Source organism: Syzygium oleosum, unplaced genomic scaffold (genome assembly GCF_021117445.2).
Source record: "Syzygium oleosum isolate NSW1041296 unplaced genomic scaffold, Sole_v2.1 Sole_v2.05, whole genome shotgun sequence".
Taxonomy (NCBI): Eukaryota; Viridiplantae; Streptophyta; class Magnoliopsida; order Myrtales; family Myrtaceae; genus Syzygium; species Syzygium oleosum.
Genome location: NW_026607489.1, coordinates 5,949,905 through 6,007,470, shown reverse-complemented (window position 1 = coordinate 6,007,470; position 57,566 = coordinate 5,949,905). Strand labels below are relative to the sequence as shown.

The window sequence follows — 57,566 nt, the reverse complement described above, 5'->3', positions numbered from 1 at the left end:
AGGATCGCTCCACCTCGCCATTAGGCACCTCTCTCGGTTGCAAATCCTTCCCCACCACTGTCAACCCTCTCTTATTCGTCTTTCCCTGGAGGGGTTGACATGGTGACGCATAGCTAGCGCCACACCGGCCATACATGTCGATCTTCGCCTAATGATAGGGAAGTTAAAAGGAGAAACTCGATCGCACAAAGCTAAAATGGGGGGAAACTGTCGGTAACCAGCAAAGGAAAAGGGGAAACTGTAAAAACGACACCCCTGCGCTCGTCCGTTATAGAGAGAGAGAGAGAGAGAGAGAGAAAGATAGAACTACAATTCGTACCCAAAGCCCCCTCACTTTCCTTTCCCCCATCATCTCAAATCGTTCTCAAGGGGGAGGGAGATGGGGTCTGACACGGGACTCGTGGTTCGCTATGATCACGAAACAGGTGGAAAAGAAAACGGAGGAACGACAGTCCCACATCTTTATCTCCCCCGCTCTCTCTCTCTCTCTCTCTATCTCTCTCTCACCCTGTTCTCGAGAAGATCTTGTTCGCAATGGAAATCCATTCGTTCGCCATTAAATTAAGTTAAAGAAACAAAAAGAGAGAGAATCATGGATTAGGGCACGCTCATCCACATGTGCCGATGGGCTTTCCTGTCCTAAAAAATAATTCCAACCCTCCTGTCCATAACGTGGTCCCCCCCCCCTCCCCTCCCCTCCCGCAGCGCCATCATCTCCACGAAGAAAAAGACCAGGAAGGAAAAACATTATCTTTTTCTTTCGTGCAGGGAGGAGGGGAGAGCACTTCACGAGCGAGCAAGGGGAGGGGGGGGGGGGCTGGAACCACAATCCCCGAACACGTCGCTTTCTCAATGGCCACAAACGCGTGCATGCAACGTAAGTACATGGGAATGCAGACAACAAGAACACCAACCGAATTCAATTGAATCTGCTAAAGAAAAGGGAGCGAAAGAAACACCAAACCCACGAACAAATCACAGAGCACGCTTTTTGACATTTCACACCAGCAGAGAGAGCTTTCACGAGAGCAAAAGAGGTTCAAAAGTTTACACCAAAGCGCAACGCAACATAATAGCCAAGACATGCCTGCTCTACCCACCAAAGCCTTTTTTATAATTACAACCCACTTTCACCAAATCGCAGCGCAGCAACCACTAGCAGTAAAAAGCAAAAGCACCGGAAAGAGCTCGGAGTCTTCCTCTTCTCTTGGGTGGGGTTTATGACTTGTGCATGGAAATAACCATCTCCCAAGGGGGGGATTTTAGCACATATGATAAAAGGGGTTTCAAGTGGGGGAGGAAGAAATCTCTCTCTCGCTCTCTTTTACACAAAAAGGGGGTGACCCACAAAGGATAAAACAGCACTAAGTTCAGGAAAAGGGTGGGAGAAAGCGAGGGTTGGGACCCAGGACAATAAGAGGCGTGCAAATCCCCTCTTCACTTGGTCTGCTCATTCACACATCCAACTTCTTTGCTCAGTCCAAACTTTGAGTCCTACTTTCACTAAACCCTAAAATATAGACTAATGATGATTCAACCCTATTGCTGGGACAGCAAGTGGTGCTCTGCTCACACAAAATGCTCCAGTCTAGATAGCGAGAACAGCTTTTGTGTTCCACACAGCTTGCAAACCTCCACACCAATCACTATAGAGAGACCCTTTCCGTTTTGCCATATGCACAAGGCCCTGTGCTCGAACACCACGTCTTCGAACTTATTTTGCACACACTAAACATTACATTCGCTACTAATTAAACAGAAGCAGGTACGTAGGACAACTTGTAAAAGTGCCAGACCACTGGTAGAAACATACGGGTTTACGGGGTGAGCCCAAGAGCTTCGGCTTTGCGCTTCAAGGATTTCAAGTAGTTGATGGCTTCATCAAGAACCACGATAGCGTTCTTCCCCTTCCCACCGGGAACTATGGTTTGCAGAATGTTGACAGTCTCACGGATTCTCTCCCTTTTAATCTTCTTGTCGCCAGATATTGAAGCCAAGTCGTAGGCGTAATTTTTTCCATCACCACTACTGGATTTAGCATCATCCTCAGACCCAATAGACAGGTTCAGATAAGATGTTGCGGTGTCCACAAGAGATGGCAGCTGATTACCATCTCCACAGGAAGTCTTTCGCCTCTTGACAGGCCAAATTGAACTAGCTACCTCCTCATTACTTTCTTCAGACAAACCACGTCTCTCGTGATCTGTCATCGTGCTGGGTGAATGGCCAGTACTGGTAACTTCATCGTCGTCGTCGCCGTCGGAGTAGTCAGTATCATCATCCGAGTAGAGCAAGGCATTGAGTTCTTCCGTATCTTCCCGCATCTCACTTTGCACATCAGTTTCTGGGTTTTCATGTATTCTCTCCATCGATAAAGGCCCAAAATGATTATCATGATCCTTGTTGCTCCCTGCAACATCGTTGATAGCACTTCTAGGACAGAGTTGTTTTGTAGTCCAGGGAGGTAAGCCCTCGGTAGGAACTCCATTCCCAGAACTATAAATCAGAGTAGTCTGATCACCCGACCGATCAAAAACAACAAATTTCTTCTGCACACCGACAGAGCCCGCGTTAGGAATGCTGAAATCCCTCCATTTCTCGAAAGTGGTAGCGGGGAGCTTGTCTTCTAGAACCAAATTGTCCGAAGTAGGGCCCAAAGCCTGCCGGAAGTGCGGCAAGCAATAAAACCAACCTTGAGGTTCGTAAGATTGGCTTATCCGAGGATGAGGTAGTCCAGAAAACACATCCAGTGGCAATACTTGATCGGAAGGAACCATTTTCTGGCCACCACTTTTCTGGGCCGAGATGAGACCTGGATACCCCAAGTTGAATTGGAAATTTGGCAGATCTGAATTAGGCAATTGCCAAGGAAAGTGTTGCTGCGGGAATCCGCCGCCTTCTCCCATCCAACCAAAACAATCACCTGGAAAAGATTAAGCGAGAACACTGACCTTTACTAAATCCACAATGTTACACATTCTAGATTTAAGATAGGTAAGTTTCCAGCATAAACAATTGAAAAGGTACCTGATGGACCTTGTAATAATAGAAGTGGCTGATTGCTTGCTACTTGATTGAGAAACAAGAGGAAAAAACTAAGAACACCAGCTTAAGAGGAACACGAAGGAGCGAAATCTATCTACGTTACAGGCTTAAGCAAATGACGAAAGTATTCAGCCTGAAAAAAGAAACCAAGAGAAAAAAAAAAAATCGTATCAGTAAGCAGCATAGCCAAAACCTAATCTTAAGCAAAGAAAGAAGAATAGTTCAAACGAGGGGGCACGGTTGAGTGCATACGAAAAATCACCAACAGAAAAGTTTCGAACATATCTTGCTAGTGGGGAAAACAGAGCACACCGTGATCTCTTACTAACCTGGCAATCTTGAAGAGGTTGAAAGCACGCTATCACTCTAACAATAATGGTAGCATTCCCAGCAATCCCATTTTCGTGTTTCAATGCCCGGAATCTCGTTTGGCTTGCTGCTTGGCACACCATAACTACACTTCCCAACCCCCTCACTCAAGAAGTTTCGACCCTTTTGATCTCCCAGAAGAGCAGCAGAATCAGCACCCAAGAAACAGGAAACAAAATCAAAGATCTCGAGGAACAACGAGGACGCCGACAGATGATCAGAAAAGCTCGGATACCCACAGAGCACTTCCGCGTCCAAACAGAGAGGCACAGACGGGAGATCAAGAAACTAAGGAACTAACAACAAGAAACGGAGACTCGTCCAATTACTGGGCAGCGAAGGAAAGACGCTAGTAAATTCCACAGATGGGGACTACGAGTAAATTTTCAGCTAATCTGGCGGACGTAGCAAGGGACGACGACGAAGAAAGTGGATCCCATGGGGAAAGAGATGGTTCTGACCAACAGGGGGGGGGGGGGGGAGGAGAAAGGTAAGGCGAGGATATCAAAATCTGGGGAGTATGGAGGACAAAGCGAAAGTTACAGAATAACCCTGCAGAACAGGTTCAGAGAGATGGCTTTTCGGAATACGTCAATCGAGAGACTCCACCACCGCATGCTGTTCCGCTTCTTCCACTGCTCCCTGCACAGATCGCCACGATAGCTCCCCCGCAGATAAAAGCCTGCAACAAAGTAAAAAATTGCCGCGGTTTCAGAGCCGACCCACCAACACAAACCACACACACACAAACAAAAAACAGAGCTTCGCCGGCAGAAAACCAAGCCCGAATCCCTCCTCGACGACGGGACACGTCGGGGAAAATCGGGATCAAGAAGGCAAGAAAGTCTCGAGGGAAACGAGACGAGACGAAGGCCGATCTAGCGAGCACCGGCGACGAGGGGGGGCCCGGAGGTCACGCGCAGAGCCGAGCCCGGAAGCGACGAATCTCGACCGCGGAACGAGGGAAAGCAGAGGGGGGCTCGGCTCGCCGGAACCCGCCGGAGAATCGGGCGACGGGGGGCCCGGCGAGGAAGGAGGGAGGGGGGAAAAAAACGGACGACACGCCCAGAAGACGAAATCCATACCTCGAGCGTTGGTTCTGCCCCGCGAAGCGAATCCCACCAGCACAGAGAGAGAGAGAGAGAGAGAGACTGCGGAATCAAGGAAGAGAGATCGCGAGCTCTCGCACACCACGCACCGCTCGAAAAGGCGTTCCACAGAGTCAAAAAATACCAGAGGAGAGAGAGAGCGAGAGAGCAGAGAGCAGAGAGACTGGGTGGACGGACGGAGGAGAAAGATTATATAGAGGGGTGAATTGACGGAAACGCCCCTGGATAAGGGAGGGCATTTTTTTCTTTCTTTTTTTTTTTTATTTTTGATTTTTCTGTATTTTCCTTTTTTTTTTTAGAAGGTGGGAGGAAATGAAAAAGAAAAGGAGCAGGAGAAAGGAATAAAATAAGAAATAAAAATAAAAAAAGTCGGGGAAGGGAAGGGGAAGGGGAGGGCGAGTGCATACGTGCGCGGGAGGAATGAGGAGCGCACGCGAGGTATGAGTGTACCATGATGAACGGCCAAACCTTAGCCCCAAGTTTTGCTTCGGGGCGGGGTGGGGGCCGGGCCCCTCTCCGACCGTATTTTCGTATTCTACGCATGATTCGTATCTGAACTCGGGACTATTCGCCGTGTATCTCTAAACGGCTCACGCGGCGTCTTGTACCTAACGCATTTTCCTTCTATCGGTGAATTCCGGCGGGCCCACCGGTTCAGGTCGGCTTCCCCTTCGATACTATGGCGAGAACGATCCGGAGCGGCTCCTCGCGCGGTACCGTATCTGGAATCGGGCTTCCATCTTGGTTGCCCGATGTCTTGACTCGGTCTTCAGAAGCATTTTATGTCCCGCCAATCGGACAAGCGTTTTTAATTTTTCTCGGGGCGTCTCCGCTTCCGAAATTGAAGAGTGAATTCCATCGAGCTCTGGATATTGATGCGCATGACGAACTGGAGATCAAACTACAGTGCATATTTTCGAAATGAGACCGTAATGCAAGCCCTAACTTGATCCACTCGGAATATCGTTCGCTTTGATCGGTTTTATACTGGGTTCCACCGTTTTGTGCCGCACAAATCACCAAGCAAAATCCACGAACAAGAAGTTCCAAAATTTCCAACCAGCTTGTTTGATTCTCTTTTTTTTTGTACGACTGGTTCTTTCCGCGAGTTGGGTACCGACACTCGAACCGAATTACGCAAATACTCGTGTTCTTTATTTATTCCTCACTAATTTCTTTAGCAATTTTGTTCACTAGTCTTATAGATCAAACCGACGTCCTCTTGAACTTGATAAATGCGAAGAAGACGGCTCCATGGAGCAAGGAAGGAGGTGGAGCAGGTACTCAACATGAACATAGAGGTGATGATGGAGGAGATCGGGAGCATGAAATCGCTACCGTAGACGTGGCGGATCGTCGAAGAGGTGGAGGGTGCCGAGGTATATGATCTTGATGGAATGGAGCTGCAAAAGAGATACATAGGATTCGCAACATGGATCCTCTCCCTTTTATACCTCTGGTCATTCGTTAATGCTTTCCTAAAGTTTTACCATCAAAGCTAACATTATCTCTAAAAATCCGATTTTTCGCTAACTCAGTTACAAACTAAGCTCCCTATCTCCATCAATCGCATGTCGATTCAAAAAATTCAAAAGGGTTAATATGCATACTGCGACACCGCGAAGAAGACGAACAAACTTTCGAGATGGAAACAAGAGATCTTTTTCGACGCGCATGAATGGATCGGAAAGTACGAACATTCTTATGTACCTTTCCACCAAATTTCTTCAAACTACACTCGACGAACGACAACAACAATAACAATGGGGGCGAACACAAACGACCAAGACGAAAGATGTCGTCAAGACAATGGGGGGATTTTACCAAAGTGGGGGGAGGATGGCATCCAATGTTTTAGCCATGGACACCAATAATTTGGAGATTGACCGTTCAAACCGTATGTTGAATCATGGGCGAGGATGCGTCGTGGGGGACCCGCTCGATCAGTGTCATCTTTGGGGGTGCATCATGCCAAGAATTTGGCACTCCTGACAAAAATCGATCTCATCACCCTCTCCCTCCCTCTCTCTCTCTCTGTAATTTTCATTCACTGTCCATCCATCTTCAAGGTTTTTTTGGTGGGGGTTAAAAAGTGCGGCCATAGTTATAGTAGGCAATAGGCACTTTGCCCAACAAAAAGTACTTTTTGGTTTGATTTGATGTATGGATGTGTCACAACCATCAAAGGAGTCATCATGGAAGATGGGATGTTCTGGGATTTACTCCAATATGGGTATGGAAATTGTATGATTATGTGTGTAGATTAAAGAAATCAATTTTGTCCGGAATATATAGATATATTGTAGACTCATTTTCAAGAATTTTGTGGAGGGCAGAACTTTTATGAAGGCGGGTGCGAAAACTATGGAATATTTTCAAATTTTTTGTGGAGAGGAAATGAAAGGAAGGAAAGTTTTGAATCTAAGGAATTTTCTTCCCATATTTTCTTCATAGGCTCTCTCCCAAACAAAGCAGACACAGGGTCTTTTTTTTTTCCGAATTTTTATTAATTTCACTCTCGATGTAAGTAGCATTTATGAATTTATTATTAGATCAATGGGTTTGCAAAGCTCTTTTTTATTTATTTATTAATCTACCGTACTATAATTGATGTATTATTAAAAAGTATGGCAAACTCAACTGATCATGTTGAATAACTAATTCGACCGTACCACGTTGCTAAATATATATCAATATTGTGTGCCAATTTATTGGTATTTAGCATCACTCCTCTAAAACAGCTCGGACCCTTCCTTGCTTGAAATGGAACCAAGTAACTCATTGCCATGTATGCGATCGACGCAACGGGTCTAAGAGACTCTAAAGAAAACTCAGAAAGTTCACGGACAAAATTGGAAAGAATAAATGTCAAGACTCGATTATAAAACATGACCAAGTTTGGGAAAAGCCGTCTCATTTTCATCCGCACATAAGTACGGCATATTGCATAAACCGGGATAGACGTTGGCCGTGCGGAATTATGCACCTGAACTGAAAAGGCTAACGTGACGGATCAACATTGAGCGTGTCCACACGATTTCTTTTTGCGTGTGTGACGTGTTTGTTGATCTCTCTTATGCCATGCGCTCGATTTTCCCCGCGTATGTTGTCACGTTTCCAATTCGCTGAGTAATCTGCGCTTCTCGACTAGGGTAGACTCCTCATGTCTCGTGCTGCATTTAGTTACTTCTCATCAATTAACATCCTGTTCTCATCAACCAACAAGAACCCCAAATCAGTTGACTTTCAAAGCGAAATCAATAACCAGAAACCCCCCTAGCCAAAAAAAACACATAATTAACTCGAGAGGGGGACCGTGATCCTATCACCTGACAGAGATCTCATCTGCGAAAAGATGAGATGCGTTTGCCCCCATGTATGGCCCTTGGAATTAAATATAAACCGATAATTAACAACATGAGCACGTCCCACGAGCTTTTGTTTGGAGTGGGGGGAACAATCTGTACACACCCAAATCAAGCTTTTCCTTCCTTTCCCCACCTATTTTTATCCAATCCAATCCCATTGGGTCTACGCTTTTGGTGGCACCAACACACTCCTCCCATAGACGAGTGAGATGTAAAGCTGGGATTCCCTCGCACGTCTAACCTCTTGATTTAATCATTAATAGTAATTACACCGAAGTGATCAATATAGTAATCCCATGTGGTACCATATGCTATGATCCGAGCATTCTTTTAAGCAATAATTGGTGGCCCTCTAATTGGGATTTTGGCAATGTGCCTTGAGGGGGCGGGGGTGTGGCATGGGAATCATGGGCGTGGATTGAGCACTTGACTAAAAGCCACATGCTTTCTAATTAAGAAATTATAAAAGCGAGAAAAAAAAGAAGAAGAAAAAAAAATAATACCCTTCTCTTTTCCAACTCGAAAGGCACAAAGCGAAGATGATCTTCTTGCACGAGCTCTTTTGCTTTGGTAGCTTCTCGCACTTGGGAGGAGGAATTGGACGATCATGGGGTTATTTTGATGTTCGTCCAAAAAAGGTAGATACCCTTTTGACAAATTAGGAGGGAACCCAACGTGTGCGTATCATGTGTTAATGTAGCGAGTGATTTTGTTCAAAAGGAGAACGAAAGATCATGAGCGATTTACATATCCAGGGGGATTTGATTTTCGTGGATGATCATGTACTTGGAAGTCGAGCTGACGAATGATTCGCGTGCATAAACCTCTCCGGCACCGGCTTTATCGTCACGGGATCAGGAAACCATCGATAAATCTAGTTAGAATGATCTTCGCTCAAAAGGTTGAGCCGATGAGTTATTGGCTAACTAGTTAAAAATATATTAATAGCTCCGCATCGTACCAAATAATCTCAAACTTGAACCAACGATACTTCTTTAATACAGCTCAGATTTGCACCTCGGTAATCTCCTCGTCATGTGTGTGCTCCCTTTTACTCCAATTATTTTTCTGCATCGGCATATCTCAACTTGGCTATACACGCGCAACTATGCACAACAGCCGCCATCAACTACTAATTCGATATCATGATGTTGTAGCCCCACACCTACCTTCACCTAAGGTTTGTACGTCGTATTGCCAGAGTAACCGCCCATGGTCTCTTCTTGCCAAACCAATAGTGATAGCAATTTCAACTCGAAATCTTTGTTGATCATGAGATTTATTCGTTGAGATATCCAACAAATATGAGAACAAATCGGTAGTCCACCATTCACTATCGGTTCTAATGTCATTTGTTGAGATACACGATAAAAGTTTGTACTTCCAGTTTGTGAGGTCATCAAGAGTGAACTTGACTTCGAGCCCATCAACACATTTAGTTGAACATACATTCACTCTAAAACTTGAACCTATGAGTTATAGGCTAACTATGATAAATTGATTATTTCACACCACATCAAATATTTGATAAGAAAACTATCTTATACAACTCACATGACACCTCGATAATACCAATTTAGCCCTAAATCAATAGTAAATCGATCTTACTAACCACGATGTGTTCGATGACCAATAGCTTAAATTTTTGGGAAAAATTAATTTCCTAACAAATTATCCTGGAAAGGCAAACTTGAGCTTTTTGACGCGCTTATCGTGAGAGTGATTAATTAACTCCACCTGGCCCCATAAGCTATGATATGTCAATAGCACCATCAATGAGTGTGGACAATCTCAAGGTTTAACCGAGGATTATATAAACAACAACCAAGAGCACTTTAATTACTTCTGATACTAAAATACTAAAAGGTGGGGGAACAAAGTCATACGTGCTCGAGAGAATTTTCAAAAGACAAGAGTCTTTTTCTTTTCTCTCTCTGTTTTTTTTTCTATGTTTTCTCTATTGGCTTGGCATACCTAGACTTTGATTTCCATGTTTTCCGCTGGGTCCAATATTATAGTCGTTCTCACTTCAAATCATGCCAAACAACGCCTCGATCAAAGTCCATCGGATGCACGAAGACGCGACACGCGTCGCGCCGGCGTCGGCTACGCCTCTTCATAATTCATGATTAGGGCAAATTAAGTCAAGTATAATAATGGGCGTGTTAGAGAGAGAGAGAGAGAGGGAAAGAGAGGGTTTGGTGGGGGAGAGTGGGACAATGAGAGACCATGGAGCCATTTGATTGTGGATTCTCCAACAATAACATCCCACGCTTGGAAAGCTAAACTATGCCCACTCCCATCTCATGCCGCACTTAAAGAAGATGCATAAAGGGGAAAAAGAAAGGAGGGACTTGCGACTTTAGGGTTACAGATTGAATCATGCCAAAAGATAAAGAAGAACTCGCAAACCAATACAAAGGGGGAGATGCAAAAGGAAGGAAAACCCATGTCGCCTTCTCCTCCACACAAACAAAATGTACTTGGAAGGCCACCCCGCCCATTCTCCTCTCCAAACTCCCATGTCCCCATTCTTCTTCGTGTGTGTACGTTTCTTATCCATGTCCATCACCGAAAAGAAGAAGGACCATTTAGAAAGTGCCAATTTGAGTGGTATTCTTTCACGAGTATACTCACTTTCGTGGCTCGAGATGGAAGGGATTTGGGGGTTGATGTTTGACCGGAAAAAAATGCTTGCTGGAGGAGATTGTTGTGCTAGGTCGAATGAACAAAACGGAGTCGGGAGTTTCGTACATACAGATTAAAATTTTGCATTAGTCGATGTTGACATGTGTGTCCATTGTGTTTCTAAAGAGATTGATAAAAACCTTGTATATCCGCTTTTTTGCTTCCGATCGAACTCCCGTTCGCTTTACTTTTTTGCTATCGTAAGCTGGTCAAAAGTCAAAGTTATAAACAAGAGTTAGAAATAAATTGGGAGGAAACTTCCATCCCCCCTCCCCCGCAATTTTTTTCTTTTGGCAAAATTAATGTGAAAAATGCGAAAATCAACTTTAATATTATATTACATCATGCATCATCCTTTCTTTGACTCGACACTTTATTATTTTAGAGCCAAAAACACGAGCACGAAAACATCGAATCCGAAACTACTAAACAATCTCGTCGAGATAAGAGAATTGGCTATGGGGAAAAGGTCGGAAAAAATCCCAATCTAAGCAAATGATCACAAGCTTAACCTAGACCACCCTACAAGGGCTTTAAATTAAACAATCTCGCACCAACTAAAACGTGGGGCGACACAAACACTTTGTCGAAAGTAGAATGATACTTCCAAGATTTCCCACAATGCTCTCCTAGCCATGATTGATCCATGAGTCATCGATTCACACATTGTCTACAAGCACTTCGTATACACTACGCCATGTGTGTACATTGGGTTTGAAGTTACCATCATCAACACGTGCAAAGAGCATGCTCATGATTCCTTCTCATTGCCGTATGCATCCAAGCTTGGAGAGCGAGCGAGCGAGCAAGCTTCTTGGGTCGGCCGATGTAGCGAACGTGAAAAGCGGGTCGTGCCTTCTACTGGTGGGAATAATTAGGGTTTCTGGGTATGCGTGGGAGGACTTTAATCACATAGTTTTTGACTTTTAATTACATGGTTTTTGATATTTTTCTTTTCTTTTCTTTTCTTTTCTTTTCCACAACATTGATGGCGATGGTAACATCATCTAGAAATCGGTGGTTGCACGTTCATGTCCCTTGGGTGGCAAGAAAACACGAAACCCTTTCTTTTTCACATCATAAATCTTGTTAGATGTGATGTTGAAAGTTGTAAACCTTCCCCCATTTTATTTATATTTTTTTCAATGAGTTGCATAGTTGTTCTTCCTTCCTTTCTTTCTTTTTTCTCCCCATCGAATGAGTGACCTTCGGAAGTGGTGGGATGACTCCCCTTTGGCAGCAGAATCATGCCGTGCTTGACGCGAAGCGAAAAGGGAAAGGGAGATGGAAGGTTGGTGTTAAATTGATAATAACGTCAAACCCTAGTAGGTGCACAAGGTTGGATTGGGATGCACTTTGTTCCTCCAATTTCAAGTCCTTAAGTCAACTTTGAACAGCCGGGTCTCTTGGTAAAGAAAGGTTTGAATGGCTCTGTACTTCTGTCTATGTGCAGCAAGGAGCTTAAGTCTTGATTTTCGAGAGCAATGTCGGTGTACGATACACGGAAAAGTGAATTGAAAGTTCTTAAATGTTTAACAGATATAATAAAATTCCATTTAGAAAAAACCGTGATTGAGTCTTGTTGACGAGTAATGCCGGAAATTGCTTATGTGGGTTTAAGACTTGGTTACACTTTCATGCAAAAAGTGTACGATTTTATTGCACTATTAAAAAGGCCGAGGGCTTGATTGTGCTTTCTAACAAAAGTTCAAGACCTGATTTTGCATTCCATATAAACGGTTTAGGATTTTTAGTATACTTTTTCTTATGGCATATATCTATGCTCAAATCCACTGCAATCACAAAAAAACAAGTCACATTGCTGCTTGTGAAATCAGAGTCGAAGATAAAACCTAGAAAATAAAAAAGGGATAGTGTCCATTTCAACTCGTAACTCCGGCGACATAATTAACATGACAAGCCAGAAATTAAAGAATATAAAATTTGCTCCACAAGAAAGAATTGTGCTAAATGAGCATATATTAGTCATAGACTATGCAATTTTATTTGACCCATCCCACATCTGCCGCCATTGATATAAATAGTTAGTTACCTCCTAAAATTACAAAGCCTCGTTTGGTGTCGCTATTTTTTTTATTTTTTATGGCCGTACAACATCTATCGACTTGTCCTAGAAATTATTGGAGTCACTTTGATTTTTAAATGTCCGTCTTCTCTTCTTCTTTTTTTTTTCCCAATTTTGAATTTTGACTTGCGAAAATTTCAAATCAGTATCCAAAGTTGGGTCATTTTCTAAAAAAAGGGTCCAAAGTGAACATAGTGCTAAATAAGGACATGAAGTGCCCAATCAGTCTCAAATAGGGGCCCGAAGTGCTTAACTAGTCTCAAGTAAGGGCTTGAATTCGCTGGCCGGTCAAATGCTCACCGGCCAGCAAGCACGTCACTGTTCCGTCGACCAAAATAATGGTAATTTCGTCTTTTACATTTTCATTTTTTTTTGTTTCTTTTTTCCTTTTTTTTCTTTTCCTTTTCCTTTTCTTCTTCTTCTTCTTCTTTTTCCTCTTTTCCCTCCGCCAGCCATAGCCGGGACCGATGGAGGTTGCTGGCCTCGGACGGAGGTCGCCCTTGCCAGCGTCGGGCGAGGTCGCCCTCGCCTGGGTTGGGCGGGCGAGGGCGACCCTCGCCGAATCCGGCGAGAGCAAGGGTTGGTTGCTCTCGCCGGATCCAGGGAGAGTCGCCCTCGCCCGCCCAGCCCAGGCGAGGGCGGCCCTCGCTCGACCCTGGGTCGCCTTCGCCGGCGTCGGGCGAGGGCAACACTCGCTTGGGCTGGGCGGGCGAGGGCGACCCTCGCCGGATCCAACGAGAGTAAGGGTTGCTCTCGCCCGCCCAGCCCAGGTGAGGGCAGCCCTCGCCCGATGCCGGCAACCTCCGCCGACCCCGGCTATGGCTGGTGGAGGAAAAAAAAAAAGAAAAGGAAAAGAAAAAAACGAAAAAAGGAAAAAAGAAACAAAAAAAAATTTAAAAAGTAAAAGACGAAATTACTCTTATTCCGGTAGCCGGAACAATGACGTGCTTGCTGGCCGATGAGCATTTGACTGGCCGGCGAACTCAGGCCCTTCCTTGAGACTAATTGGGCACTTCAAGCCCTTATTTGAGACTGATTAGACACTTATTTGGCAATATGTCTATTTTGGACCATTTTTTGAGAAAATGACCCCATTTTGGATATTGATTTGAAATTTTCCTTTTTGACTTTTACTCCATATCAATATATAAAATTTAGGGAAAATACCATTAAAAACCTCAAATTATGCCACTTGTGACAAATTTACCCTGAACTTTTTTTGTGACACGAAAAACCCCAAATTATGCCACTTGTGACAAATTTATCCTTAACTTTTTCTCGTGACACAAAAAACCCCAAACTATGCCACTTGTAACACATTTACCCTATAATACTTTGGCCCATGGGTATTTTCTTCTTTTTTCTTTTTCTATATTTTTTCCTTTTCTTCTCTCTCTTCCCTTCGCCAGATTCGGCGAGGGCGACCCTCGCCCGACGCCGGCAAGGGTCGCCCTCGCCGGCTTCACTCCGCCATGGCCGACGGAGGGAAGAGAGAGAAGAAAAGAAAAGAAAAGGAAAGGAAAAAGACGAAATTGCTCATGGGCCAAAGTATTGTGGGGTAAATGTGTCGCAAGTGGCATAGTTTGGGATTTTTCGTGTCACCAAAAAAAGTTCAGGGTAAATTTGTCACAAGTGGCATAATCTTGGGTTTTTTGTAGTATTTTCCCTAAAATTTAATTGACACGCAAAGTCGCACGGAACAGTTTTCATAACATTTTTAATACCCTTTTTCTTCCGTTTCAAAATTTCGAAGAGAAAGCAGAGGGAGGGGGCATATTTTGAGAAAAAGGAACTATTCCTAACATAATATTAGAAATACAATTCCGAATATCAAAAATTAAAAAAAGTCAAAAAAATATTTTCAATCGAGGAAGGGCGAAATGGAGAAGTCGGAATCGAATTAAAAAGCGAAAAAGGAGAATAAAAAAAGTGGTAATTTGACACGCCGGGATAAATAATGTGGGAAAATAAACAAATAGAAAATGGGGAGAAAATCCGGAGATTCCGACCACCATATCTTGCCGTACAGAAAGAAGCAAGCAGGATTTTCGGGTATTTTTAAAAAATAAAAGTCGCCCCACGCGCGACTCGATTTTTCCTCCTTTTTATTTCTTTATTTCTTTTTTATTTATTTTTCATTTTATTTCTTTTTTTCCAACTTTGCACGCCGTCTCGTGTCGACGCGCGACTCCGTTTGGTCATCGAGATTGACCACTGGGGAGACTGCTTTCCACGCTCCCGCGGATGCGGTATTTTACCGTTTTCTCCTCGCGCTACAAGTCAATGGTCGCACCCACTTCAACCATTTTTCGTTTTTTTTTTTGTTTTTTTTATAACTCGATTACATTGGAGCCTTTAGTATTTCTGTAAAGAGATAACGACACAAACGGTTCCCGAACTCTGATTCAATATGTAATATAATCCCTGAACTTTTTATTTATTTAATGTGGTTTTTGGACTTTTGGTACATGTTCCATGAAAATGTTCACTGTAGGCCCTGAACTCGAATTAATGAAAGAAGTACATCGAACATTTTCATATAATTCAATGACTAAATTGAACATTAAACAAAATTCCATGGACGACATTGAACAAATTAAAGGTTCAGGGACCACACTGTATATCGAGTTAAAGTTCACTGACCCTATTGAACGAATTAAAAGTTCAAGAACCATATTATATATTGGGTCAAAATTCAGGGACTGTTTGTATTATTTTATCGTATTTCTATAAATCTCCATCACCGATTTATAAAAACGAAATTCTTATCGAGAGAAATATCTTACGTCTCAAATATGATGTAAATCTATCCCGAAATAGCTATTTGCCTAATAAGTTTCGAACCCTTCCCAATTTGAAGAACTTTGTCGTTTTCGAATTTTCTTCTACGAAGCACGTGAAAGCATACTCAGGAGCATGAACTCCCACACCCCCCCCCGTACGACGATCTCATCCCACCTTCCAACCTAATTATACTCGAAGCAGGGCTCGAAGGTAGTTCAAACTCGAGTTGGGCTTTGAGGGGATGTCAGCGCATGGTCCCGCTACACCATCCGAAATCTGTCTCAAATTACACACTCACAGATTTTCCTACATAAAATCCAGAATAGCAACTCAAAATCCAATCGCAACCCTAGAGAGTTTGGACCCGTTTCGAAGCGATTCGACCCGACCCAATAGCCCCCCCCCCCCCTTCTCTACAAATCGCACCACGATCATGGCTATGTAATTCGGGACCTTTCGTTTGTTAATGCACTCGATGCTAACTAATCAGACTCCGAAACAAAGGAACTTCGCTTGATAAACTCTCCCGAATCCTACTACATCACAATTTCAATGGAGTCGCTATGGCCTTCGAAAGATTTGAATTCAGAACTTTCTGCTATGATATTGTACGAGATTATACGGGATCATTGCCGACTATTCTAAAAGCTTAAACCGTTAAATGAATGCGTGATTTATTATTTAAATATTCTACAAATTCTTACGGCAATACATGTTCTTTTTTTAAAGGATGTGGTCGACATGCATGAATTTATCGAACTTGGGATATATATGATGACCAACATATAACTTAGAAATCTCACTCGTTTCTTTTTTCGGAGTTTTTAGATTTTTCTAAGCTCCTTGCACCAATCCTTACGTTCACTTAAAGAGTGGAAATACCTACAAATAAGTTCTTCTTTCACACCATCAATAAGACAATCCGACTATATATATATAAATGCAATTACTAAATGATTGTTTCTTTTTTCTCTATTTAATTTTAAGTTTGTACGAGCGACGACCGGCGCGCCTCAATGGTGAATATTTCTTTTTTTCTTTTGGAGGGGGGTTGACAAAAGGATATTCGAGTCCTTTCTATTTCACCCCGCCGATTTTGACCGATCATGACAGTCTCTCTATTCCTCAGCACGCTGAGCTAGGTAATTACCGAAGCACGCAAATTCATAATGCTAAAAAATGGGATCAAGAGGATATGCAAATAAGGTGATCAGAACCCAAATTCTATTTAGCGCTTGAGCAGTCCCCGAGTTTCTCTAGTATCGTCGGTGATACACCGACACGAGAGACCGTTAAGGCGTGAGCTTAGATGGTAAGGAAGTTCACTCGTCTGCCTGCGGTTTTGAGCGTAAGCCTCGTTGGGATCACATCAGGAGTAAAACCCCCGAATGACCAAGTCAGCGTGAGAGAACGGACCCGTAAGATTGCTCGGCAGGTGGACCGGTCGAGGTGCGCAAACGCCGATCCGGGCAGCAGCATCTACTCTGCATGTATGTATACGTATGTATGTACGTGGGAGAGAGATCCAAATAGAGGGGGGGCTTCCTTGAAAAGGTCTGGTGGTTGGTTTGTGCAAATCAGCATGCGGTGTGGCTCGTGGATCCACACGCACACCACATATCTGGCCGTGGATGATGGGCTTTGGATTTGGTTCAAACCCACGTCGTGAAATTCGAGAGTGCGCACGCCAAGTCGCTGCAGCCCGCGGGCCCCATCGTATCAGCGGCTTTCGCGGCCGTGCGTAGCCGCCAGCCGCCGGTGCGCTCGACGGCCGCGTGTTATTCCTAATCTGCTTTTTCAAAATGAAGGAAAAAGAGAAAGGTGTTGGAACTTTCAAATGCTATTCCTACCGTATAAACTTACCGTGCTCATCTTAAGAGAAAATACGAGGGAATGGGTTCATGGAGTCATGCCTCAAGATGGGTAGTTGCAGTGTAAATAAATCTTGTGCAATCCTGAACCAGGGCGACCCTTTTTGAAGACCTGTAGATGCGGATGAGCCGCAATTAGAGCAGACAATATCACACGGTGTCGGCCCAGATCGGGAGTATTTCACACTGATCATGAAGCATATTGATTTCTTCGTACGGTAGCAAATGACGCGTTCTATTTTCCTATCCATTAAAAGTAGGAATGGCATAATAAGCATGTGAGCCAATACAATAGAATGAGGATCGCCTACTATCGGGCTTGATGATTCACATATGTAGGTTCCAGGTATGTCACCAGATGAACCCACGGCTAATATATTTCCATTAAGTAGCATCGTCGGGCTGTGCAGGTTCCCATCCTCCGGCGTCAAATGTTATGCTTCTCTCGCGTTTGCGTTGTTTAAACCTCTCGGAAGCGAAATGCTGTTCTTTAAACCAACAGACATGACCAAAAAACAGGGAGCTGCCCTCCAGATTTATCGTCAGCAATGTGACCCCTCGTAGCAATATCAGGGGGCTTTGCATCAGGTGGCAAGCACAAACTCAAAGTAAGTCAAACCGGCAAAGTACCATGTATCGCTCTCATTGTTGCCCATATGAAGGAGCAAAGAGGTCCCGTCAGAAAGAACTTGCAAGACCATCTTGGCTTTGTTTCTTGGATTCATGCATGTGAATAAGCTGGATTTCTTGGCAAAACTGTTTGGTGAGGTTGTCATAGTCAATCCAAGCTTTTATAAGTTGACTTCTTGTGGAACAATGTCCGCGCACTGCAGAGAAGAAATCAGAATCTAAAGGTCTCATTACAATAGCATGCTTCATGGAGTGAGAGAGCGCTGAGTAGGGGTGTCAAAAAAGCTGGCCAACTACCCGAAAATTTCGAGTATTTTGGGGTTGGGCCTTAGTGTTCTTTGGGTAAGGATTCAAGGTGTAGGTATTGTTAGGGTTCTAGTTATAACCCTCCCAGAGTTATGAGTAAGCAAGCTCGTGTTTCCTCTTGGTCCCTAAATATACTGCCAAATTGCATCGATATGTAGGTTTTATGACTTTTTTTAGGGAGGTGTTGCCAAAATAAATATGTAATGCGAGAAAATGATTTAACAAGACCGGAGGGAAGAAGAGATGTCCTTTGGTGAGGATTCCAAATCTTGATTACTTCGATAGGGGAGAATTGTCATAGTTAAAACTGTAATTTCCATACTATCTTGAATTTTAAGTTGCTGAAGAGATTGTTGAGCCGCGAAATCATATTGTAAAGAAACTTTAGGGTATCGTGGGAACGTGGAATTTCACATTAATAGGAATTCAACTCTTCCAAACTCGCGTAGATTTATTCTAGTATTCACTCCTCCCAACCCCTCCTTCTAATGGCTCATTATTGTATATAAAGTCGCTTCGTCCATATGATATTTGATATTTATAAATGGCAAAAAACAAAAGGTTGATGTTCATCCGAGTATGCCATCTGAGTCCGAACGCAAGACCAAATCCGTTCTTTGTCCTTGAAACAAACGTAGGTACCCGTCGTCGTTCCAATTCGCCGCCTTTTCAGATGGACATTGAGCAATTTTCTTCGTCAATTGGAGCCGTGAGTTTTTTAAGCACATAATTCCACAGCCGTGTCGGATCAATGTTGAAGCAGAGGAGCCGTATTCCCACCGCCAAAGAAAGATGCAAGCATGCTTTTGCCCACGTTTATACCGGTACTCGTAATTTGACTCAAACAGTGATGATCAATGTGGGGCAATGATAGAAGACTGCTTTTACGATGGTACAATTGATGGGTCTTCGATGGCCAGCCGCGGTGCCATGTCCCCCTGTCCGCGCTAGCCTGTGCTTTAACAGATTCCATCTATCGGAACACTCATTAATCTAATTTGGCGAACTAGCTCGGTACGATTTTGAAACTATTGCTATTATGGAGGTCAATAAGGAAATGCAAAATCTAGGTAGTTTCCAACATCAATGTTTGGAAGAGCAACAAAACATCTCGGCAGATGACCTTTTAAGATGCCTAGATTGTGGCCGTTGTGTAGGGATTTGGAGGAATAGCCAATAGGGTAAGGCAAAAATCCATGGAAAGGGACAAAGTGAAAGGAAGGGACCAACAATAGGCAAAAGCCAAGGGGGTGATTTAATTTTGCCAAACAATAGGCCAAAGCCAATATGAACCTAATGTTCACACATTCAATTTGATTAAAAAGTTTTTATATTTCCCATGCATTTGTTAGGAAGATGATCAATTAACACACTGAAAGCACCTAAATACATTCGATCCCCCCCAAAAGAGCATGTCCAACTCCATGCCCGACTATATCGTATTATGGCATGAGAACTATCGTAACGAAAGGCCACGACAACTCAAAAACCGGACATGATCTTAATGTGCAAAAGCTAACTCAGTCACCGCCAAATCAGAACATAACAAAACGGCTTAGATATATACAATCCATACAATTGGGTGGATTAGGTCATATGCGAGCAAGAGTTACTCGGGTTTGGATCTTCAAGGTCATGAACACGATAACTGTGAACGCTTGACGTTCGCTCACTCATCTGGTCTTTACCCAGCAAGGTTGACTCTTTTTTCTTTGTTGCTTTGACAAATCAACATTGAGCTCTAGAGACATTACTCCTTATGCATATAATTCAGCACATTCAACGAACAGAAATTTTAGGGAAAAAAGAAGAAGAAATTGATGCAGATGAACCCGAGCCACTCCAGTGAAAATTCGAGTTGGCAAGTCGGTCCAATGGGCTGAATCCGAAAAGCTCCATGTCCAAAACCGACCAATGAAACCTGTGGGACAACCGTTGAGCCCATTGGCAAATTACACAGTTAAGTATCATTGGCACATTGTCATCCATTCAGTGTTAAATGGGTGAATAACACGTGTGTACTTAAATGGATATTGATGGTGCTTCTAGGAAAAATTAAGCTTCGGTTGAACCTGCCGCCGCCCGAGCTCGCGTAACCCCTCGGGCTTAGTGAGTCGGAGGAGACTCGGCTCTGAATTACGTCGCGTGAAGCGTGGTCATCGGTTCGAATCCCGGCAAAGACAACTCTTTCCGGGGCATTTCGTCTGCTTCGTTGACTATCCGGTTGCGATAGGACGAAGGGAATGCTGCGGCCCGGCGGGCATACTTAAGTGCTCTCACACTTCACTATGCAGGATTAAAGAAAATGAGATCACTTTTTTGTACCAAAAGTTCAAACAAAATTCTTGACCAAAGTAGTCTATCTTGCAATTCTCAATTTCTGTGGTTCCACATTATCAAAATGTAATTTGTCTAGAGACCCTCACATCTTTAATGTTCTTTTTAGTGAACGCATAACTTTCCAATCTGACAAATAGGTCTCTAATCGATCATTTTTAAAATAGACATTTCTCAATAAATTGCTTTTACAGTCATATATGATTTAGGTTAAAGGTTTTTTCTAAATGCAAATAGTATCTGGTAATGCCGTTTAGAAAAAATTCCACTTATAAAGAACTTTAGTTATATTTCTTAAAGAAATAAATGTATAAACAAAAAAGAAAATTGAAGCTCCAGCGGCGCTCAAGTGAAGGGCTCGAGCAATGGTCAAATGCCGGCGCGTCAGATTTGGCTCGCTGGCGACGTCGTGCATTGAGGGTAAAAGTGAAATATCGAAAGTTTAGCGAGGGCAAAGTTGGAAGGGAAACAAATTCATTAATTCTTGAAGTAGCGTTTTGAAAATGTTCAAAACCTAAAGCTGTTAGGACTTGAACTGGGCTAAGAGATGGGCTCCCCAAAACAGCTACCAAATACTTAGCATTTCTCCTAGAGTCATTTGAGCCTCAAAGTCCATTTCCAAAGCCGAATCAAACGCACTCGTTAACAAGAAAATGGCCTGCCAATATTAATGAATATTAATAAGAAGAATTTAAAAAAAGATGTTTTATTGGAAAAAAAAAGATTTGGTCCATGAAATTAGCATGATATTCATGAGGTCATGATTTACATAATGAGTGCATTTTCTTGAGAAAATTGTTAGAGAAGAAAGAATGGTGGAGCTCAAAATAATTGTATGGCATGCAGAATTTTGCATACCTAAGTCGCTAGTCAATTTTTTTAAAGGATGTGTTTGTTTGAGTGAAAAAATTTTCTGCAAATTAGCTTTCTGAATTTTCATGCATTTGGTTTACTTAAAATGATCACTCAATCGAAAATCAATTAATGTTGAAGAAAATGTACGTGCTTAAAGTTAGGAAAATGGATTCCCTAACTTGAAAAGGGCCATTTTCATGAAAAATGATTTCTTGAAAAGTATTTTCTTTTATCATAATGTTTTCCAAACAAGCAAAGCTAGGTAAAACCTTTTTGAATCTAGATTGATATGATTTTGTAAAAAATGACACGATGCTTAGAGTCCGTTTATTTTGCGAAAAATGAATAATTTGAAAAATATTTTAAAAAAAAGATTGCTTGTATCAACTAAAATAATTAGTCAATAAAAATGTTACCATTATCGTTAACAATTTATCTCTAAATATTTTTGTAAATGATGAAAAAAAATTTCATTCATCATTTTTGTAAGAGATACAAGTAATCAATTTTTGATAAATGTTTTCCAAAACGTATATTTTCCGCAAAACAAATGTACTCTTCATATTATAGTCCCCATTAGAGGTGAGTATGGTCCGGGTGGACGGTTCCCACCTTGAAACTGAGAGCCGTCCATTAAGAATCGGTTTCAAAAAATTAGAACTAGGAACCGCCCGTTGGTTCCATGGATTCACTCGGGAACTAGATCGCCGATCCGGTCCGGTTCCTGGGTGAGTTCATGGAATCGGTCCCCAATCTCTACAAAATTGCATTCATCAACTAATATCATAGTGAAACTAGTTTCTATGTGGGTACCTCTTTGCAAGGAAGAATGTGAGAATAATTTAAAAAAATTGCATAAGAGTCTTGTTTATCAAACACGAAATGATACCGTGATTTTAGGATGAATGCTCCCTATTTGGACATTTGATTCCATCTCTTGCATATCATTTGACACGAAATGATAGTGTGATTTTTAGATGAATCCTCCAATTATACATATATATTGGTCCAGTTTGGGTGGGTGGTTCCACGCCTAGAATCGAGAACCAGATCGGTGCTCACTGGTTCTAATAAATTGAAATTGGGAACCGGACCGGTCCTCGTGAGAACTACCGGTTTTAGGCTAGTCCAGTCTGGTTCCGGGTGATTCTCGGTTTCTTTGCACACCCTAATCCCCATTAATTAGTTTGTAATAAACATTGGTCGATTGGATAGATAGAAATCTTAGACAATGTTGTGAAAGTCGACTACTACTCAATGCGAGTCTGTGAAGATACCGAACTAAATACTATTTCTCAGCTTCAAGGATTTGGTAATGCATGCGGAATTTTGACACTCACAACACCCTTTTGATGCAACAATCTCTGGTTGCAGTAGGCACAACTCTAAAATCGAAGTCGAGATCTCGTGAACAAAATCCCAAGTCTCCATGCCAAATTTGTTTTGAAATGTGTAGTTCATTCATGTAGAATCCCAAATTCTAGCAGTTACTTTGCTACATTATTGTATAAATAACTATGTGCACGAATCTTTATGTTGCTACTTCATTCATATGGCCCTTCTGCCTCATACTAATTTTTTAATCAGGTCAGTGCCCTCGAGAGTCTTGACAGCACAGTCAAACAAAGGAGTGTTTGACAGTGTCTCATGAGAAAGCAAATCCAATGGTTCAGCGAGAGCAATTACTCCCAAAATATGAAGAAGTGAATGCATCACCTCAAGAATCTTTTTCCAAGCGTGCCATGTTTGGTCTCTGCAGAGCCCTGCCACTTCATGACTTCTCAGAAAACAGGGGGATACACTTCAGAATGAACAATCAAGCAGGAGAAAATGGATTCAACCAAGTCCACAAAACTCTCATAAAACCATGTTTTTTGGGGATTTATTATATATTTCTTCTCCCCTTTTAGCTGATGCAAATTTGCGAACTCCAATCAAAAATTGAAAAAAGAGAAAAAAAATTAAAACTGTATTTCACAACCAACACAAATCTTTTCTCATCTCTTTCGCTCATCTCCTCCTTGAGTCCTTACCTAGCTGCTAAGAAGTCTAATATTTAACAGCTGGTGTCAAAACTCCCATTTCATACCAAGAGTATGAACACACACTGTTATGCCATTCCTGCATCCTCCAACTGATGACCCAACTTATTCAAAACTCCTCCATTACACATAATCCAAAGATTTGTCTTCCCCAGTTCTTTTCCAACCAATTTCTCTCACCTCTTCCTTTTCTTTTCTGTTGTGTTTCTAACAATGTCTTGTTGGTGCATTTCAGTATACACACCTTTACATACAAAAATCAAGTTCATCCCTTGTAAATGTGAAATAAACCCGGCTTCCAACGACAGGTAACAGCAATTTTTGGGATCACTATGTCCTCCTCCTTTTAGGGTCCGGGCTATTATGTGAGGAATTTGCACCGGACCCAATTGCCGTTTCGTCGGTTTTATAGCTCAAGCAAGCAGCATCCAGTACCCCGATTGGACTCTGAGGCACAGAGGACACTGAAGTGCCACTCTTAGGGAGCCCAACACTCAATGCCATGTCGGAAATTAGCTCGATGCACCTCAGGACCCTCTCCTGGAAAATGCAACACTATATCAGAAAGAAGTTCACCAGGATCTTAGCCGAAGAATCTTACATGAATTTGGATACGAAATGATAAGAGTGGAGTAAAATTGAACGTGCTAAGTTTATTCTTGGACGAACATTTTCAATCACACAATGTCACATTTTGGACAACCAATGTTTACCTTTCTCACATGTTGAGGGAGAACAGAAAGTGTCTGCTCAATGTCCATTGATTGGTTCTCTCTTGCAATGGATATCGCAACTGCTGCTGCAACTTCCGAAGGCCTGAACTCTACAAAATCAATCCCTGCATGTACATAGCGTTCACCGATACATCAGTCCACTTGAATATCTCCCAGCCAAACATTACGGCACACTGAACTGAAAGAACAGTTTTCCTAATCTTGGGGCAACTTCAACACTTAAAAGAGGGATAACCTTTCGCGATACTCAATATGAGTTGGACCGATCGTGAAATCAATGTTCGGAGAGGCACGTTTCCACCAGTGATTTTGCGAAGGAAATGATCTAAATAGGAGAAAGGGGTCACGGCTTGCATTCTCCAGCTCAATGTACTCAAAACTAGGAGTTCCATTCTCTGAATTGTTCTAGCTTCAAACACAAACTTAGATTCACCAGCCTGCGACATGCATCATATTTATCAGATGAATCGGAATGAAATCGAATTCTGCATACAAAAAATCAATGACACAATGAATGAAAAGATTCAAACCTGTAAATCTAGAGAGAGAGGCACTTCAGTTTCCTCCATTTTGGCAGCTAGAGATAAGCATGCCACAGCCAACAACTGTGTCATCCAAGGTTTGCCTTTCTGAGATTAGGACAGTAAAAATGTTCAGACACTGTGGAAATCCAATTCGATGCAATGCAATAGACGAGTAAACATCAATGCTAAACAAACCCATACGTGATTCGACTTTCAATTTATGAACTTACAGGCAAGTCATAGGCCGAGAGGAACCTATCCAAGTAGTTGATCGATAAATATGCAGAGAGTGGTCCAAAGCTGAAATGGGCATGAACCTGTTGAATTGATGGAGTGAGCACAATCATCATCAACTGAACAAGCGATCTTTCAACCAAACAAATCAGGAAAATGCAGGACCATTCCCATTATATGTAAGAAAAACACTGAAATTGTCGTGAACCAAAGTGTGTTATCAATGCACTAACACCAACAGCAAAACCAAAAACTCTACCATCAATGACATCTAAAATGACAATAACTGGGACAATCAACCGACCAAAATGAAGACTGAAAACCCAAGTCCAATCACATCCACGTCCACAAAGAGGAAATAATAAAATAAAAAAAAAACAAGAAATGCAGACCTTGCCCATCCAATCAACAGCCTCAGCTCTAGCTCCCAAGTCCAAATCCCCACTTCTCAATCTGTTCAAATAATCAAGTCCAGGCAAATGCTGGCCCTCTTTCTCCAGCAACACGGCCAAACACTCCTCACTCTGCATCGGCAGCAACTCATCTCCACCCTCAAAGCCCCGGTCTTGATGATGCCCACGATGGCCCCGTTGGTGCCATGTGGTCTCAAGGGCCTCCTCCACGGCCCCATCACCGTCGTTATCGCCAAAGACGGTCGTGTTGTCTTCAGCACACAGAAGGCTCGGGACTGCACGGTCAAAGCTCGGTGCCATCTCAACGAAGAAGAAGAAGAAGAAGAAGGAAAAAAAAAAATCTGGGCCTCTGTCCTTTTGTCTTTTTAATCTTTGAGAGATGGTTATATCCAGCACAGGTCCTTGACGTTGATGATGGAGAGTCAAGGGAGAGACACACGAATCCTTTTGCCAACAAATTTTTATAACAAATGAATCAAGAAATCAATCAAACCAAAGAAGAAGCCTATGAAATGAAGCAAAAAAACCAGGTCCTCAAGCACACTCTCCCTCTTCCCTCCCTCTCAAGCACTCAAGACAGAGAGCGTTGGAGGCTGAAAGGGACTGATGTAGAGGAGGGTTTATGAAGGGCAGGAGGACATCCTTTTAGGGTAAAAGGCAGATATAGAGAGAGAGAGAGAGAGAGAGAGAGAGCATCAAAAGAAAATGATGGGTGTGCATAAGATATATACTACTGACGAAGGTGGTTTTTCACAAAATTTGTCCAGATTTGCAAACCATACGATGAATTTTTACGTGAAAAATTTAAGGTTTCCTCCTTCCATTTTCACTGTTTTTCCCTTTTTCTGAGCAGTGCAAAATGAGAAGTGCAACGCAAAAAAAAATCATAGAATCTTTTCACTCGCTATGCGAGCAATGTCTTATTCCATACTCAAAGTAACAAAATTGTCATTTGGGTCATATATGTCAAGTTAAACCCGCGTCCTTGTTTGGGGGGTTTGCATAATCGGAAACACGAGAGGCCTCGTAGCGCCCGGGTGGAAAAATCAGCGAAGCCACCGACCCCCTCGCAAGGAAGGAAACTCGTCAATCCGATGCCTGTTATGTTATGTGCATATCCGTCGTCTAAATCCAAATCTATTAATGAATCGCCCGATTTATCATATGCACTTTATCTGGACACGCCTTTCCGTCTAAAGAAGAGTGCGCATATGCGTCGTCGTCGCGTGCTCAATGCGGTACGCGTCGACGCGTCGGCGCTCTCTTCCCGCCCGATCCACACACAGATTCTTAACCATTTCGATTACCCGCCATATTTCATGATAATCAAGACAACGATATTGGGACGGAGGGCAACGTTTCTAAAAATAAACAGGGGAAATTAATCACGGGGTCGACAAATTAATTACGAGAGGGAGTTTAATTTAAGGCAAAATTTCTTGGATTAGATCTCGGTTTCCATGGGATTTCCCATGCGAAATTCTTTGGCGTCTTTTGTGCTCCACTGTCATTTTCCTCATGTGCTTAAAACGCACCAGACCAGAAGATGAAAGCTGCTGCACGGTAAGGGAAGAAAGCGAAATAGCTGTCAATTTTTTGGGGGGATTTTTTTTTTTTAATCTTGATTTTCGAGGGAGGGAAAATTACGGCCTGGGGGCCCACGGAGGGGGGGACCAATCGACCTTGGTTCTGTCTTTACTCGCTGCGGTTCCGACACGTGGCGGTCCTTTCGTGTCTGCTGACAAGTCGCGGAAAACTTTCCCTTCCCCAATTTACAATCATGAGACTATGGCTGTAAATTTCTCCGCCTTTGACCCGGAGGAGGCGAGCAACGCACGGCAGTTCGCTAAATTTATGCATCGCCTCTTTTCGGAATAATATCTTTAGAACATATAAGGTGGATTTTCATGTCGAAGGAGGGGAATGGTATGGTTTTGTTGATAGCACTCGGGGGTGATTGCCGGGAACCTGGAATCGGACCGGGCAGAGTCGGTTCTTAGTTTGTGGGAACCGGGAAGTGGCCCATCCGGTCCTGGAGCTGGACCGAACCGGAGTTTTTGGTGATTTTTTTTTTTTTTTTGGGTTTCTTCTATCCCTACGAGCGAGAGTTTCTCAACATTAAAAGGAAAAAAACTAATCTATTAATTAGGGTTTGCTTCAGAATAAAAAATAAAAAGAAAATTAAGAAATCTCGGCTGGTTTGTCGGCCCGATTCGAGCGGTCCAGTTGGTCCGGTACCTTATGTGAAATTGGGAATTAGATCGGTTATTTCTGGTTCCAAATTTTTGGAATTGGGAACCGGACAGATCGCCTTGAGAACCACCTAGAATCGGCCGATTCAGTTCGTTCCAATCCGGTTCCCGAGTTAGACCAGGATCGATGTACACACCCTAGATAGTACATTGCACATGCAATCAAACATAGCCTATTTTCAGGACATAAATCGACTTTAATTTATCACGTGATAATAGGTTTAAGACATCACTCGATAAGATAAAAAAGAAAAAAATTAACTTATTCACAAAGTTTGTTTCAAAACCCAACTTATATTATATTTGTATTAACGGGTTAGTGGATTGGGTGGTATCGCAAATGAAACCTAGTCGACTCAAATAAACGACCCGACCTTGACCCATTAACACCCATAAGTACTTTTTTTTTTTGATAACCGAGGTGTCCGCGCGGCCAGCGAGCTAGGGCTCAAACAAGCGGTGATGCCCGACTAGTTCTCGAGGGGGGCTAGCGCAGCATCCCACCGCTACGACCCCCCACTTAAATCACCGATGGGCGAGTTTTGAACCCAGGACCTCTCGTGAAAGGAACTGAGCGCAAATTAACGCGGCCACCGATGGGTGGGTAACACCCATAAGTACTTGATAATGGATAACTTCAAATTTTTGAACCTGAAATCCCTAGCGCCTCAACCAATTGCGCCAATACGTGATTTACCTCTTGCATGTATAATGAAGAAATTAGACCTTCAACCCCATTCCTCAACCATTTTTCTCCCTCAACGTTTTGTTCCCCCTATCTTTTCCTCACGCCCCAACAAAATGTCAATGACAAATTCAGTTTTTGGTACCAAGAAAGCTCATTTTCCCCTTATCAAAGTGTCATAGTAAAGATTGGTATTTGATACATATAAGATTTGAGAATACTAATAAGCAAAGGGGAAGTTGCCAAAAAATTCTAAACCTATTGCGTTTGTGCCAATTTAGTCCAAAATCTTTCAATCGTGTCAATATAGTCCTAAACCTTTTCATGCTTGCTAATTGAGTTTATCCGGCCAATTTTGGCTGGAAATCTTTGATGTAGACGCTAGCTGTCCAATGTGGCACGGCTAGCGTGAACATAAACATTTTAAAATAATATTTTAATATTTTTTTACTTATTTTATAATTTTTTTGTTTCATTATTCTTTTCTATTTTCTGTAAGACTAAGGCTGACAAGGGTCACCGGCCACAGGTGAAGGCTGAAATGCGCTCGTCGGCCCTCATTCCAAAAAAATTAAGGAAAAGAAAATAGAAAAAAATTTGAAAAATTATAAAAAAAAATTCAAAAAATTATTTTAAAATGTCCACGTCAATGTCGGCCATTCCACGTCAGACTGCTGGCGTCCACGTCACCAATTTCCGACCAAACTTGATCGGATGTACTCAATTGGCAAAATATGAAAATGTTTAGAACTAAATTGGCACAATCAAATTGTTTAGGACTGAATTGGCACGAGTGAAATAGGTTTAAATTTTTTTTTAATAATTGTCCCAATAAAAAATAGATTATAAATAATTACGTGGTAAGCAATCACTAAAGAATATAGGTGAATTTCCTGGATAAGAAGCTCTAGCTAGTAGCTATTATTCTAATAAACAAAGATATTATCTTTATTTTTTGCATAGCAGCTGATCCTTAAAGTACGGTAAGTACCCATATAAGAAAGTCAGGAAGCAATTGTTCGAGTTGAAAAGGGGGAATTCCAACTTGTCACATTATAATGAAAGTATAACTTACCTACATGCTATTGAAAGACACTATATTCGCAGACTTTATTGATTTGAAGGAGATATAATGATTTTATATTTTAAGTGGCAGACTCAGGACTGTTTATCAATTTTGTATATAAATCTATCCACATCCATCGTCACTAAAGCATATTGACAAGAGTTTACCTAATACAATTAGATCTTAAGTATGCTCGAGAAGTCAATATAAGGAAGGAAAATGGACCACGAAAACCAAATAAATAAATAAATTAAAACGAATAAAAGAATTTGGAGAATTTCTTTGTCCTTGATTACAAGTAAAGATAGAGACATAAAACATTAGAGTATTCACGCATCAAACCGCTTTGTTTGATAAGTTAAAGGGTTAATACCACAAAAAACCCCAAACTGGTACGCCTGTTATAATTTTACCCCAAATTAATTTTTTGACCACCAAAAACCCCAAACTGGTACAACCTGTGACAAATTTACTCTCAGTTTATTTCTGTTAAATTTTATTGTCAAATTATTTTGTCAAATGACACGCGACAATTGATAGATGTACCAATTTTATGTTTTATCCTTCGTTTGTCACAGGCATACCGGTTTATGATTTTTTGTGGTATTAATTCAATTTAATGGAAACTAACGGAGGGTAAATTTGTTACAAATGTACCAGTTCGGGATTTTTTGTGGTCAAAAAATTAGTTTTGGGTAAATTTGTCACATGTGTATCAATTTGGGGTTTTTCGTGGTAAAAAAATTAGCTTGAGGTAAAATTATCACAAGTGTACTAATTTGGGGTTTTTCGTGATATTAACCCTAAGTTAAAAGTTATCGATGAATTTAAGCTTTTACATATCAGCTTTACTAATTCTACTGGATCGTAGCAAACCGCTTCGTTTATGTATTGGGTAAGGCTCACCTACAAGGCGATTGGCATGTGGCATTCAAGGCGAATATAAGTAGGAGATGTTGTGATTTATACAATGGTATTTGCTGCGTTCAAATCAAGTATTGGCCAATCTAGTGGGGAAAATTCCTGTTCTGATATTTGGCAACATTGCCATCATCCCTAATTATTTTTCATTTGTGCTAAATTTGCTAGAATTTGAAACTGTTGCTTAACCCAATGGCAATGTGATAATGAGCTCGAATTCTTCGGCCGGAACCACTGTACGTCAAGTTTGTTAGCAATGTACAGAATATATCGTCAAATATATAATATGATTACATTAAAGCGACCAACTTCAATGACATCTAACAAAGTTGGAGGCAAAGCAAACAGTTTCATCACTGCCCGAAGGATAACCGCAGCTGTCAAATCGGCGAGAGGGCAAAAGGCAGATTTGAAGGATCAAAGTGGGCGAAAAAAAAAAAATCATCTCAAAATCAGCAAATTCCCTCCGGGAAAAAAGTTGGAAAAAAGGAGGGGAGGGGAGAAAAAAAAAACGAGAGATTTTTCTTTAGGCTGACCAAAGCATCATAAAAGATGAGACTCTTTGCCTCTTTTTCACTTTTGGGGGAGCGTCTGCCTTGGATTTGCTGGATGTAAAATCAAAAGTACAGAGCTGCTTTCCTAACATTCAGCGATGACTGATAGATTTAGCAAGTGTGGTTTATAGTGCAATTACCCATAATTAAAGTAAAGATTGTCAAACATTGTTAACTGAGGTAGGCAAGACGTGACTGTGTGGCTTATGATCTAGATTAAACCACGACATTGAGGTGGACCACACGAGATTCAGAGCCTCCACGAATTAGTATTCGCAGTTCATGATGTTTTTCTTGGTACTGCTGTGTGGAAAAGGAGGAGGGGAGGGTGGGGAGCTTGACTCGCAGTTTGAAAGGGGGGGCAGAGCTGGTTATGAGGAGAGGATTTTTCTTGCACAATCTCCGAATGCTTTGGACCAAATTCTTGGTCTTTCGAGATGCCCCTCGACTAGGCGGTCCAAGACAAGATCATCAGTGCCTTTTACCTATTTCATGTCATGTGTGGTTATTCAGTTTTTGGGGGAAAAGGACAAAAGTTGGAGATTTAAGTGAATATTTAGGTAATTCAAGAATCGATTTGTCTTTGCAACATCAGCCATTGTGATGACTGTGGACATGTCAAGAGTCTTGCACTGGATTTATCCAAATAAAAGAGTAAAGAGTCTTGAACCACTTTAAATGTAGATGTCAATGAGATTTATGTAAATGATTAATCCTTCACCTGAATAATAATAATTCAGGGTTTTAGGTTAGAATTCCTTTGAGATGGTATCGGAATTCTCTATTTTCCTTTGCTCCCAATTCAATTGATCACTCTGAATGTGGAACTTTATCGAACTTACTCGTTTCTGCGGGAATGGTTATTTTCTTTCATTTCCCACCTATGAGCTTAATTTTGCCGATTGTGTATATTTGGGCTCGAGAAATTCTATTCGGTCTCGAGTGATGAAGTGTTGATTGTGCCCAAACTGTCTTCGACCGTATACAATTTTGTCTTGCCCTTTAGTTAGTCACGTTAAGTTCCTCTGTTTTTTTTTCTGGTATGAACGAGAAATTTCAATTTTTTAATTTGAAATAGGAATTATTTGTGTGGGAATTGGCCTCGAAAGATTAGCATAAAATTGGTTCATTTTAACTGAAAAGTAACATTTAAAAATGGCATCAACTTCAACTTTACATGATCGCATGAAGCACTATAAATTTTTGGACCACAAATTAGGGTTTTTTTTACTAGGGTTTCAAGCTTAGGATACTTATTCTTGCACCCTTTGAGACAAGCTTCAAAACGGGGAATTTCTTTGGTTCCAAAAGAGACTTTGGGGACACAAATTTCCAACCCCTTTTCAATCCTCCAATCCTTTGGTGAAATGCTCTTTTCACGCCTTGAAGTTTCTCTACTTTTCACATCTTTTTTGCAGCTTCACACTCACAGAAATTCCTCTGCGAGGGACCAAAAACAATGCCCACTTTTGAATGCCCCCCCATATGGTTCTTGTCAGTTCTCGATGCAAATTTCGATGAATCTGTTATGCATTGTTTCTTGTTTTTTTCCTCTGTTTGATTTAAATTTTATGTTTTCTTTTGCTTTCTCTTCCTCAGAAGACTTTATCCCTCGTCTTGCCCCTTGGTCCAAAGAGAGAGCATTTTGTGTTATATTACTGTTTGAGATCCGAGCTCTACAGAGTGTCATTCGCACCCACCGCAGAATTTTCAACTCGTCCACTCACTTTCCAATTTTCTATCTTTTCTTTTCTTTTTACTGCTACAATCCCCAATGTTAAGGTTCTCTGCGAGGGCATATGACCAGTTCCTTCTGGCTTTTTGACCACCTCTCTCTCTTTCTCTCTCTCTCTCTCTCTGAGATATAAAAAGTTCACTTCCAGGTCACGTATTGTATTGGGCGGTTCATCTTTGCATGCTTTGGTCACGTAGAATAATAGGGCTACGATGAGACGAATAAAAGGTTTTAAGTCCTCATGCGTGTCTGTCTTGTTTCGTGTTCTTGTTGGAAAAATAAATCATAATGCTCGTGGAATGTGTTTCGGATTTAGTTTGTCGAGTAGACGAGAGTCGATGAACAATGAACCCGTTAGATCGAGATTAATAGATTGTTTAGCGAATACGTTTTGCCAATAAACAAATGTGTATGAAGTGTAATATATATAAAACTCATTAAGAGTATTGCTTCATTAAATATGCATACACCTTTTTGCGCTTTTCTGTAGATAAATATTACACGATCAACCACCCGCCTGGGTGGCGCTGTTGGAGCGCGCACTCTTCCTCTCGCAAAAGGTTGAGTGTTCGAATCCCGGGTGCCGCAGGGTGACTTAACCGGTACACGTGTGTGGTGGCTAGCACGTGTCGCCCCCAGAGTTTACCTCCCGGCTGTCGGCCGTGCGGGGGTTCCCTGGGTCATCCAAAAAAAAAAAAATATTACACGATCAATTCACGGACCATCTCGTTAAAAAGAAACAATAATTTTAACGTTTCATTGATTCTAAAACAACTATGCAAGGTTCTCTCATTGAAGTATGTGCATCTAGTGGGAGTATTAATACCAGAATTTCTTGACTTCAATTTCTTGAGGAAAGTGTTCGAATATCATTTCTCAGAGAGAATGGTAAGAATGGTAGGTTTCCATATTGCGTATTACTCCGACATAGGATATGGTCGGCCCTAGTACAACCTACCTCCACATTAGCAACATCAAAACCTTTGCAAGCACTCGTATAGAAGAATCTGTCTCTTAAGCAAGAAAAGTATTAACGAGTGTGGTTATGCACGAACCCTCTTACTTTGGGCGAGTGCTTTACAAGGTTCACCATAATTTTGATCCATGTGTCTGTTGGATTAAACTCGCTTGTTTGTCCCAAGTTGTCGTGCAAGTGATGATACTAATGGATAGAGATCCTCTCCATTTAAGATTAAGTAGACATCTTCATCCCTCTAAACGTCAAATTGTCCTTCTCAATAGTCGAAACCTCTTAACCTAAATAATAAATGGTTCAGGTCCATCAACATGACCGATTTATATCAATTTAATTATAATGTCCTCATACTTTGGGATCATTCTTTCATATTGGAAGGTCGCTTGCCTAGGTGACGCATAATTTGAGGTTGCCTAAGGCGAGCGACCCTTGTGGTCCAGGATCTCAGGCTTCAAGAGCGCACTCCCTATACCGTCTTGGTGCATTTAGGATTTTATTTCTAGGGTGCTCCTAACAAAATTTGAACTCAAAACCATCTAATTAAGTCAATACCATGTTGATTCGATTTTATTACATCAATCGAATGTTTGTAAAAATGGAGACTTCAAGAATTTCCACACTACTAAGTACCGACTAGCATGATTCACCCCTTCTATTTCTCACACTACGCTGGTTATGTACTCACCCTACACGTTTTCTCTTTAGTGCCCTAAACTTTGCATTCTTTTCAAAAGCTCTTTGCCTTGAAGCCGTGTTCTTACTAGAATCAAGTTGAAATTCTTGACCACACAAAAGGATTTTAAACGAGTGCGCGATCACGTAGAAGTTGAACTTTTCTTCCTCTAGGTGTGCCGGTTTCGAGAAGTGTTTGGCAAAGTCTTATTCGTATAGCGCTAATACAAACAGGCTCGATGAGTTACATCTTGAGAGGCATAGTTCGTGAAGCTGTTTAGCTCTGTTAACAGGAACTAATCGTCTTAAGGAGATTCGGTTAGTCATACCTCACTTCCTATGTAATTATATTGTGCAAATTCAAATTTGTTTTGTAATTGTATCCTCTTTTACTCATTGACTTGGTCATTATTAAAAAGTTGTTATCGCTTTCTCAGAGTTATCATTTCTGGTTACAACAAACAATATTGCATATCTTTCCTACAATACGTTTTAGTCACAACACTTTGGAAGTACTAATACTTATCATAAAAGTGTAATTAAGTCCTAAAACTTGTCAAATTTATGCAATCGAGTCCTCCCGTTTACTCCATCCAATTTGGCTAATGAAAAATGCTGATATGACTTTTTTTAATATTTTCTCTCTCATACATGACAATGACACGGCACATGTGATGTCCTTATTTTCTTCTACTCATAATAATTTAAATATATAAGTTTTAGGACTCAATTGTATTTTGTGGTAAATTTTTAGATTTCCAGTGCACTTATCCATTGCATATTTGCACAAGATATCCAAGAATTCTCTTTTTGATACATTGTCATGGTTAATGAGATACTTATCAACTTTTACCAAAAATTAAAGGTAGACGTTAACTGGTTACCAAAAAAAATGGATGATTCCATAAAAAAGGAAACTAAAATATATAGAATTCGAAGATAATCTTGAGAAAATCACCTTTGAAAATCTACAAATAGAGAGGAGCAACTAGAAGAGAGAGAGAGAGAGAGAGAGAGAGAGAGAGAGAGAGAGAGAGAGAGAGAGAGAGAGTTTTGACAAAAAAAAGAAAACTGGAAGAGAGAAAGAAAAACCAGTTAATTTACTCTCAAGAATGTTACACACAAATTACTTTCTCTTCTTTTCATACCAAGTCGATGGTACCGAGATTATGATTTTGACAAAATGGAGAACTTCATGTTTCTTATTGATTCATATAATTATTTTATGTGCTCAAAATATTGCAATTTTATGTCTTATGTTTTATTTAAAAAAGAGGATAAACCTATATGATGGGGTCTGCATCCATTTTAAATAAAAATCTAAGTAAACTTAGCAAAGAATTTGATCGATTAAATATTTAATTTGTTGTAGCTTTCTGCAATTGTTATATTATATTTCTCTTGCAAAAATTCACGTTGACACAACATTAAAAATAATATAACAAATATGGTTTTAGATCTGTACAGCACACGAGCATCTTGCTAAATATATATACACACACATACATATATAAAACCTACATATTTAAGTAGATAATTTTTATTTATTAGAAACTAAGTTGTGAGACACCATATATATACTAATAATGGGGAAATTGTTTAGCCAGTCCTAAATCCATCGTATGGATGCCAATTCAATCTTAAACTTTCAAATTTTTCCAATTTAGTTCTAACCTTTTGCACGAAATTCAATCTGGTCCTTTGCACCCATCAGCATCTTCACTCGGTCTCATTCATTCAAACCACAACTTAATGTGAATAAAGCCGTGAAATTTGTGATGGAATGCATCAACGATCGAGATTCATCGAGACACCAATGATAATACCGTGTGGGGGAGACAATCTTCTTCCCTCAAATCTAAGGAAAATCGAATCTCTATATCTATATAGGGAGGATGCACTAATACAAGGAAGCTCTACTTTGAAATTCATTCTCTCAATGTCCGCAAGACCCAACTAATCAAATTGCAAATTAAAGATCACCGGAGATCCACATCCGAAAATAATAACCACCCTTTGTCACTCCTATATGTGTGAGGTCTCCATTCCATCAATTCAACACAATTTGCCTAGAGATTCACCACTCAATAAACTAACATCCACACTACCTGTTCCTATGCAACCAAGAAGCATAATATAGCTCGTTGACGAAGATTAAGAGGGACATGCAGAGAAAGAACAAAGTAAAACCCCATCACTTCTTTAATAACATATACTTTTGCAGAGACCATAAAAAGTTCTTCTCTCTTCATCGAGCTTGCAACACTTTGGTCACCTTGGCATGTGCAAACCCCTTTCAACGCCGTGGTCCGCCATCTACACACAGTCCCCGAACATCCGCCGTATCTTCAGTGTCTCCACTAAAAGATTAAGGACCCTAACCCCAAAGTTTAATCTAACATTAAATGCCCAAAACAAGCCCCTAATCCATACACACACACACACACACAAAAAGATGATCCCCACGTGGAACAAGCGTGGGTCCACAACTACCCAACATTTGGTGCCACTTGCGTAGCTTTGTAGGAGCCTGTCTTCCAATCCCCGGTCTCTCATTTGTCACGACATCCTAATATATTCCAACTCACCAGATTGCGCTGGCAAAGACCACCCTTCTTGCAATATCCGTGTCCTCATTCAGCGTGATCAACACATATCAAATTCGCTAATTTTATAATTTTGGCTTTCCTTTTGGCTTTTTGGGATTCTCGATGGGTGTTGAAGGAAGGTCTTTTAAGAGTGGAGAGCAGTTCCTCGGTTCAATATATGTTTATTACTGTAGCAGTGTCTTCTAATGAGCTTAGATTAGTCAAATGCGCCCTTTGTTTGTTGTTGGTGCTAACACCCATTTGGAGAAATGTCAGAGTCATCATGTTATGGAGATTGAAATTGATTTAGCGAGCATAGGCAATGCAGGACACCAAGAGGTCAATGAACTTGTGTATCTCAGCTTGATCCGGCTCCACTGTCCTTTCCGTCCAGCCCCCCTAACTTAGCCCAACATTCTTTACTTTGTCAAAGATTTGTGTCCCAAGCCAACCTTCTTTCCCACACGACAGTGCTTCGTGTTCCCACTTCAAGGTTTGGTAGCTGAAGAGTTGTTTAACGTGTGTTGTGATTATACTTGACCTAGAGATCACAAGAAAAATGAGGAGAAGGGATCCTTTCGCAAAAGCAATCAAAATTAGGGGGCTCCTAAATTCCATCAATGAAACTGTCATTATCAAAATGCTGAATGAAACTTGGTACGTGCAGATACTTTTGGCAATGGACAAATGCAAATATGCAAAAGTGATATCCTCAAGTAGATGCTATAAGAAACGATAAGATAACCACGATGACTTCTGCCCTTACACTTCTTTCCTTTGTTATTTTTATAATCCTTCACTTTCTTTCCTCCGGCTTTCCTCTTAAACTGGACCTTCACAGTTCTCAGTTTCTCCCCCATTAGGCCATGAGCGCCGTTTGAGAATTTCTGTTTGGATAATGGGCCAGTTGAATGGTCAACTGTCACGCTCACATTCTAGTTGAGCAAATCAACTGCCCATTCCCATCTTGTAGCGCAAAAGATTGTGGAGCGGTGGACTAGACTGACGTGTTTCCCTAAGCCCACCAAATGCTACATGTTCATAATCGTTCTGACCTGGCCCCTCGCTCAAAAAGGCTCTTTGGTAATCAGATGAGTAACCATTAATCTTAACTGTACAAACGTGTTCAATATATCTCGATTTTTAGCCAAAATTCAAGCACAGATCAGAGCCAGTCGAAAGATAAATCCAAAAATGAGGCCGAGGAGTGTCCATGTATAGAGGGAGCCGGGTCGGGCGCCCTAGCCTCGGTGGTTGGCCGCTCGACCAAGGGTCTGGAAAACCGGTCCATATTGGCCAACCACCCGAACCTCCAGGCAGGTGCTCAAGAGTCGCTGAAATTTCGTGATCGGAGTGCTTTTCGAGCCTATTTATGACCCCTATGTTGTGGTTATATTTTCCTTCTCTATAGATTGGCAAAGTACCTCTGATCGATGGTTATATATTTTGAACATCACACAAATGCAAACCTAATCAAACATAGATATGAGCGATGCACTACTTAACTATAACCGACCAATCAGAATACTGCAGTGAAAGTTTCCTCCGATCAAAGTGGAGAAGAATACGAGCCTTTCGTTATTACAAATTTCTTACAGAACGTTCAAATCGAACTATAATTACTCTATCTACTTGAGACTTCAATGTTAGATATGGATGAGCCTCTCTTAATAATCATCCCCTCTATCAAGCGTCGATCATTCAGCCCCATCCCTCTCCTGCTTCCTCCTCTCAACCGTGTCTCTTGGCATCTCGACGGTGACAATAATTGCGTGGTGGGTGCTGTGGTTGGCGGTAGAGAAAGCGGCAATGGTGGAGCAGATCACAAGTGACGAGGTTCAATTGGGAGAAACTAATAGCGACGAAATGTCAAAGGAGATTGACAATGTGAACGGTCATGATGGTCAATTGAGTCTGGTTGAGGAGGAGGAGGAGCAGCAGTGAGCAGTGATCTCCATTTTAGGTAATCGAACCGCACCATAGTCGTCTCTTGCGAACATGAGCGAGTTGAGAACGATTGACAATTCCTGAGTGGATCAATTGGAAAGCAGAGAGATTGTCAAGAATTGTGGGTTCCTCCAACCTCACTCCATCTTTGGAAGATAACAAAAGATTGTTATTTTATTTCTAAATTTTTTTTATCCAATCCGGGTCTACCCCATCTTTATATCGAATTTCTTATCCGGCAATTTATCCAGATATATTCTGGTTTATCCGGTCTGGATGACATCGCCAAGCACCAAATACGATAATTCGTTATCTTATCTCAATTTAAGCCGAACCGAGCCGAATTGATCGTACGGTCGCTCATGATATTAACTCGAGCCTGTGATCATTTTCTAAGATTGGTGGGCTACCCCGCCCCGCGACATGTCTCATCGGCCGTGATGAAGACACGTGGCCAGATCACGAGGGGCTAAATGAACCTCTCCCTTCAAGAACCTTCGCATCCGGAGAGCATCAAGCAACGAACCTACCCAGGCGTCGCGACAACGCGTCGCACCCTATAAAACCCGCCCTCCGTCGCCACTCCGCGATGGCCGCTTCCTCCGTCCGCTGCAGAGCGTCGTCGTCGGTGCTCTCCTCCGCCGCCGCCGCCGCCGCACGGCGGGGCCTTCCCTTCGTCGGCGCGTTCTGCGTGCTCAGCTTGGGGTTCTCCACCGCCGCCCTCTCGTTCTCCTCCTCTTCCTCCTCCTCCCTCAGGACGGGTTGCGCTCAGTCCCTCCCCTTCGTCCCTCTCCTGAGGTCAGGATTTCTGGGTTTTCTTCGCTTCCGGTTTTCGATCCGCTCGGGTTTTTTTCGCATTGGATTGATGGGAGGCGAAGCTTGCGTTTGCAGATCGAAGTTTCGAGCACCGTTTAGAGGCGTGCATTCGGCTAAGATGGAGGGGAGTCAGGGGAGCGGCAACACGGTGCCGAGTATCGTCGTTTACGTCACGGTTCCGAACAAGGAAGCAGGTTGGTTTCGGTGTGTTTTTTGTCTCTTCGGAATCGGAGTGATTCTGGATGTTTCGTCGGAGATTTCGTGGGGATTGGCGTGTTAGCTTCTGTAAGGTTGGATCGTCCATCGATGATTTGGTAGAAATGCATTTGATATTTTGGATGCTTTGTAGGGTTTTATGAGTTCTTGGTTTTTGTGTGGTTGGGACTTGGGAATTTGTTCTGGGGATAGGGAACCGCCGATTAGGATGATGCTTGACTTCAGTAGCTGTGAACAGTGCATACAGCAGGGCTCTTATTAGCTCCACAAATATAATTTGGAGTCCTGGACTAGTGCCTGGAACCGGGACGACGCGAAAACGGGGCATCGCGAAACACGAAATGCCGAGAGAAAATCGGAATATTGCGCTACATTATCATGCATGCTTAATCCTAGCATCTAGAATCGATTGTTTATTTTGCGGTCCCTCAATTTGCTCGTGGGTTCGCATCCTCGCGACGATGATGCGGAGCTCCTTCTGTTTTCAAGTGTTTGCAGTTCCTAACTGCATTTGCGTTTTGTGTTTTTATGCAGGAAAGAAGTTGGCTGAGAGCATAATCAAAGAAAGGCTCGCGGCATGCGTGAATATAGTACCGGGTATTGATTTGATTTGCTCTGTTTGAGATTATGCAAGTAAAGAGATCACTTACCATTCTTTGAGACGATTTAAACTGTGAAAGTAAAGCTATTTCAGATGCTTTGTGGCCCTAAGACTCTAGTTACGCGAGTTAGAACCAGTCATTGGTGCTAAATAGCTGCAAATGGCATTGCATTTATACTGTTCTAGCATCGAAGCACTCACTACGAACAACCAGTTTGGCCTAGAACTGTAGTGTACCCACCGATTCCTCTTCTTCTTGCTAGATAATCTTTTTAAATTTTTGTATGGGTTTGTTTTCCTTGAGCTTTGGACCAAGTTTGCCGTTAGTCTCTTATCAAACTTGTGCTAAGTCTGTTTTTGCTGTTGGGTTTGGATGCTTAACTTGACCAAAGAGACTTTGCATGTGTCAATGCAGGTATCCAATCAATTTACCATTGGCAAGGAAAGGTATGGAAGTGAAGATCCAATCATTGAAAATCAATTTCATTCGTACTAGGTTAGGAGCTATTGTGCTTGGCCAATAGCTCAGTAGAAAGTTATGCTTGTAAATATGTGTTGGTCCAATGAGATTCTTACAAGTGGTTGATGCACGCTCAGTTAGGAGGATTCAATCTTAGCTTGTCTTTGATTTTGCCACTCAATTGCAGATTGAGACAGATTCCGAGGAACTGCTAATAATCAAGACAAGAGAATCACTGCTAGAGCCTCTGACCCAGCATGTCAAGGCAAACCACGAATACGAGTAAGATTCAAGCACCAGCCTTCTCCTCCCAGTTGCACACTTGCATGTCTTTAGCTAAGAGATGCAAAGAAATATAGTTTTCTCGGGAGTAAGAGTTTCGGCACATAAACTGAAAGGCAGGGCTTGGCTAGGCGAAAGATTTTTAGTTAATCTTTTCGATGTTAATGTTTTGCAGTATTCCAGAAGTGATTGGCTTGCCCATCCTGGGTGGCAATGTTCAATACCTGGAATGGATCAAGAACAGCACCAGAGACTAAGTTTTAAGGTGGGGGAGGCATTCTGGCTGCATCAGTTTGCTTTTGATTTTCCATGTGTATACTCTCTCTCTCGTGACTTTCTCTGAATTACTATGGGCATGTGTTTACCAAGCTTTGCTATATGTTTGCAATCTGATGAGTTGTGAATAGACTTTGGGGCACACCCTATGAAATTAACATGCATTGCTACCTAATAATGCCTGGCCTTATTGCAATTTTGGTATTACTTTTATATTCGATGATGCCCGCGGTGTTCAGCCTTTTTATTTTCCATTTTAACTTTTGCATGCGGAGAGCATCAACTAGAGTAATCATGAAATAAGTGAAAGTACTATCAAAGATTAACCAGAAATCAGCGTACAAAGCGGGAACAACAAATTTCTACCATTTTGAAGTTAAGGTTATTGAGCTTTTGTCGAGAGTGATTGTTACGATCAGAAAACATAATTAGACCTTGAATGCTTGAAGTCAACAACCACCACCCATCCACACCACACTAGTCGCGGACTTAAACTGGCCTCGTCGCGAACAGAAAGGCGTTCTCATGGCTGCTTGCCTGTCGCATAGAAAGTGGCAAATAATTCGATCTCCCGAAGGCATCCTGAAGAACTGTCTTTTAATGCAAACCTAGCTTGAGGGCTTTGAGATGCCTCTTCGCATTTAACTTTACCTGAGGGAAGAGAACTAATCGCACTTGGACTACAGCAGTAGGAGATAGAGATGATCTTTCAATCGAGTGAAAACCAACTAAAAGTAGTGAGAAGCACGTTAACAAGCCCAAGAGAGAGTTTTCCAATTCATTTTGGAAACAGGAAAAGGATTTAATAATCTAAAAATAAAAAAAAGATAAAACATGTCACTGATGCACACTTTAAATCGGTACCGACAAATGACATTCACAGCCCACCTCCTCCCAGAACAAAGTTACAAGTTTCCGTTGAGCTCACAACATCTTCTAGGGCTCATCCAGTTGGTCCTGCAACATTGACAGAGTAGAATTTCATTAAGCAAATTGTCCCTAGTAAATCAGAAACAAGACCATAGAGAAAGGGAAAATGAAGATTTGCTTCATACACCATAAGTTAGCTAGGATAAGAGAAGACAGCGTGTCCTTAGTACCACATGCTATGGTACCCCAGGTCTGTAAAAACTGCACTCATATTCAATGTGCCATAAACAAATGCAACATGTCGTACATTGCTTTTTTGTGGTAAATTTTTGTGAAATTCATGTAATTATTGATAAAAATGCCAATGTTTACATAAATGAACGCATTTAGGAGTGTTTTACAGCCCAATGTACAGTCATGAGTCACCCGAGGTGAAACGGACAACCCCTGGCAGAAGCAAAGCTCAAGAAAAATTATGCAAATCAATGCAAATGTATCTCTTTTCCCTTTTATAAAGAAATAATATGAAAAATTCAAACGGTAGCTTATGATTATGGATGATTATGCAAACAGTATCTCCGACCTGCACATCAGAAGTCCAGAGGGTGAGATTATCCCTCAGCAGCTGCATGATGAGAGTGCTGTCCTTGTATGATTCTTCACCCAAAGTATCCAGCTCGGCAATCGCCTCCTCGAATGCCTGAACAGGAAAACATGTGTGAGCATGCCAATCATACAATAGTTGGGTCAACTGATATCCGATAAGTATATGACTCGGAAAATTTTCTCCGAGATAGGCAAATCAGTTTATGTACTACAAATATAAAACATGTCTGCTTGCCTAAAGTTATACCACAATCTAAGACGGAAAAAAAAAGATGTTTCAATATGCATTGAATCACAGAGGCAGCATGGATGGATAAATGAGGCCAAATTATAATGCCCATATAGCAATGCCGTGCAGTCTAGAATCAATGGTAGAGCAACTTATAATGGGGTATATAGATCTCCAAGCAAAATTTGGCTGGACAGAATGATGATGCCATCAGCTTCTCACAACAGTCAACCAAATGTACACAATACAACCATTTAGGTCCATCGAAACTTCTCTCCGCTATCCAAAGGACAATAGAGCAAGAAATACACTTATCAACTACAACAACTGTTTAACTAACTATTTAGAACAGAGACAAACAATAACATTTAAGATCTAAGTTGACAAAAAGGACAAACAGACCTGTTTGGCCATGCTGCAAGCTTTGTCAGACTGATTGAGGATCTCATAATAGAACACAGAGAAGTTGAGTGCCAGACCCAGCCTTATCGGATGGGTTGAAGCCAGATCCGCTTGAGCGATATCCTAGGATAAACAAACGCACGAAACATTCACAAGGTCAGAAAGAGCAAAATGTGATGTCAAACTAAGCTCCACCGCATATATTTTGAACATCATTCACTCCGCCCTCATAATGCTACAGAAGTCAAAACACACAAACCTGTCATCTTTCCAAATTACTCGCGACCTCGCAAAAAACAAACATACTGAAGAACAATACCAAAAGCTATTGAAGGGAGATCAAAACTATGGATCTCAAACTAACAAAATTAGATCTTACAAGTCACGACTCTTATGATTAACAGATCCCCTGAAATTAAGAGAGCCAAATCCACTCAACAAGTTTCTACTCTCTGTTTAGGCTTTCATCGATTTTTCTTGGCATGCACGCAGATGAGGTTCGACAAACGTGGTTTTTAGTCAACCCAGTAAATAAGTTTATCTTCCAGTCAGCAATGGACCAAAAAACAAAAATAAAAAACTCAAGCGCACCACTACTAGGGCGACTTCATGTAATCTCAATAACCATCCAGAGATCAAATCCGAAACACCAGCTCTTCAACCTAATAGAGTTCGAAATGCTAAAACCCTTAATAATCAATAGACAACCTCAATAAATCTTCAAATCCCCCTGAAATCCTAAAAAGATCGTCAACTCAACCTGACAATTAACAACTCGAATCGGTCAGACATCCAAAACAAGCCATAGTTCACTCTTCTCCTCTATTTTCTCGTAGAACCAAACTAAAGAAAATAGTATGCAAAAACCCTAGGAGAGAGAGAGAGAAGAATTTACCTGAGCCGCCTTGTAAGCGAGCATAGTATCCTCGGCGGCGGCCTTCCTCTCGTCGCCGATCTTGAACTCGGCCAAGTACCGGTGGTAATCCCCCTTCATCTTCAGGTAGAACACCTTGGACTCGCTGGCGGCGGCGGACGGGATCAGGTTGGAGTCGAGGAGGCTGAGTATGCTGGCGCACACGTCGGACAGCTCGTTCTCGACCTTGGATCTGTACTCCTTGACGAGCACGACGTGGTCCTCGTTCTTCCGCCCCTCCTCCTTCTGCTCGATGGAGGAGACGATGCGCCAGGCCGCCCGGAGCGAGCCGATCACGTTCTTGTAGGCCACGGAGAGGAGGTTCCGCTCCTCGACGGTGAGCTCGGCCGCCGGCGTCGAGCCGACGACCAGCTTCTGCATGAACTGGACCATCTCCTCGTACCGCTCCGCCTGCTCCGCGAGCTTCGCCAGGTACACGTACTGGTCCCTGCTCAGGTTCTCCGGCACCGCCATCGCCCGCTCCGGCTCGCCGAGCTGCTCCCGATCAAATCGATCGATCGATCGATCTAGAGAGAGAGAGAGAGAGAGAGGAGGAGGAGGAGGAGGAGGAGGAGGATTTGGGGGTGGTTTGATTTGCAGAGAAAGGATTAGTGAGAGAGTGTGGTGGGAGTTAAAAAGAAAGAGGAGCGGCGGGGGGGGGGCTAGGGGTGATCCGGTGCGGACGGAAGTACGGTGCGAGCGGGGCGGAAGTGGACGGCTGTGGAGGGGAAAACGGGGGACGGCGGACCGTTGGATTGGTTTTCGACGGCCGGTTTTGGATCAGGATTGGTGGGGGTGGGGGCCCGCGTAACAGCTCGGATTCGGATGGCACGGGGATGGTCTTGGCGATTTCTTTTGTATCGTTCTCTTCTTCTTTTTCTTCTTCTTCTCTCTTTCTTTCTTTCTTTTTTTTCTTTCTTTTTCTCTTTGCCCTCCTCCTCGTTATCCTTTAAAAACAACTGTTATTGGTCAATGATTTGAGCTATGATTGATTACGGCGTTTCGCCGGGGGGGTGGGTGGGTCAAGATCAGATGTTGGGCTCTTATTGGGCCCCGAGATTGATGACGCTGGGCCTTGCTGGTAAAAGTTATTTTGGAAAGTTGGAGGAATTCAAAAATCCAATCGCCGCGGGGTTACGATAGATTTGTTGGGAAAATTACCGCAAAAGTTTTAAATCTATTGTAATTATGCCAATTTAGTCATAACCCTTTTTTTTTGCTAGTTTGGCTAGTTGAGTTCTAAACCTTTTGCATGTATGTCAATTTAGTCCATCCAACTAATTTTGACCCAAAATCGCTGACATGGATGTCGGACATCCTGCTTGGTGCGGCTGGCGTTGACGTGGATAATTTTTAATAATATTTTAATGAATTTTCGAATTTTTCACTTATTTTTTTCTTTTTTTTCATCTGGTTGTACGAGACTGGCAAGAGCGAACCCCGCCTGCCCCCTAGCGAGCTATCGAGGTCGAGTATCACTGGGCAAGGGTGGGCGAGGTTGAGCCTTGCCTAGCCATGGCGAGGCCCACCCTCGCCGACGAGAGGAAGCTGAGAAGAAAAAAAAAAAGAGAGAATAGAAAAAAAGGAAAAAGAAATAATTCGAAAAATTATTAAAATATTATTAGGAATTGTTCGCGTCGGCTGCACCACATAAAACCCATATCAGCTATTTCTAGTCAAAGTTAGCCGGATAGACCAAATTGTCACAAATGTAAAAGATGTAGCACTCAATTGGATAAAAAAAGTTTAGGACTGAATTAGCATGATCATAATAAGTTTAGAATTTTTTTTTTTTTGGTTGGTTGGTTCTCCCTAAATTTGTCAAAGTATCATATTTCATGTCGGCACGGGAATGCATCCAAGCTTCGGCTTGGCCAAGGCCGACATAATTAAGCCGACACTACTTTTTGAATTTACTTCATGACGTCGAATGGAGACAGATATAGGTAAAAGACTCTTCAAGCCATGAGACAACCGCATCATTCAACGGAGGAATGATGAACTTGACCAGAAAAGACAACTGACGGAGACATATAATCTTGTGGCAGCCCACGTTTCGCATGCTATTCGCTGCTTCGTATGAGACATGCGTCACGCCACGTCAATGAGTCGACCCGGGTTTGAACAAAATCATCGCTCCATCCGGTCGAATGCGGTCGTCGTGCCGTAAAATCCGCATCCTCGTTTCTTCGTTTTCCAAAAGGAGGGGCGCTCACCGCTTGAACATCAGGGCGGAGCCTGGTGTTGACGACTTGGCTATACGGCTCCTTCGTTCCCAGACGGCAAGCTTGTCATTTATAGGGGTGTGCAACCGGACCGGGTTTATCCAGGAATCGGACCGGCCCATCCAAAAAACAGGTCTGGGAACCGGTTCTATTCTTTCGGAACCGGTTGAAACCGGTCTGGTTCCCGTGTCTAAGTGAAAATTAGAACCGGTTTTAAGTTACTGTAAAAAAATCCTAGCATTGAGAGTGCGAGTCCCCTTTCTCAATCTGCTCAGTCGCTCCCTCCTCTTCGCGAGTCTCCTTTCTTCCGGTTTCCTCGTCGCCGCGGCTGCTCATCGTCGTGGTTGCTCGCCGGAGTTCGATTACCTGTTCAAACTGCTCTTGATCGGGGACTCCGGGGTCGGGAAGAGCTCGCTCCTCTTGAGCTTCACCTCCGACACCTTCGAGGATCTGTCTCCCACGATCGGTAACGATTTCCTTTTTGGTTTTCCCCCGCCTTGCGGTTTCTGTGTGTGGAGATTGCGGTTCCCTATTTTCTGATTCGGATCCGCGTGGTTGATGCTTAGGGAAAAAAAAAAAGAGTTTTCTTTGAATCTGGTTGTGATCAAAAATGAGTTTTTCGTGTGCGAATTGTATTGTTGAGCCGAATTTTGTCTGTTTATTACAGCTTCTGGATATGAAGTCGGGAATTCTGGGTTTGACCAATAATCTACCGCGATCAAGTATTATGGGTTGTGATTATCCTTTTAAAATACCATCGCACGATAATGTGAACTGTCCTCTTTTCTTAATTCTCTGTGTTTGGCGGGCAATCATTGCTGCAACTAGGGAGATGGAGCCACAATCATAGTTTGGGCATAGTTTAACCGGGGGGGAATGGGATGCAATCACAGTTTTCTTTTGTGTGTTATCCATCCGCTGTGGGTGAATATTTGGTGAACTTTCTTTGCTTGAAACAAATGGACAGGATTATGCATTAGCTAATATAGTTTCATCATTTTCATTTTTATTACTTCGAGAAGTACAGTGCACTTGTGAACATGTCAAGGGGAGCATGTCAATTGTTGGACATGGTGCTTGTGAATTGTTTATTTTGCTCCAAATTTCTGAAACCAGAAAAAAAAAAAATAGATTATCGGGTAGACCCTGGAACCGGACCGAAAAAACAGGATAGGTTCCAAAACAGGGTCTAGGGAAAATAGGGTAGGTTCCAGATTCCAAAAACTAGGAACCGGTTGTAACAGGGTAGGTTCCAGGTTCCAGGTCTGGACCCTACCCACCTTGGAACCAATCACCCCTAGTCATTTATGCCATTCGATGCGAAACAAAGTTAAAGGAAAATTGCCTAAAAAATTCTAAACTTATTGCACTTTTACTAATTCAGTCCTAAACTTTTTAAATTTGCCAATTAAGTCCTAAACCGTTTCACTTTTTGCCAATTGAATTCACCCGGCTAATTTTGATCGGCCGACGCTGACGTGGCCGCCGGCCGGCCAACACTGACGTGGCAATTTTTTAAAATTTTTTTGTTTTTTTTTTACTTCTTCCCTTTGGCCGGTCTGGCGATCGACCAGAGGAAAGGAGGCCAAAAAAAATAAAAAATAAAAATTGAAAAAAATAAAAAAAATTGAAAAAAAATATTTAAAAATTACCACGTCAGTGTTGGCCGAATGGCCGACGTCCACGTCAGCTCCGGGCAACTAAAATTGGCGAGATGGACTCAATTGGCAAGAAATGAAAAAATTTAGGACTTAATTGGATAATTTGAAATATGTATGACTAAATTGGCAAAAATGCAATAGATTTAGGATTTTTTGAACAATTTTCTCCCAAGGACAACGTGGGGCAGAAGGGATTTCGCGGGTGAGATGAGATCAAGATGAGACTGTTTAGAGGTTAACATGGAATCCTTTTTTTTTTTTTGTGGGTGATCAGAATAAACTACAGCAATAGGCTTCTTCAAGCTAACATCAATGGAGGCATCGACCGGAACCAGAGTGAAGTGGCACTACTGATCCAAGTTTCCTGAACCATGTCTAATCGCCCGAGCACGCAACAGGGGGTTGGCATAGCTTGCGCTCCACATCGCTCAACCGTCACTGACCATGCAGATATAGTCTTATCGAGTTTGCTTGCGCTGCAACAGATGCACACTAGCCAAACAAATCTATGCTTCGGAAGATGTTGAGTCGCTCCATGATTATGTCGGTGGACTCCGACCCCTTCTCAGCATATGCCTCACGAAGGAAAGATGACGGACGCATCGGATCAACTGTAAATGATTCATATGATCAACTAAAATGATCGCATCACAAATTTGTTACCCTTCCAAAGACATAGGGGTTGGCATCCTCAGGAGCCAGAAGCTACTAATTACTCAACTGATGATTCAACTCCTGAGAAGAGAGAAAAAAAAATCTCCAGTGCCTTCTCGTGCCGAAGCTAAGTGGCTGCTAACATATACAAGCCACGCGTCTAGAGCTTTCCTTAGATGTGATTCGAGAGATACAGAAGCATTTAGCTCACCAAATCGACTGCTGGATCCCCAAGCCATTACATGTCAATATGAGGCCCTTGTAACGGTTAAGATACTCCTGCAGCGGTAGAAGAATGTTATATAGGCCAATTCAATCCAGAGGAAGTTCATCAAAATTGTTACTCTGTTCCGATGAAGAATGCTTGTCCAGAACTTACAACTATATTGTAATCATAAACATGTGACATCCCTTTCGTGTCATATTCTCTCCTCTTGGCGGGATCGCTAAGAACTGTCGAGCAAATTCATAGAACAAACGATTAGAACCACATCCAGCTGCTGCTACTATCAAACATAATCAATCATACCACCAGCAACCCAAACTTGAAATTCCACCCCATGACTAAATGCTCCACGTAAAAGAGACTCTGAATGAAAGCCTCAAATTTAAACTTGTCGTGATCATGAATTTTCACGATTTAACAACTATCATGTGGATAAGATCATAAACAACGGCCTAGAATCATAATCAAGGTCCCAAAAATTACGACACGATTTTAATGGAACAAACTATTATCTTTTTCACCACTAATTATGCTCATTCTCAAAGGACCCAACTCAGAGTTCTCATAATGATGATTTGAAAAGTTTCCATGATGTTAAAACGCAAATATCAACTAGTCCACGTGAATCAAGTCTTTTCATTTACATGAAAAGATCCATTACCAGTAGTACTTAGGTCATCTGCTTACCAAACTCAGTTCTTTGGCGAATGAATTAGAGCAGCAAATGCATTCTATGAAGACTGACTCTTCCTTTGTTACAAAAAAAATCCAACAGAGTGAAAAGTAAAGAATTCCCTTTAGAAGGCCTGGCACTTGAAGTTGAAGTTAGTCAAGACGCAGAAGGCTCTTTTATTACAGTGCGTCCTTATTAACAACCGTCCAAGTACTTGAGTTGATCAAGTTCTTAATACTTTCAATACAAATTTTGTACCACATTTGTCAAACACTAATCAGTCCAATTGATTCCCCAATCTCGATGATCAAAATCAAACTCTTCCCTTTTGAACTTTCTGGTAACCAAATAAAATTCTGTGCCAAAATGTTTAAAGGCGGCATTGAAAGTCAATTATTGATACAAACCGACACTTTTGTTGTCAAAATGCATCAAGCGTAGCGCACTAACTGTTGATGCCGGACACATATCTTTCCATAACATCACTCAGAGTTCTGGTTTTATGGACATGCTGACCCACTCTACCAACCACTTCCAACTCACAAGCTTCCTCTGAGCCTTGCAATCACATACCATGAACAATACATGTATATTCCATAAAATGAAAACCTTTTTATTCTTAACTAAATTTTTCTAATTCATCGGCTCTTATATCTTTTTGTAGGTTCAATAAAAAAATCAAGATATGGAAAACTTAAATAGAATTTTCTATTCCTAATTATTCTGAATCTTTCTTCTGTACCCAATACTTCAAATATTCAAATCAAGAACTTAGAATTGGTCAAATGATATGAATATGATCAAGTTACTGTTTATATTTGAAATTAAATAACACACTCATTCATTTTATTCATGTTGAATATTAAGTAAGATTTTTACGAAAATGCGGACAAAAATTCAATCATTATTACGTATTACGATGATTTATATCCATAGAGCAAATGATTACTTTACGAAACAATCGATTCAGTCCAACCTAGCCACAAAGTCGCATCCTTTGCGCTGACTGCTCAGTTCTGGTATTCCAGACTATTTCCAGCATTCCCTGGACTAGTACTATTGATCTACGAATCGGATATCAACAACTTTCATGGCCAATCCTCCTCCAGCTTTGAATCGACTTCATTATCAGAGAACACCCCACCAGGGACCGGTTGACTCAACTGATTAATTCAAGCCCCAAATGTAACCAGAACACCAGGCATTAGACCCAAAAACAATGGCAGGCAAAAGCTTCTTTTCTAAACTTGCTTAGTCCCACAATCAAAATTTCAAGGCAAATGTATAGAAACACGAACCGCTGATAAGGATGATTCCCACACATAAATCAACCACCGAACAAGTTCTAAGAACTACAGCTAAAGCGAGATGCCATGAGAAACACGTGAGGAGACAGAGAATCGAACTGACCCTGGTACGCTTCATTTATCTCTTGAAACCTCGAAGTCGCATCGTCCTGACCCTTTTGTTTGTCCGGATGCCATTTCTGCACCACGAAATGGACTTCAGCCAAACATTACAGCCTTCTTTTTTCTCCCTTCAGCTCTCTAACTACGCATGGTTAGCAAAAAAAACAGAAATACAAGGAACTGTAAGGTAACACGAAAAGGTACCAAACTCTCCTCATCCACACTATCACAATGCAACTCTAGATGATCTTTGCGAATACAACAAACCGAGAATTGCAACGAACAGCGAGCAAACAGCGACCGGAAGACCTTAACTAAGCATTATAGCCTCGTGGCCTCAAAAAAATCCTCTCTTTAAGCTTGCGGATAACAGATGGATCAGCTAAAACGACTCCCAACACCAAAATTCAGCAATGCACCAAACAAAAATAAGCAGAACCATCGCAGCCAACAGCGAGCCAATAGCGACAGGATAAGCAAGCAAAACATAGCCGAAAGCCCAAAAGGAAAAAGAATTCACAGACCAGTGCAAGCCGGATGTAATTAGACCGAATCGCGTCCTCGGAGGCATCGTAATCCACCTCCAGTATCTTGTAATAGTCCTGCGCGAGGAAAGCACGCGAATCAGACGAAGCGAAGGCGAAGGAGGAGGAGCCCTAAGGGAGCTGGGAACGACGAGCTCCTCCGTCCATCGACGAGGTCCGGGAAGCTCGCGGCCGCGGTGGTACCTTGGGCTTGGACAGGAGAGAGAAGAAGTCGAAACTGAAGGGGGATTCTTGCTCGGGCTCGCCGTCGCGCGGCGGGAGAGCGTCTTCCCACAACATCTCCGCCGACACGCCTTAGAGATAGAGAGAGAGAGAGAGAGAGAGAGCGCGCGGGGGGCCGTGTGCGGTGGCCCCCAGGCGGCGGAGGCGGTTTCGGAGGAAGCGGATAACGCAAATGATGGCCGTGCCGCGCTCCCATGGGAATAAATCGAAAGTCCTGGACATCGTGGTCATGATCTCCGTGACCAGCAGATTTTTCTTTTTTCTTTTTTCTTTTTTTTTTGTTTTTTTTTTAATCGTTCGTGAAATAGGAGAAAAAGAAAAAATATGGAATGAGGTTAGGTTCACAGACAATCCCTGAACTTTTGCTCAATGTACAGTTTGGCCCCTGAACTTTTAATTTGTTCAATGTATTCCCTAAATTTTAGCCTAATATTCAATATGGTCCATGAACTTTCAATTTGTTCAATGTAGCCCCTGAATTTTTTGTATATGTTCAGTTTAGTCCCTGAACTATATGTGTAATGTCCTTAATTTCAGTCCCTGGGAAATGGCTATGGCTTAGGTTTGGTGGTTTTCCAATCGGAACCAATTTTACTCTTGTTCTAGAAAATTCATATTCGGATCCTCTGTACCTCTTTTGTTTTGTTATTTTTATGGAAACTTTTGTGATCCGAATTTCCAAATACTTCCTTCTTCAAAGTTTCTCCAAACATCTTGAAGTTTTACATACTTTAATTTCAGAATTTTTGGACTTGATATGAGTAGAACGATAACCTAATTTTCGGATTGTGTAAAACTGCCCAGAATAGGTATTTCGGTGATGTTCACATTTTCTCGATTTTCTACAAACTTTTCTGGGCCAATTTTGAACAAAATTTCTTCACAAAATTTGTTGAGAACTTCTTTCTCTATAACATATATAAATTTGAGAATTTTTAGAGATGATTTGGATTCTGGAAAGAGCTTAATTTGAGAAGTAAGAATTCTGTTCCAGCAAATTGTTTTTAGTCTGTCTTTAAGCTATTAAAAGTTGTGTGTACAGAAAGATTCAAATTTTGTATTCTCATGGAAAATGTTTGTTGAGGTCTTGTTTATTACATATTCAAATTTGGGAATTTTCAGAGTTCATTTACTATGTATTTAAACCCGATTTTTAGAACAGTGCAAGAACTGCCAGTTTTGTCAGATTTTAAAGATTCATCATTTTCTATATGAGAACGTTGGAATCTTGACTTGATGTCTTATGGTAATTTAATGTGCTCATTCCGAGCTTTCAAATGAACTATGCTAAGCTTTGATTGGAGGTCACATGATGGGCGAAATGAGGCTTTACATGTGAGGCAGAAGCTGAAATGTGAGGTGACTTGTCTATTTGTGTATTATTGCCAACTTGAAGAACAAGACTATCATCCATGCCCAACTTAGGGGCTCACGGCCAAAAGGAGGACAAGAAAGAAGGTTCTAGAAAGCAAAAACTTGGTGAGTAAGTCGATCAAAACTTGGTGACCAAGTCGGTCAAAGCTTGGTAAGCAAGTCGGTCAAAACTTGGGGAACAAGCTGGCTTGGCTTGCCTATAAATAGGCTTAGTTTCCCCTCTTAATGACCACACACACACTTCCTCTTCCTCTCTCTTCTCTCATTCTCACGCCTCTCTCTCTCTCTCCCTCATCCTCATGCCGATCACCTCTCTTTCTCCCTCTAGCCATTTGCTGCCGCTGACCGCCGTAGACGTTTGCTTGTGATTATAGGTGAGTGAATTCCCTAACACTTGAATAAGGCGGTGTGTTACGTGGTTGGAACGCGGCATGTAAGTGGATTCCCTAATCTCGGGATAGGAAGTTGTGATGCGTTGTTGGCTTGAGTTCTCACCCGAGCTTTTGTTGAGACTTGCGTGTTGTTGTTTGTCTCGATGTTGCACGTATCGCTTGTTACCATGCTTGATGTTCTCATCCATGCTTGTTGATTTATAAGAGGATAGGACGTGGTGTTACGAGTTTGGCTCTAATAGTGACCGTGTCTGTGATGCTCGATGTTTGCATGAATGCTTGTTGTTTTGCTTTATTCGTAAGTCAAAGAATGTACGAGTCACGAAACGGGATGTCGTATGGTCTCGTACTCCTATTGTGGCATTACGGGATAAGTTCGGCTTGGTGCGGGTTTACATTGGGATATGTAGATCTAGGCCAAGTTCAGCTCCGAGCGGGCGCTCGGCGTGGCGGACAGAACCATGTGCCCTCGACTGCGATCCGCATGTTAGGCGAATGTTCTAGAGATCATGATTACACAAGCACGGCACGATTTTGGGCTTAATTACATGGACTAATGAAATCAAGATAATAAACCGGCTTATGTAACCCATGATGTGTGATCACTAAATAAAAGAAGAAGACCGTTGTCACATAGCATTGGCGATAATGCCTCGGTAAACTAGCGCCGGGATGCCCTAGTTGAGCTAGGATGCCTTGGTTGAGCCCGAATGCCTTGGTTGAGTCCGGATGCCTCGGTTGAGCCCGGATGCCTCGGGTGAGCTAGCCCCGGGATGCCTCGGTTGAGCCGGGATGCCCTGGTTGAGCCAGGATATCTAGCATGAAGCTGGATGCCTTGGTGAAGCTAGGATGATGATAAATGAATCTTATATGTATGTCGGTATGTATGTCTATTGATAAGCCGAAGGATTCTGGAGGATGCTTCACGTATAAATTTTCTTGTACATTTTTATGTGACCGGATAAAGGTGAGCTTCTATGTAAACATAGCAAGGGCAAGGACAAAGCCTTTGCTATTGATTTGCCATCGACATAAGGCGGGGAAATATTTGTATGCATTAGTATAACGGCGAGACATCATCCTGCACGAGTATTAGTGAATTTACTCATTGAGTCTCCCCGACTCATTCCTCGTTATTTTTTTCCTTTTCAGGTCCGTAAGATGGAGAATGACATAGAGGAGCTAGAACTAACATCGGCCTTCACTTGTGATATGATTTGTACGTAGGAGCGGCTCGTGAAAAAAGGACTTGTAACATATGTTTAAGTAAAATGGCAATAATGTATCTTGCCTTTTATGCTTTCCCTGGCTTCCGAGGGTAAGATAAATATGTTACATATTAATACAAGGTTTGCTCATGATGCTTGTCATAACCCCGTTATTTGTTCTGATTGTGATTGTCCCGAATTAATTGCTTCCGCTTGTGCTTAGTCAAAGATAATAACGAACGAGACGTCGCACTAATAACCCCCAGGTGGGGGTGTTACAATATGGAAATGTACAATATAGTCCCTGAACTTGAATTAATGAAACGATTACATTGAACATTTTTATAAAGTTCAGGGACTATATTGAACATGTACCAAAAGTTTAAAGATCACATTGAACAAATTGAAAGTTCAGGGACCACATTGAACATTGGGTTAAAGTTCAGGGATTACATTGAACAAATTAAAAGTTCAGGGACTAAATTACACATTGAGTCAAAGTTCATGGATTGTTTGTATCATCTTTCAAAAAAATAATTCAAACATCTTTTCTTGATATTTTCCTCTTTAGACTGTGGAAGGAAAAATTGGAAGGAACTGCCGCACGAAAAAAAAAATCTGTCCGACCTAATCTTAACAATTTCTAATTTTTTTGAGTGGCTTCTAATAATAATTCGAGGAGGAAATATTTTCCGTTTTTGGTTCGAGTCGCGTTCGTCACCCGGTTACAAAATAGGCTGCCGATATTTTTACGCCGATTTTGGCTTCATACGACCCTTAAGAATTAAAATGACAAAAAAAGAGAGAATGGTCGGTCTCACGGTTCCACGTCCATTCCTTTTTCTCTCTTCCTCCTCGTGAACGGGTAGCGGTGGTCGGCCATGGACGAGCAACGCCGAACACGGTCCCCTAGCAAAACTTACATTTTTGGGCATCTCTCTCTTCGTGGAATCAATTGCTCAACTCAGTATTTCCTTTTTGCTTGTTTATGAGCATTTCGATTGCAAAGATCAGCTCACAAGGAACGACATGAATGAGCCCAACTTGGGTTGTTTTGTCATTTTAACTCTCTAGTGGGCCATGGAGCCAATATTGGGGTGAAAATAGTGGCCGCCTTAAAAAAATCTAGCATTTATCGATCAATAATAACATGCTTCGTGTAATTCTTGGTGAGCGTTTTCTGAAATCTATGAAGTTCATAGATAATTTTTGGGTTAATTCCAAAAAAAAGCACCGACTTTAGGTCGAGGGACAATTCTGGCCCGAACTTTTTTTTGTCTCGTAAAAAAGCACCAACTTTAGGTCGAGGGACAATTTTGGTCCGAACTTTTTTTTGTTCCGTAAAAAAGCACCAACTTTAGGTCAAGTGACAATTCTGGCCCTAATTTTTTTTTTGTCTCGTAAAAAAACACCAACTTTCATTTAAATCCCAAATCTGGCTCCCATTGACTTAGAACCATTGATTATCTAACTTGACTATTCCACCTTAGTAATAAATCCACGTGGCTTGCTGACTGGATTTAATGAAATATTCATTGTCTTATTCTCTGAACCACAATTTGAAGAATAACGGTGAAACTATTCGTCTAACTCCTTTACTTACCGGCAAGTAAAAAATATCTCCAGATTGAATCTCTCTAGCCGGACGTAATCCGAAGCTGACCACCGCCTGTTGACAGACGCCATAGACGAGATTCGCCAAGCTCACCACCATAACTTTTTTTCTCAAATAATGGTGACTTCAGACAGAAAGTCACTGAGGAGCCAGATTTGGGATCAGGGTGAAAGTTTGTGCTTTTTACGGGACAAAAAAAAGTTCGGGCCAGAATTATCTCTCGACCTAAAGTTGGTGCTTTTTTTTGGAATTAGGCCGATAATTTCTAATGGTGTCGTTCCCTTGTATTAGAGATTTTATAATCTCGGTGTAATTTCTCCTTTCCCCGAGCTAAAATTTCGTGCATCCGCCTCTTATGATGATGATGGCGGCAATGATGTACCAATTTCATGTATTTAACATTAGATGTGGTCCTGTGGAAATCGTCGTCAAATTGATTAACACTTGTAGCACTCTTTACAAATCTCAATTGGCATTAGACCCTGTTGGCGCTAAAGCTTCACCTAGACCTACGACAATCTATCACGCATACATCGGTTCCGAAACTTTGAAATCGGGAACCCATCTTACCTGCTCTAATACTCACACAACCGAACCTACCCAGCCATGCCCGTTGTGCAAGATCTGTAGGTTCCACAGGTTCTTTTGCACATCCCTATCAAAATCACCATGCCGCATACGAAATGGTCCCGGAGAGGGTGGCCTAAGGTTGACGTTCGGCCCACAATTAAGAATGAAATGCAATGTCATGACAACAGAATGACCTTCCGGGAGAGAAGTTGGTGGCCTTGCCTCTTGAAATCCATCAGAAGCTCTCTTGCCACCTACTCTTCAAAACCATATGTTATGCGCCGTTTCTTGGCTCTAAAGGTCAACTAATGACGAGTTTATTCATGCGCA

At 41.9% G+C, this 57,566-nt stretch overlaps 5 protein-coding genes across 7 annotated transcripts; 1 reads left to right on the top strand and 4 right to left on the bottom strand.

Annotated features, from left to right (window-relative positions):
* Positions 1 to 967: 967 nt before the first annotated feature.
* LOC115676372 (transcription factor bHLH143-like) lies at positions 968 to 4,597 on the bottom strand. 2 transcript variants are annotated; one of them, XM_056311525.1, is made up of 4 exons: positions 4,500 to 4,597; positions 3,375 to 4,096; positions 3,028 to 3,178; positions 968 to 2,946 (listed from the first exon to the last, which is right to left on the bottom strand). In XM_056311525.1, exon 4 carries the CDS (start codon positions 2,904 to 2,906, stop codon positions 1,818 to 1,820), a length of 1,089 nt encoding a protein of 362 aa, XP_056167500.1. In that variant the 5' UTR covers positions 2,907 to 2,946; positions 3,028 to 3,178; positions 3,375 to 4,096; positions 4,500 to 4,597; the 3' UTR covers positions 968 to 1,817. The 2 variants fall into 2 exon arrangements, with proteins under 2 accessions (XP_056167500.1, XP_030455126.1); XM_030599266.2 differs by having other exon boundaries at positions 968 to 2,923.
* An 18,708-nt stretch (positions 4,598 to 23,305) lies between these two features.
* Positions 23,306 to 25,958, bottom strand: LOC115676373 (cyclin-D4-2-like). The gene is made up of 6 exons (XM_030599268.2): positions 25,375 to 25,958; positions 24,979 to 25,065; positions 24,755 to 24,853; positions 24,460 to 24,661; positions 24,204 to 24,328; positions 23,306 to 24,030 (listed from the first exon to the last, which is right to left on the bottom strand). Exons 1-6 carry the CDS (start codon positions 25,693 to 25,695, stop codon positions 23,821 to 23,823), a joined length of 1,044 nt encoding a protein of 347 aa, XP_030455128.1. The 5' UTR covers positions 25,696 to 25,958; the 3' UTR covers positions 23,306 to 23,820.
* Positions 25,959 to 39,280: 13,322 nt separating this feature from the next.
* Positions 39,281 to 41,638, top strand: LOC115676369 (protein CutA, chloroplastic). The gene is made up of 6 exons (XM_030599264.2): positions 39,281 to 39,589; positions 39,683 to 39,801; positions 40,358 to 40,420; positions 40,840 to 40,871; positions 41,072 to 41,166; positions 41,342 to 41,638. Exons 1-6 carry the CDS (start codon positions 39,381 to 39,383, stop codon positions 41,421 to 41,423), a joined length of 600 nt encoding a protein of 199 aa, XP_030455124.1. The 5' UTR covers positions 39,281 to 39,380; the 3' UTR covers positions 41,424 to 41,638.
* A 511-nt stretch (positions 41,639 to 42,149) lies between these two features.
* Positions 42,150 to 45,072, bottom strand: LOC115676368 (14-3-3-like protein B). The gene is made up of 4 exons (XM_030599262.2): positions 44,445 to 45,072; positions 43,550 to 43,672; positions 42,896 to 43,012; positions 42,150 to 42,399 (listed from the first exon to the last, which is right to left on the bottom strand). Exons 1-4 carry the CDS (start codon positions 44,934 to 44,936, stop codon positions 42,379 to 42,381), a joined length of 753 nt encoding a protein of 250 aa, XP_030455122.1. The 5' UTR covers positions 44,937 to 45,072; the 3' UTR covers positions 42,150 to 42,378.
* A 3,883-nt stretch (positions 45,073 to 48,955) lies between these two features.
* Positions 48,956 to 52,292, bottom strand: LOC115676371 (uncharacterized). Of its 2 annotated transcripts, none has more exons than XM_056311933.1 (5): positions 52,039 to 52,292; positions 51,835 to 51,912; positions 51,255 to 51,387; positions 49,382 to 49,455; positions 48,956 to 49,281 (listed from the first exon to the last, which is right to left on the bottom strand). In XM_056311933.1, exons 1-5 carry the CDS (start codon positions 52,132 to 52,134, stop codon positions 49,210 to 49,212), a joined length of 453 nt encoding a protein of 150 aa, XP_056167908.1. In that variant the 5' UTR covers positions 52,135 to 52,292; the 3' UTR covers positions 48,956 to 49,209. The 2 variants fall into 2 exon arrangements, with proteins under 2 accessions (XP_056167908.1, XP_056167909.1); XM_056311934.1 differs by having other exon boundaries at positions 51,312 to 51,387; positions 52,039 to 52,284.
* Between the last annotated feature and the right edge of the window lie 5,274 nt (positions 52,293 to 57,566).

Excerpts from the sequence above, each read along its gene's own strand:
- LOC115676372 (XM_056311525.1), bottom strand. The coding sequence starts at position 2,906 with ATGGGAGAAGGCGGCGGATTCCCGCAGCAACACTTTCCTTGGCAATTG.
- LOC115676373 (XM_030599268.2), bottom strand. The coding sequence starts at position 25,695 with ATGGCACCGAGCTTTGACCGTGCAGTCCCGAGCCTTCTGTGTGCTGAA. Across the intron at positions 24,854-24,978 it reads TCTCGGCCTATGACTTGCCT|AAAGGCAAACCTTGGATGAC; the intron begins GTAAGTTCATAA and ends TCCTAATCTCAG. Across the intron at positions 24,031-24,203 it reads TCCCTCAACATGTGAGAAAG|GAGAGGGTCCTGAGGTGCAT; the intron begins GTAAACATTGGT and ends TGCATTTTCCAG.
- LOC115676369 (XM_030599264.2), top strand. The coding sequence starts at position 39,381 with ATGGCCGCTTCCTCCGTCCGCTGCAGAGCGTCGTCGTCGGTGCTCTCC. Across the intron at positions 39,802-40,357 it reads GGTTCCGAACAAGGAAGCAG|GAAAGAAGTTGGCTGAGAGC; the intron begins GTTGGTTTCGGT and ends GTTTTTATGCAG. Across the intron at positions 40,872-41,071 it reads TTTACCATTGGCAAGGAAAG|ATTGAGACAGATTCCGAGGA; the intron begins GTATGGAAGTGA and ends ACTCAATTGCAG.
- LOC115676368 (XM_030599262.2), bottom strand. The coding sequence starts at position 44,936 with ATGGCGGTGCCGGAGAACCTGAGCAGGGACCAGTACGTGTACCTGGCG. Across the intron at positions 43,673-44,444 it reads TCGCTTACAAGGCGGCTCAG|GATATCGCTCAAGCGGATCT; the intron begins GTAAATTCTTCT and ends TGTTTATCCTAG. Across the intron at positions 43,013-43,549 it reads CTTGCAGCATGGCCAAACAG|GCATTCGAGGAGGCGATTGC; the intron begins GTCTGTTTGTCC and ends TTTCCTGTTCAG.
- LOC115676371 (XM_056311933.1), bottom strand. The coding sequence starts at position 52,134 with ATGTTGTGGGAAGACGCTCTCCCGCCGCGCGACGGCGAGCCCGAGCAA. Across the intron at positions 51,913-52,038 it reads CTCTCCTGTCCAAGCCCAAG|GACTATTACAAGATACTGGA; the intron begins GTACCACCGCGG and ends TTCCTCGCGCAG. Across the intron at positions 49,282-49,381 it reads TTTATGATTACAATATAGTT|GAGTATCTTAACCGTTACAA; the intron begins GTAAGTTCTGGA and ends CTACCGCTGCAG.